The sequence below is a fragment of the Gorilla gorilla genome, chromosome 20, assembly GCF_029281585.2.
Source record: "Gorilla gorilla gorilla isolate KB3781 chromosome 20, NHGRI_mGorGor1-v2.1_pri, whole genome shotgun sequence".
NCBI classification, from domain to species: Eukaryota; Metazoa; Chordata; class Mammalia; order Primates; family Hominidae; genus Gorilla; species Gorilla gorilla.
Genome location: NC_073244.2, coordinates 50,811,751 through 50,872,698, shown reverse-complemented (window position 1 = coordinate 50,872,698; position 60,948 = coordinate 50,811,751). Strand labels below are relative to the sequence as shown.

Sequence of the window (60,948 nt, the reverse complement as noted above, 5' to 3'; positions counted from 1 at the left end):
AGGGGCCTGGGAGGATTTGGCAGAGGCGTTGAACTCATGGTCACAACCCTCACAGACTTAGCTTTGCGAGTGTAAACAGCCAATGAACAAGTTAACCAATCAAGGAGAGAATTGCAGATCGAAGTAAAACGGGGGTGGGGCAGGCAGCAACACAGGCTGCTTTAGCTGGGGTCAGCAGGGAAGGCCTCTGAGGAGGGGACACCGAGGCTGAGACCTGAGGTTGAGAAGGTGCCAGCCTGGGATGAGCTGGGGAGAGGGCACACAGGGGGCAGACAGCCAGCGCCCAGGCCCCGCAGTGAGAAAGAGCTGGCTGTGTTCCAGGAACGGCAAGGAGTCCTGCGTGCCTTGGGCCAAGTGAGGGGTGGGTGGGAGGGAATAAAATCTGTGGAGGCAGAAACCGCGCCCCATGATGGGGGAATAGATAGATCTCAGGTCATCCGGCAGGGCTGGGAGCCCGCAGGCCCTGGGGCAGCTGTCTGCCCTGGGGCCTTTGCCTGTGACTCGTGGAGTCCGATCACTTCCTTCACCTGCTCAGAGCCTCCCCTGGCTCCACCCAAAGTCCTCACTGTGGCCTGTAAAGCTCCATACAAGCCATCCCCACCACTGCCCTGTCCTCAAGCTTGGTCTCCCTCTCACTCTCCCTGCTCCAGCCACAGTGGCCTCCTCGTGGACACTCCAACAGGGCAGGCACGTTTCTTTGTTTTATTTTTCTCTTTTTAAAACTTTTTTATTTATATATACTTTTTGAGACAGGGTCCTGCTCTGTTGCCCAGGCTGGGGTGCAGTGGCGTGATCATGGCTCACTGCAGCCTCAACCTCCTGGGCTCAAGCCATCCTCCCGCCTCAGCCTCCTGAGCAGCTGGGACTACAGGCACACACCACCATGCCCAGCTAAATTTCATATTTTTGGTAGAGACAGGGTTTCGCTGTGTTGCCCAGGCTGGTCTCAAACTCCTGGGCTCAAGTGATCCGCCCGCCTCGGCCTCCCAAAGTGCTGGGACTACAGATGTGAGTTACTGTACCCAGCTGGCCAGGCACATTTCTGTCTCAGGGCCTTTGCAATGGCTGTTCCTCTGCCTGGAATGCTCGTTCCCCAGATGTCTGCCCACTTGGCTCCTTCCCCACCTCCTTCAGATCAAATGTTGCCCTCTCAGTGAGATCCCCCTGAAAATTGAAACTGCTCTCTCACCGTCCCTGCGTTTTCTACTCACAAATCGCTATTTAACCAACTCATTTATCGTGATTTTTGTCCAACTCTCTGGTTAGGATGTCAGCTCTGTGAGGGCCGAGATCTCTGTCTCATTCACAGCTGTCTCTCCAGCACTGAGAACAGAGCCTGGCACATGGTAGATGCTCAATAAATTATGATTCAATAAATAAAAGAAAGGAAAGAAAGGAAGGAAAGAGGGAAGGAACTGGCAAGTCTGTGGCTCTTGCGGTTTGTCATCTGTCCTAGCTAGGAGGCAAGAGTGTTAACACGTCTCGTCTTCCCGGATAAGATGGTGCCAGGCTGGGAAACTGAGGCATGAAGGGACTCTTCGTAGCAGTCCTGGAGCAGTGAAGCAGGAGCCAGGCTTCAGACCAACTCTCAGTGCTGGGCTCAGAAGAAAAAGCCCCTGACGCCACCTGCTGGTGAGTAGTGTCATGACGGTTGTGCCCACCTGGCGATGCCCTTGCCGGGTGGGCAGGAGAGGAGGAAGCCCAGGGGCATCCCCCGCAGATGTGCAGAATCCATGGAGCCACAGCTTAAGCCTCTTGATTCCTGAAGCCCCGTAGGCACCTCGCCCGATCAGAGCTATGCAGGAGGGTGGGGCCCTGCCAGCAGAGACCTGCCCTGTGTCACTCTGTGCCCGCACACCTGCCCTCCCTCCACAGCCAGCCAGGACTCCCACCTCTCCAGGAGGGAACAGCTGCCCCAGCTCCATAGGGCTGCATGTACCCTACATGGGGCCTCTGGAGGGCAGGGGAGTCAGGGCCCACCCAACTCCCCACCCAGGCCTGGGCAGTTTCTGGTCACAGCAGCCAAGGCGGCAAAACCTAGGCTTCTGGAGGAGAGCTGCCACCATCCCTAGAGGTACATCCTCCGGCCAAACAGGGGTCTCACCACCCAGACATCATCTACGATCTTCCCATCCTGTGAGGGACAAAAACAGGGACAGTAGTTAGAGCTGAAAGCCTGAACTCTGGGGCCACATGGCCTGGGTTCCAATCCCCTCGCTGCCCTCTGATGGGCTGTACAACCCTGAGCAAGTGGCTAGGCCTCTCTGGGCCTCAGTTTTCCTCATCTGAAAAGTGATAGGAAGAGTAACAGTACCCACATCATAGATGTTGTGGGAGTTAAATGAGATAGTATTTGTAAACAGAGCCCAGCATATGGAAAGGGCTATGTAAGTGTAGGCTGTTATTAGAGCACAAACTCTGGAGTCAGACAGACCTTGCTTTATATTCCAGCACATCCACTCTTTCTCTCTCTCTCCTCTTTTTTTTTTTTTTTTTTTTTTTAGACAGAGTCTTGCTCTGTCACCCAGGCTGGAGTGCAGTGGCAACCTCCACTTCCCAGGTTCAAGCCATTCTCCTGCCCCAGCCTTCCGAGTAGCTGTGATTACAGGCGCCTGCCACCATGCCTGGCTAATTTTTGTATTTTTACTAGAGACAAGGTTTCACCATGTTGGCCAGGCCGGTCTCGAACTCCTGACCTCAAGTGATCCGCCTGCCTCAGCTTCCCAAAGGCATGAGCTACTGCACCTGGCCAGCGCATCCACCCTCTAGGTGGCCTTAAGCATGTTGCTGGACTCTCTGAGCAAAACTTCCATGTTCTATGCAATGCACAAAGTAATAGATGCCCAGAGTCATCACGAGAACAGAGTGAGATCATGCACACAAAAGTCTGCGCCCTGTGCATGTGCCACTCGATAAATGGTAGCTATCAGATCCCAGCTTGGCCGTCCTCCCGCTGTGTGACCCTGGGAAAATTACTTCCCCTCTCTGAGCCTCAGTTCCCTCACCTATAAAATGGAGAGGAAATCCACTCCTGTGGGATTGTTTTGGTGTATAAAGTGCTACTGGGGCCGCACGCGGTGGCTCATGCCTGTAATCCCAGCACTTTGGGAGGCCCAGGTGGGTGGATCACCTGAGGTCAGGAGTTCAAGACCAGCCTAGCTAACATGGCGAAACCCCATCTCTACTAAAAATACAAAAAATTAGCCGGGTGTGGTGGCATGTGCCTGTAATCCCAGCTACTCGGGAGGCTGAGGCAGGAGAACTGCTTGAACCCGGGAGGTGGAGGTTGCAGTGAGCTTAGATTGCACCACTGCACTCTAGCCTGGGCGACAGAGTGAAACTCTGTCTCAAAAATAAATAAATAAATAAAGTGCTACTAAATGCAGAGCATCTAGGCAGTGCCTGGTATGCAGTAGGTGCTCAATAAATCATAAATATTGTCATTATTTTAAAACTACAATGGCAAAAATAAAGAAAGGTGAGCCATTATTATTTGGATCCACCTAACCTTAAGCCACCTCTACCACATACTCATCTTATTGTTTTCCCCTACCTGTGTCCCACCCCCCATCTTTATCTTCCCCTGCCTCACAATGGTAAATACCTACAGAATTTACCAAGTTCCGCACTGTTCTAAGCATTTTATATATAATAAGTCCTTCAACCCCCATGTAGTCCTGTGAGGTGGAAACTATGATTATCCCCTCTCACAGATGGGAAAACTGAGGCAAAGAAGTTAGATAAGTGGGCCCAGCGCAGTGGCTCACACCTGTAATCCCAGCACTTTGGGAGGTTGAGGCGGGCAGATCACCTGATGTCAGGAGTTCGAGACCATTCTGGCCAACATAGTGAAACCCTGTCTCTACTAAAAATACAAAAAATTAGCCGGGTGTGGTGGTGGGTGCCTGTGATCCCAGTTACTTGGGAGGCTGAGGTAGGAGAATTGCCTGAATCTGGGAGGTGGAGGTTGCAGTGAACCAAGACTGCACCACTGCATTCCAGCCTGGGTGACAGAGCGAGACTCCATTTCAAAAAAAAAAAAAAAAAATTAGATGAGTGACTCAAGGTCACTCAGCTGGTAAGTAGCAGGAGCAGGTTTCTAGTTCTACAGTCCACATTTGTTCGTTTTTTTGTTTTGAGTTAGGGTCTCACTCTGTTGCCCAGGCTGGAGTACAGAGGCGAGATCATAGCTCACTGCAAACTCTAACTCCTGGGCTCAAGTGATCCTCCTGCCTCAGCCTCCCAAGTAGCTGGGACTACAGACATCTGCCACCACACTTGACTAATTTTCCTTTTTTTTCCAAGACAGAGTCTCACTCTGTCTCCCAGGCTGGAGGGCAGTGGCGCCATCTCGGCTCACTGCAAACTTCACCTCCCAGATTTAAGTGATTCTCCTGCCTCAACCTCCCTTGTAGCTGGGATTACAGGCACCCGCCACCATGGCCAGCTCATTTTTGTATTTTTAGTAGAGACGGGGTTTCACCATGTTGGCCAGGCTGGTCTCTAACTCCTGACTTCAAGTGATCCGCCCACCTCAGCCTCCCAAAGTGCTGGGATTTCAGGTATGAACCACCGCACCTGGCCTAATTTTTTTTTTTTTTTTTTTTTTTTTTTTGAGACGGAGTCTTGCTCAGTCGCCCAGGCTGCAGTGGTGCAATCTCGGCTCACTGCAAGCTCTGCCTCCCGGGTTCACGCCATTCTCCTGCCTCAGCCTCCCGAGTAGCTGGGACTATAGGCGCCTGCCACCACGCCTGGCTAATTTTTTTGTATTTTTAGTAGAGAAGGGGTTTCACCATGTTAGCCAGGATGGTCTCGATCTCCTGATCTTGTGATCTGCCTGCCTCGGCTTCCCAAAGTGCTGGGATTACAGGCATGAGCCACCGTGCCTGGCCAATTTTTGTATTTTTTGTAGAGACTAGGTCTCACCATGATACCCAGGCTGGTCTTGAACTCCTGGACTCAAGCGATCCTCATACCTTAGCCCCACCAAATTGCAGGTGTTGCAGGCATGAGCCACTGCGCCCGGCCGAGTCCATGTTTTTAACAGCTCATTTGCCTGGCGGGGCCTGGCTGTACAGTCAGGTGACTTCGGCCTGCCCCTCACTGACCTGGTCGTCCGACACCTGCTGGATGTGGATGTGGGTCCCGTTGAGCATGTGCAGCCGCGTGTACCCGTACTCCTTCACACGCACGGCACTCCAGGGCCTCGGGAAGACAGCAAAGGGCGTCAGCCGCTCCTCACAGCCCTGGGGCGGGGAGAACTGATCAGACCCAGAGCAGGTGGAGGACCCGCAGGGAAGCAGAAATGACCTGCTAGCCCAGGACCCTGCTGCCCTCAAGGAAGACAGTGAAGACTTTACCACCATAGAGGCCGGGCGCAGTGGCTCATGCCTGTAATTCCAGCACTTTGGGAGGCCAAGAAGGGCAGATCACTTGAGGTCAGGAGTCAGAGACCAGCCTGGCCAACATGGTGAAACCCTGTCTCTACTAAAAATACAAAAATTAGCCTGGTGTGGTGGTGGGCACCTGTACTCCCACCTACTTGGGAAGCTGAGGCAGGATAATTGCTTGAACCCAGGAGGTGGAGGTTGCAGTGAGCCGAGACTGTGCCACTGCGTTCCAGCCTGGGAGACAGAGTGACACTGTCTCAAACAAAAAACAAAAACAAAAAGACTTGGCCACAATAATACTCACAATTGAACAATTTGTCCCAGGCAGGCTTCCCTTGCTCCGGGTCTCTGACTTCTAGAAAAGTACACGGCTGTGTAAGGCTGCCCACTACAGCATTACAGTGAAAGCCCTGAACGTGGAAGCCATCCCAACACCCATCAGGGAGTCAGTTAAATACATTATAGCACAGCCATCGCAAAGCAGGGAAGCGGGGTGATACAGAAAGATGGCCAAGATGTGTGTGAAGGAGAAAAAGCAATTTGAAGAACAGAGAAATCACTGGATCTGAAGCCTGGCTGCACAGTAGACCTTCCAAGAAAGCTTTTTAAAACAACAGCGCCTGGGGAAACAGAATGCTCGTGCTTGCAGCAGAAAAGCCAGGCATGAGGAGCAGAGAGGATGCCGGGGTGAGGAAAATCACCATTTTGCACCCAGCATTGTAGTACTGGATTGAAGCAAGGATCATGAATGGATGATAAAACTAGCAGGGAAAGTTTGAGGCATAACAGGATGTTTGCATAGTCTCAAAGTATCTCTCCAGGAGATGCTTGTTAATTACAAAGGAAAAAAGAGAGTCACTTTATGGTGGAGAGGGCTGGCAGATACCTCCCTAACCAAGTGATCAAAGTGATCGTCATCAGTAATGAGACCCATCCATACCACACTTTCAGCTGAGAAATCAGAGGCTCAAAGAGGTTAAAAAGACATCGTGCAGCCGAGCACAGTGGCTCACGCCTGTAATTCCAGCACTCTGGGAGGCCGAGGCGGGCAGATTGCTTGAGCCCAGGAGTTCAAGACCAGCCTGGGCAACATGGCAAAACCCTGTCAATACAAAAATTAGCTGGGCGTGGTGGTGCATGCCTGTAATCCCAGCTGCTCAGGAGGCTGAGGTGGGAGAATTGCTTAAGCCTGGGAGGTCCAGGCTGTAGTGAGACGAGACTGTAACACTGTACTCCAGCCTTGGGGACAGAGTGAGATCCTAACTCAAAAAAGACACCATGCGCCTCCTTGCAGGATGTATTGGGAAGAACACAGTATCTGTTCTGTGTATTCTTAGCAAAGATGCACAACTTCTATCTAATCATGAGCAGACATCAAACAAACCCAAAGGAAATTCCACAAAACAACTCGCTGTGCTTTTCAAAATTGTCAAGGTCATGAAAAATGAAGAAAGAGTACAGAATGTTTCTGATGAAAGGAATGAAAGAGACGTCGGGCGCAGTGGCTCATGGCTGTAATCCTAGCACTTTGGGAGGCCGAGGCGGGCAGATCACGAGGTCAGGAGTTCGAGACCAGCCTGGCCAACGTGGTGAAACACCCGTCTCTACTAAAAATACAATAATTAGCCGGGTGTGGTGACATAGGCCTGTAATCCCAGCTACTCAGGAGGCTGAGGTGGGAGAATCGCTTGAGCCTGGGAGGCAGAGGTTGCGGTGAGCCGAGATCATGCCAATTGCACTCCAGCCTGGGCAACAATAGTGAAACTCTGTCTCAAAATAAATAAATAAATAAATAAATAAATAAAAGTGGTTAGATGTTCATATTTGGGAAATATTGGTGAAGTGGATATGGAAAGTCCTTGTGTTGTTAGCGCAACTTTTCTGTTGGTCTGAAATAATTTCAATTTATTTTTTCTTTTTTATTTTTGAGACAGAGTTTTGCTCTTGTTGCCCAGGCTGGAGTGCAATGGCACGATCTCGGCTCACTGCAACCTCCGCCTCCTGGGTTCAAGCGATTCTCCTGCCTCACCCTCCTGAGTAGCTGGGATTACAGGTGCCCACCACCATGCCCGGCTAAGTTTTTGTGTTTTAAGTAGAGATGGGGTTTTGCCATGTTGGGCAGGCTGGTCTCAAACTCCTAACCTTGGGTTATCTGCCCGCCTCAGCTTCCCAAAGTGTTGGGATTACAGGCGTAAGCCACCGCGCCCAGCCTCAAATTTCTTAATTAAAGAAAAAAACCAATTTGTGCTGATAAAATCAGAATAGCAATCACCCATGGGCAGAGCCTGGCTGCCAAGGGCCGTGAGAAGCCATCTGGTGCTGACAGCATTCTATTTCATGCTCCGCGTGGCAGCTACTCTGGGAGATCAATGCCAGGGATTCTGGTATTTTGTCCGGGGTCAGGCCCAAGCACTGGACTTTTGAAAGCTCCATAGGTAATTCTGATGTGCACCAAGTTTGAGAACCACTAGGGCATGACCCACGATCTAAGTGCTTTTTTTTTAAGTAAGCAATACAGTAACATGTCTCTATCTAAACAATTACTCCTTTGTATATGCAGAGAACATTGTAAAATGCCTAAAAAGAGTCAACAACCGAGAGTGGGGCAATGTGTGGTGTGAGTGGCTTCTGTTCACCTCCTGCCCTCTGTAACTGTTTGAATTTTTATTACAAGTGATTCTTACTTTTATATATATGTATACATATATAATTATAACAATAATTATTATTTTACCAGAAACAGGGTTTTGTCATGTTGCCCAGGCTGGTCTCGAACTCCTAGACTCAAGTGATCCACCCACCTCAGCCTCCCAAAGTGCTGGCATTACAGGCATGAGCCACCACACCCAGCCTCTCTTTGCTCTTAATCATTTGTAAGAAGCAGCTTTGGAAGGCCGAGCTGGGGGATCACTTAAGCCCAGGAATTCGAGACCAGCCTGGGCAACGTAGTGAGACTGTCTCTATTAAAAACATTTTTCTTTTTGAGATGGGGTCTCGCTCTGTCCCCAGGTTAGAGTGCAGTAGCACAATCTCAGCTCATTGCAGCTTTGACTTCTTGGGCTCAAATGATCCTCCCACTTTGGCCTCCCAAGTAGCTGGGACTACAGGTGTGCACCACCATGCATGGCTAAATTTTGTATTTTTTGATAGAGATGGGGTTTCACCATGTTGCCCAGACTGGTCTGAAACTCCTGACCTCAAGTGACCTGCCCGCCTCAGCCTCCCAAAGTGTTGGGATTATAGGCGTGAGCCACTGCATGTGGCCAAAATTTTTAAAATTAAATTAAAAAATTAAAAAACTAAGCCTCACTCCATGGAGAAGGGGTAGATTCTAAGGCTGAGCAAAAAAAAAAAAAAAAAATAAAACACATGATGATCCTGGAATGTTTTGAAGTGCCAGAGAATAAGGAGGGGATGAGTGGAAAGGAGACAGGAGCCCACTGATTGCCAAAGCTGGCACAACTTAAACATCCAGATAAATAACAGTCATGTTGGATAATAACCCGCAGAGTAAAATAAATTACCCATGAGTTCACATGGACATAAATAAACAATTAACCAACTGAACAAATGTGGCAGAAGACACAAGTCAGCCTTGCAGGAGGATCTCAATTCATAAATCTTGGAAGAGTGAGGGCGACAGAAAATCCCCATTAGAACGGCACTATAAGGCCGGGCGCGGTGGCTCTTGTCTGTAATCCCAGCACTTTGGGAGGCTGAGGTGGGCCGATCACCCAAGGTCAGGAGTTCGAGACCAGCCTCGCCAGCGTGGTGAAACCTCATCTCTACTAAAAATATAAAACTTAACCAGGCATGGGGGTGGGCACCTGTAATCCCAGCTACTTGAGAGGCTGAGGCAAGACAATTGCTTGATCCCGGGATGTGGAGGTTGCAGTGAGCTGAGATCGTGCCACTGCACTCCAGCCTGGGCAACAAGAGTGAAACTCCGTCTCAAAAAAACAGAAAGAAAGAAGGAAGGAAGGAAGGGAGGGAGGGAGGGAGGAAGAAAAGAGAGAGAGAAAGAAAGAAAGAGAAAGAAAGAAAAAAGAAAGAAAGAAAGAAAAGAGAAAGAAGGAAAGAAAGAAAGAAGGAAGGAAAGAAAGAAAGAAAGAAAGAAAGAAAGAAAGAAAGAAAGAAAGAAAGAAAGAAAGAAAGAAAGTCCTCATTGGAAGAGCTTAGTAATAACTGTTAAGAGGCAGCATCCACTAATGGGTTCTAAAATAAGAGGGTGAAAGTTTGAGGAGAAACAGCACATTTGGGCCAGGCACACCTGTAATCCCAGCACTTTGGGAGGCCTAGGCAGGCAGATCACTTGAGGTCAGGAGTTTGAGACCAGCCTGGCCAACGTGGTGAAATCCCATCTCTACCAAAAGTACAAAAATTAGCCGGAAATCTCTTGAACCAGGAGGCGGAGGTTGCAGTGAGCTGAGATCATGCCACTGAACTCCAGCCTGGGCAACAGAGCAAGACTCCGTCTCAAAAAGAAAAAAAAAAGAAACAGGGCATTTGCATGGTCTAACAGGATCTCCCCCAAGATAGTTTTGTTGTTGTTGTTTAGAGATGGGATCTTGCTTTGTCACCCAGGCTAGAGTGCATTGGTGCGATCATAACTCATTGTAGCCTCAAACTCCTAGGATCAAGCAATCCTCCTGCCTCAACCTCCCAAAGTACTGGGATTACAGGAATGAGCCACTGCACCTAGCCACCCAGTATCTTTTGTGTGTGTGTGTGTGTGTGTGTGTGTGTGTGTGTGTGTGTGTGTGTGTGTGAAAGGGCTCATTTTGTTGCCCAGGCTGGAGTGCAATGGCGAGATCTCAGCTCACTACAGCCTTGACCTCCTGCACTCAAGCAATCCTCCTGACTCATCCTTTTGAATAGCTAAAATTACAAGCAAGCACCACCTTGCCCAGCTAATTTCTTTTTTAATTTTTTTTTTTTTTGTATAGACAAGGTTTTGCTGTATTTGCCAGGCTGGTCTCCAACTCCTGGCCTCAAGTGATCCCCCAGCCTCGGCCTCCCAAAGTGCTAGGATGACAGGCATGAGTCATTGTGCCTGGACCTCCATGGTAGTTATTAATTAAAAAGGGAACTAGAGTAACTTTATGGTGGGAGAGCTCCCAACCTCTGCCACTTATTTGACCTGTGACTTTGAGCAAGTATTTTCCTGTCTGTGCCTCTGTTCCTACATCCGTCCAATGGACATACTGCTAGGAGTTCCCGACCTTAGGGCTGAGGGTTAAGTGATATCCACTATATAAAGCACCCAGCACTCAGTCTGGAACAAAGTTAGCCCTCCATAGATAGGAATAGAGAGAGAAGGCAAAGCCACCCTTCCCCCTACTCACAGCAGATCCTGTGATGATGTGGACAGGCCCTCGCGGGTTGGTGTAGGGCATCTCTCGGCTGCCGTTAAATACCTGGGGAAGGGAACAACGTTGGGTGGCAGGCAGTCACACGAGGCCGTGCCTGGGCCTTCTGACCACCCTGACCCCAGCTGTGTGGGCGCTCAGCCCTTCACGTGCCTCACCTGGTAGTTGTAAATTGGCCACAGTCGTTCATACGAGTGCTCGTGAGCCCACAGCTGCAGATCCACTCCTGAGACAGAGCAAGCGGGGATCAGGCCTCTGAATTGGGGAGAGGTGGGGTGTGGGGCATGGGTCCTGAGGGTCGCTCACCATATTTGTAGAAGAGATCCTCCAACCCGTACAGCTTGCCTTGGAGGCCTTTGCGGACCTGGGCAGGGTGAATGAGCGGGTGAGGGTGACGCAGACTGACACCCACCTGGCTTTCAGCATGTCCCCACTGTCTCCCAGGGAGGGACCTCACCTTGCTTTCATGTCGTGTGCAGTCGTCCAGATCTGCGTTGGAGCAGTACATGGGCCGGTGCCCCATAGTGATGATCCACGGCCGGGCTGCCCGGTTCTTATTGGCTTTCTAGAGAGAAGGGCCCAGGGTGAGGGGCTAGGAGTCGGGGGTGGAGGGGGAGGTGGGGCTGGCCGGGGGACTACAGGGGACCTCCACCCAGGTTACCTGGAGGTCGCTCTCCAGCCAGCGAAACTGCCTCTGTACCAAGTGGCGGCCATAATGGAGAAAGAAATAGACCTCGGTGGAGAAGGAGATGATGTGGGCGGGACCCAGATCCCAGCTGGAGGAGTCAAAGGGCAGGGGTCAGGGACCAGGGCTCCCCTGCATCTCCCATCCTTCAGGGGAGAGGGCCAGTCCCCCAGCACCCCCACATTACCTGTACCACAGGCCCTCATTATCCCCCGGCATGCTGAAGCGAGCCTTGTAGTTAGAGAAGTTGCTGGAATAAAGGAAGTACAAGGGATGGAGGTGAAGGACTGAATTTCATAGCCCTACTCCTATGCCCCGCCACTGTCAGGCCCTGAGTCCAGCTTCCAGCCCACCCCCATTTCCTCTTGCTACCACAATTGAAATGTTGCAGCATGAGAGACTCAAGGGAGACACTAAGAAGAACGAGACCATTTCCATTGATCCAGCCCTCGCCCACCGCCACCACCCTCGGTCCTCACTAGCGTTCTTCATGATTCCCAGGGCATGTCATGTACGGCAGGCTGGCAGCCACGGGTTCAATGAGCCGCATGAACCTATCCCCAACACGGGCGTTGTCCTGATCCAGGTTGTAGGCAAAGTCTCCTGGGGGAGGGGGCGGAAGGAGGGTGAGGACCCAGGCCCAGCTCTGCTTTCATTGGAATTGAGAGAGCCAGGTATGGTGACTCACACCTGTTAATCCCAGCACTTTGGGAGGCCAAGGCAAGAGTATCACTTGAGCCCAGGAATTCAAAACCAGCTTCCCAAAGTGCTGGAATTACAGGTGTGAGCCACTGTGCCAGGCCAAGATGGGCACTTTTTTTTTTTGAGACAGAGTCTCCCTCTGCTGCCCAGGCTGGAGTGCAGTGGTGCCATCTTGGCTCACTGCAACCTCTGCCTCCTGGGTTCAAGCGATTCTCCTGCCTCAGCCTCCCAAGTAGCTGGGATTACAGACACTTGCCACCACACCTGGCTAATTTTTGTAGTTTTAGTAGAGATGGAGTTTCACCATGTTGGCCAGGCTGGTCTCGAACTCCTGACCTCAAGTGATCCACCCACCTTGGCCTCACAAAGTGCTGGAATTACAGGCATGAGCCACTGCGCCTGGCCCAAGATGAGTATTATTATTATTATTCCCATTTCAGATGGGGAAACTGAGGCCCCAGGTCACACAGCTGGCTAGTGAAGATGTAGAAATAAAACCTAGGGAGCCTGATTCCAGAGTCTGCACTTTGAAGCACACAATCCCCAATCCCCATTACCCATCTAATTCCCTTCCCCCTCTTAAATAACAGCAGCAGCAACAATAATAATAACCAGCACAAGGACACGGAAGTGCACCTGCACCCTGTGAGGCAAAGCGAACTCACGTAGTCATCACAACAGTCCTGCGAACTCGGAACCAGCTTTCTCTCTGATCAAAATATACGGGGGAAAACCCCTGCTCCTGGCAAGAGCGCCAGAGTTGGGATTTTAACCTAGGCAGGCTGGTTGGCCACAGACAGCGTCTCCGTAGCCAGTCTCATCCCCTGTCCCTTCAGAGACACACTGGCCCCAGCCCTGTCCCCTCCACGGTCCTAGCACCTCCCCCGACCCGCGCGCCCCCCACCGTCCCTGCGCGCGCCCCCCACCGTCCCTGCGCGCGCCCCTGAGGATGCCTCACCCACATGGAGAACGGCGTCATACATGCCCTGCTGGGTGTCCCTGCGCAGCCGCGGGAGGGCCTTCGGGTTGTCAGCCCCCAGGTCCCCAAACACAGCCAGACGGGGACTCCAGTGGGCCCCATTCTTGAGGGCCCTGAAGCGGAACCGACGGCTCCAGCCCTGCGCACTGCCACAGCGATAAACTGAATGGGAGAGGAAAAGGTCGCAGTCAGCTGGGGCGCCCCGGGACCCTCCCTCCAACCCCATCCTTCCCCGACTGGTGGAGGGGAGGAGATGGGGTGACTGGTGGGGGTTGGCCCATGCCCCTTCGGTCTGCCTTCCCCGGCACCTTCCGTTTTCATCCTGGGGTCTCATACAACAGGCTTGCAGATAGGCAGAGGAGTTACCAGCCCAGCCTGAGCCACCGGCCAGTGGTAGCTTCTAGTCTGCATCCCACTCCTCTTCCCATTCCTCCTCAACAGCTCAGCCTGGGGCCCCTCTCACCATACTGAACCCCCGGCAGCAGCTTGCGAAGCGTGACTCGGTGTATGTAGAGCTTCCGCCGGAGAATGCCCCCGTCCACAAAGGGGACGAAGGTGCCCTGGGCGCGGAGGGGCAGGGGCCCCGACGGCTGCAACCCGAATTGCACTTCAGAGCGGGTTGGGACCCATGTGGTCCAAGTTACAGTCATGGAGCCTGGCTCACCTGGGGAGAAAGAGACAGAGGGTAGACCGGGAGTGAAGCCTGGGCAGGGTGGGAGGGATGTGCAGAAAAAGTGAGGGGCGTTGACCACTGTTGAACAGTTAGTGGTTAAGGACACAGGTTCTGGAACTGCCCAAGTTCAATCTCAGCCCTGCCATTTCTTTTCTTTTCTTTTTTTTTTTTTTTGAGTCAGGGTCTTACTCTGCCGCCCAGGCTGGAGTACAGTGGTGCAATCTCAGCTTACTGCAATCTCTGCCGCCTCCCAGGTTCAAGCGATTCTCCTGCCTCAGCCTCCCGAGTAGCTGGGATTACAAGCATGTGCCACCATGCCTGGCTAATTTTTGCATTTTTAGTAGAGATGTAGTTTTGCCATGTTGGCCAGGCTGGTCTTGAACTCCTGACCTCAGGTGATCCACCCACCTTGGCCTCCCAAAGTGCTGGGATTACAGGCATGAGCCAGCTCTGCCATTTCTAAGCTGAGCTTTCCTGGGGCACATCACTTCACCTCTCTGAGCCTCAGTTTTCCTGTCTGTAAAATGGAAAAATAATAGTCTCTGCCATATATGGTTGTTATGAGGCTTAGATGAATAAATATAAATAAAGCACGTGAAACAGTACCTAGTACACTTCGGGTTATATGGGGGAATGAGTATTATTATTAATATCATTATTTACTGTGTGCAGGTCTTGTGCCAACTATTTTACACACATGATATCATTTAAGGGTTGCCAGCTTGGGTGTCTGGAGGCCAAGACTGTAGACCCTGCCCTATCTCAAAGGTGCAGCCATCACTCAGATCTGGCAATAGCCACAAAGCAAGCAGGAAATGGGCCCAGTACCAGCAAAGCTATTGACTTTTTTTTTTTTTTTCTTAGAGATAGGGTCTCACTCTATTGCCCAGGCTGGAGGTGCAGTAGTGCCATCTTAGCTCACTGCAGCCTTGGCCTCCTGGGCTCAAGCAATCCTCCTGCCTCAGCCTCCCAAGTAGCTGGGACCACAGGCACATGTCACCATGCCCAGCTAATTTTTTTTTTTTTTTTTTTTTGAGGAGTCTTGCCCTGTTGCCTAGGCTGGAGTGCAATGGCGCATTCTCGGCTCACTGCAACCTCGGTGGGATGGTTTGGCTCTGTGTCCCCGCCCAAATCTCATCTTGAATTGTACTCCCATAATCCCCACGTGTTGTGGGAGGGACCAGTGGGAGACTGAATCAAGGTGGTGGTTTCCCCCATACTGTTCTCATGGTAGTGAATAAGTCTCACGAGATCTGATGAGTTTATCAGGGGTTTCCACTTTTGCTTCTTTCTCATTTTCTCTTGCCACCGCCATGTCAGAAATGCTTTTCACTAGCCAGGTGTATTGGCTCACACCTGTAAACCCAGCACTTTGGGAGGCCAAGGTGGGCAGATCACGAGGTCAGGAGATCGAGACCATCCTGGCCAACATGGTGAAACCCCATCTCTACTAAAAATACAAAAATTAGCTGGGCGTGGTGGCATGTGCCTGTAGTCCCAGCTACTTGGAAGGCTGAGGCAGGAGAATCGCTTGAACCTGGGAGATGGAGGTTGCCGTGAGCCAAGAGCACGCCACTGCATTCCAGCCTGGCAACAGAGCAAGACTCTGTCTGTCTCAAAAAAAGAAAGAAAGAAAGAAAAAAGAAATGGCTTTCACCTTCTGCCATGATTCTGAAGCCTCCCCAGCCATATGGAACTGTAAGTCCAATTAAACCTCTTTTTCTTCCCAGTCTTGGGTATGTCTTTATCAGCAGCATGAAAATGGACTAATATAGTAAGCTGGTACCAGTAGAGTGGGGTGTTGCTGAAAAGATACCTGAAAATGTGGAAGCAGCTTTGGAACTGGGTAACAGGCAGAGGTCGGAACAGTTTAGAGGGCTCAGAAGAAGACAGGAAAATGTGGGAAAATTTGGAACTTCCTAGAGACTTGTTGAATGGCTTTGACAAAAATACTGATAATGATATGGACAATGAAATCCAGGCAGAGGTGCTCTCAGGTGGAGATGAGGAACTTGTTGGGAACTGGAGCAAAGGTGACTCTTGTTATCTTTTAGCAAAGAGACTGGTGGATTTTGCCCCGCCCTGGAGATTATTGGAACTTTGAACTTGAGAGAGATGATTTAGGGTATCTGGTGGAAGAAATTCCTAAGCAGCAAAGCATTCAAGATGTCCTGTTAAAGGCATTCAGTTTTAAAAGGGAAGCAGAGCATAAAAGTTCAGAAAATTTGCAGCCTGATGATGGGATAGAAAATAAAATCCCATTTTCTGAGGAGAAATTCAGACTGGCTGCAGATATTTGCATAAGTAACGAGGAGATGAACGTTCATCCCCAAGACAATGGGGAAAATATCTCCAGGGCATTCCAGAGACCTTTGCGGCAGCCCCTCCCATCACAGACCCGGAGGTCTAGGAGGAAAAAATGGTTTCGTGGGCAGGGCCCAGGGTCCCTGTGCTGTGTGCCGTCTAGGGACTTGGTGTCCTGCATTCTAGCTGCTCCAGCTGTGGCTGTAAGGGGACAACATAGAGCTCAGGCCGTGGCTTCAGAGGGTGCAATCCCCAAGCCTTGGCAGCTTCCACATGGTTTTGTTCCTGCAGGTGCGCAGAAGTCAAGAATTGGGGTTTGGGAACCTCTGCCTAGATTTCAGAAGATGTATGGAAACGCCTGAATGCCCAGGCAGAAGTAGGGGTGGGGCTCTCATGGAGAACCTCTGCTAGGGCAGTGCAGAAGGGAAATGTGGGGCTGGAGGCCCCACACAGAGTCCCTACTGGGGTACCACCTAGTGGAGCTGTGAAAAGAGGGCCACTGTCCTCCAGACTCCAGAATTGTAGATCCACCAACAGCTTGCACTGTGTTCCTGGAAAAGCTGCAGACACTCAATGCCAGCCTGTGAAAGCAGCCAGGAGGGAGGCTATACCCTTCAAAGTCACAGGGGCAGAGCTGCCCAAGACCATGGGAACCCACCTCTTGCATCAGTGAGACCTGCATGTGAGGCCTGAAGTCAAAGGAAATCATTTTGGAGCTTTAAAATTTGACTGCCCTGCTGGATTTTGGACTTGCATGGGCCCTGTAACACCTTTGTTTTAGCCAATTTCTCCCATTTGGAAGGGCCGTATTTACCCAATACCTGTACCCCCATTGTATCTAGGAAGTAACTAGCTTGCTTTTGATTTTACAGGCTCATAGGTGGAAGGGTCTTGACTTGCCTCAGATGAGACTTTGGACTGTGGACTTTTGGGTTAATGCTGAAATGAGTTAAGACCTTGGGAGACTGTTGGGAAGGCATGATTGGTTTTGAAATGTGAGGACATGAGATTTGGAGGGGCCAGAGGCAAAATGATATGGTTAGGCTCTGTGTCCCCACCCAAATCTCATCTTGAATTGTACACCCATAATTCCCACATGTTGTGAGAGGTACGTGGAGGGAGATCATTTGAATCATGGGGGCAGTTCTTGTGGTAGTGAATAAGTCTCATGAGATCTGAGGGTTTTATCAAGGATTTCTGCTTCTGCTTCTTCATCATTTTCTCTTGCCGCCACCATGTAAGAAGTGCCTTTCGCCTCCTGTCATGATTCTCAGGCCTCCCCAGCCATGTGGAACTGTAAGTCCAATTATACCTGTTTTTCTTCTCAGTCTCAGGTATGTCTTTATCAACAGCATCAAAACTAATATACCCTGCCTCCTGGGTTCAAGTGATCCTCCTGCCTCAGCCTCCTGAGTAGCTCGGACCACAGGTATGAACCAGCATGCCCAGCTGATTTTTAATTTTTTTTTCATAGAGATGGGATCTTGCCATGTTGCCCAGGCTGGTCTTGAACTCCTGGACTTGAGCAACCCTCCCTCCTCGGTCTCCCAAAGTGCTGGGATTACAGGCATGAACATGTGCCCAGCTTTTCTATTGACTTCTAGAACACATCTTTTTTTTTTTTTTTTCAGACTAAGTCTCACTCTGTCGCCCAAGCTGGAGTGTAGTGATGCAATCTTGGCTCACTGCGACCTCCACCTCCTGGGTTGAAGTGATTCTCCTGCCTCAGCCTCCTGAGTAGCTGGGATTACAGGTGCGTGCCACCATGCCTGGCTAATTTTTGTATTTTTAGTAGAGACAGGGTTTCACCGTGTTGGCCAGGCTAGCCTTGAACTCCTGACCTCGTGATCTGCCCACCTCGGCCTCCCAAAGTGCTGGGATCAGCACTTTGGGTGAGCCACCACGCCCAGCCTACAACATATCTTTACACAGTGGTTTTTATATCCCAGGAGCGTATATAGATAGATATGAAAATCCAGATTTTGAAGTGATAGCTTCAAATTCTTAAATGTTAGCACCCAAGTCAAGGTTTTAAAAATACCGTGTGTGTGATGTAGTGTAATGTTAAGAGTTCTTCCTCCAGCCATACAAAAATGCATGTGCTCAGGGTTATTTATGGCAGTACTCTTTGTAATTGCAAAATACGGGAAACAACCTAAATGCCCATATTTAGGAGAGTGACTCAATAACATCCACACAATGGTGTAAAAAAGAATGAGGACAAGTTCCAAGAACTGCTATGAAATGTTTCCAGGACATATTGTTAAACCAAAAAAAGCAAAGTGCATAAGAGTATAGTTAGCTGCCCTTAATGTAAGGAGGTATAGAAAATATGCAGGTGTCTCTGTTCATTTGTACAAAAGAAATAAAGAAAGGGTACACCAGGTACTAAAGAGATGAATTACTTACAGGGGATGAGTGGAAAATGAGGTAGAAGAGGAGGCCAGACATGGTGGCTCACGCCTGTAATCCCAGCACTTTGGGAGGCCGAGGTGGGTAGATCACTTTGAGGCCAGGAGTTTGAGACCAGCCTGGCCAACATGGTGAAACCCCATCTCTACTAAAAATGCAAAAATTAGCTGGGCGCGATGGCTCATGCCTGCAATCCCAGCACTTTGGGAGGCTCAGGCAGGTGGATCACTTGAGGTCAGGAGTTCGAGACAAGCCTGGCCCATATGGCAAAACCCGGTCTCTACTAAAACTATAAAAATTAGCTGGGCAGGGTGGCGCGTGCCTGTAATCCAGCTACTCAGGAGGCTGAGGCAGGAGAATCACTTGAACCCAGGAGGCGGAGGTTGCAGTGAGCTGAGATTGTGCCACTCACTGCACTCCAGCCTGGGTGACAGAGCAAGACCCTGTCTCAAAAAAAAGAAAGAGAAAGAAAGAAAGAAAGAGAGAGAGAAAGAGAGAGGGAGAGAAAGAAAAAGAAAGAAAGGAAGAAAGAAAGAGAGAGAGAAAGAGAGAGAGAGGGAGAGAAACAAAGAAAAAGAAAGAAAGAAGGAAGGAAAGGAAGAAAGAAAGAAAGAAAGAAAGAAAGAAAGAAAGAAAGAAAGAAAGGAAGAAAGAAAGAAAAGGAGTGAGGGAAGAAGGAAAGAAAGAAAGAAAAAGAAAAAAAGAAAGAAAAGAAGGAAAGAAAGAAAAGAAAGAAACGGGGGCCAGGTGTGGTGGCTCACGCCTGTAATCCCAGCACTTTGGGAGGCCAAGGCAGGTGGATCACCTGAGGTCAGAAGTTCAAGACCAACCTGGCCAACATAGTGAAACCCCATCTCTACCAAAACTACAAAAATTAGCTGGGTGTAGTGGCACAGACCTGTAGTCCCAGCTACTCAGGAGGCTGAGACAGGAGAATCGCTTGAATCTGGGAGGCGAAGGTTGCAGTGAGCCGAGATCACACCACAGCACTCCAGCCTGGGTGACAGAGCAAGACTCCATCTCAAAAAAAAAAAAGAAAAAAGAAAAAAGAGGAATGGGAAAGAGTAGTAGGGATGAAGAAACAGAGACACTTGTCTGAGTCAGGCTTTTCGTATAATTTTGACTCCTGGAACTATAGTCATGTTTCACATTTCCCTCACACACCCACAAAATAAATAATTAAAACTATCAGGATGTGGGGGGAACCCAATATGGAATAGAAACACTAATAAGTAGACCTAACCAGATAAAAAAAAAGCATAACATAACCACATGGAAGGGGGTAAGGAAGAATAATAACTGCAAGAAACAGTGTCCTAACTGGGTATTATTATAAGGCAAAAGACAAAAAGGACTGTGCATAAAGGCTGTCACCTTGGCATCGTGTGCTTCTCACAGGCACACCTGTAAATGATTCTGCAACTGCTATATATATATATATACAGAGTTTCGCACTTGTTGCCAAGTCTGGAGTGCAATAGCAGGATTTCGGCTCACTGCAACCTCTGCCTCCCGGGTTGAAGCGATTCTTCTGCCTCAGCCTCCAAACTAGCTGGGATTACAGGCATCTGCCAACACATGTGGCTAATTTTTTGTATTTTTAGTAGAGACCGGGTTTTACCATGTTGGCCAAGCTGGTCTTGAACTCCTGACCTCAGGTGATCCACCTGCCTCTGCCTCCCAAAGTGCTGAGATTACAGGTGTGAGCCACCACATGCTTTATGTATACACTAGGATTGAACAAATAAATATATTGTAGACAGTAAGAGTGAAGTTTCTGAGTGTTAGAGAAAGAAGTTACAAATAAGGAAAGATAAGGCTAAAATAAACCCACGGTGCTGGGCTGAAATCAGAGATATCAGTATGATCTCATGGTAATTCAATTTTTTTATTTTTTTATTTTTTTAGTTGTTGTCTTGCTCTGTTACCCAGGCTGGAGGGACAGTGGTGTGATCTTGGTTCACTGCAACCTCCGCCTCCCAGGTTCAAGTGATTCTCCTGCCCCAGCCTCCTGAGTAGCTGGGATTACAGGCACACACCACCATGCCTGGCTAATTTTTTGTATTTTTGGTAGAGATGGGGTTTCACTATGTTGGCCAGGCTGGTCTCGAACTCCTGACCTCAAGTGATCCACCCACTTCGGCCTCCCAAAGTGCTGAGCCACCGTGGCCAACCAGGTAATTAATTTTTATACAGATTCAAACATAGATGTGTGAATATGCAGCTTCGTGTACATGCATGTGTTGCCTCGCTGTGTTTGTTGAGAGGAACTAGAAGCAATGACATCCCAGTGGCAATGAGCACACCTAGTGCCCAGATCTTAGTTTCTAAATATTCCAATAAAAAGGAACTGGCGGGCTGGGCGCAGTGGCTCACGCCTGTAATCCCAGCACTTTGGGAGGCTGAGGCAGGCAGATCATGAGGTCAGGAGTTCGAGACCAGCCTGACCGACATGGTGAAACCCCATCTCTACTAAAAATACAAAAATCAGCTGGGCTAGGTGGTGCACGCCTGTAGTCCCAGCTACTTGGGAGGCTGAGGCAGGAGAATCGCTTGAACCCAGGAGGCGGAGGTTGCTGTGAGCCGAGATCACGCCACTGTACTCCAGCCTGGGTGACAAGAGCGAAATTCCATCTCAAAAAAAAAAAAAAAGAAAAAAGAAAAGAAACTGGAACTTATTGTGGGAAATAGGTGCTTCCCAGGATGGAACAGGAAATACACAAGAGGAGCCTGGAATCATTTGTGATGTCATCAAGTGAGGAAGTGCTCACAAATGATGGAGGCTTGTTGTAAGAACACAGAACGCAATCTGAAGGAATTCTGAGAGACCAAATCTGGGACAATCATAACATCAGATTTTTCACCCATGGAATAAAATGGATATCCATGAGTCCGTGATGTAAATAAACCATTGAATAAAGTAATAAAGGGAGCAGGGAGGGACAGCTCTTTCTTATAATAAAATTTCAATTAGATGGGAGGAGCTACTATATTGAATAGGAACAATAGACCAAAAAAAAAAAAAAATAGAAGTGGTGAGGCTGGGCGCAGTAGTTCACATCTATAATCCCAACACTTTGGGAGGCTGAGGCAGGTGGATTGCTTGAGCCCAGGAGTTCCAGACCAGCCTGGGCAACATGGTGAAACTCTGTCTCTACAAAAATACAAAAATTGCCAGGCATAGTTGTGCATCCCTGTAGTCCCAGCTACTCAAGAGGCAGAAGTGATGAGGGTCACTTGAGCCTGGGAGGTAGGGGTTGCAATGAGCTGAGATTGTGCCACTGCACTCCAGCCTGGGTGACAGAGCAAGACTCTGTCTCAAAATTAATTAATTAATTAATTAATTAAAAGTTATTGGCCGGGCACAGTGGCTCACGCCTGTAATCCTAGCACTTTGGGAGGATGAGGCAGGCAGATTGCCTGAGCTCAGGAGTTCAAGACCAGCCTGGGCAACACAGTGAAACCCCATCTCTACTAAATTACAAAAACTTGGCCAGGCATGGCAGCGTGCGCCTGTAATCCCCGCTACTCAGGAGGCTGAGGCAGGAGAATTGCTTGAACCTGGGAGGTGGAGGTTCCAGTGAGCCGAGATTGTGCCACTGCACTCCAGCTTGGGCAACAGAGCAAGACTCCATCTTAAAAACAAAACAAAACAAAGGTTATAAAATTTAAAAAGAAAAAAAAGAAGGAGGGAATTAGAAAATTAGAAAATCACCATTAGGCAAACACCACACTAATTCTTGCCGATAAGATCCACTTATCAGCAGGATCTTTTAACAAGATGCTAAAATTAGTGAGCAAACATTGAGGAGAAATGGGATTTGCATTGTCTTGAGCCATCTCCCTCAAGATATTTATTAACTACAAAGGGAAGAATAATTAATTTATAGTGGAGAAACCCAGCAGGCACCTCCTTAATGAAACAATCAGGGTCAACATCAATAAGTCACAGCAATAAGTCACAGCCACATCTTGATCCTTCGTATCATGCACCAAGAAGGGCACAACATCATATCTGTGATAGTCTTGCCAAAAATACATAACTTAATTCCAGTGGTGAGAAAGTATCAGACAAATCCCAAACGAGAGATACTGTACAAAATAGCTGATCGGTACTCAGCAATACCAAGAGCATGAAAGACAAGGGAAGACTGAGAAACTAATAGATGGGAGGAGACTAGGGAGGCACAACAGCTAAATGCAATGTGAGATCCTGGATCGGATTCTGGAAGGGGAAATGGACATTAGTAGAAAAACGGGTGAAATTCAAATGAGATCTGTAGTTTAGTTAACAGGATTGTACCAATCTTTATTTCTCAGTTTTAATCATTGTACATGGTTACATAAAATGTTAACATCAGGGGAAACTGAGTGAGGGGAGACAGGAACTCTGTAATATTTTTGGAATGTTTCTGCTAAATCCAAAAGTAGTACAAAATTTAAAAGTTTCAAAATAGGCCGGGCACGGTGGCTCACACCTGTAATCCCAGCAGTTTGGGAGGCCGAGGCAGGTGGATCACTTGAGGCCAGGAGTTCAAGATCAGCCTGCCCAACATGGTGAAACCCCATCTCTACTGAAAAATACAAAAATTAGGGGCCGGGTGCAGTGGCTCATGCCTGTAATCCCAGCACTTTGGGAGGCCGAGGTGGGTGGATTACTTGAGGTCAGGAGTTCGAGACCAGCCTGGGCAACACGGTGAAACCCCGTCCCTACTAAAATACAAAAATTAGCTGGGTGTGGTGGCATGCACCTGTAGTCCCAGCTACTTGAGAGACTGAGGCAGGAGAATCGCTTGAACCTGGGAGGCAGAGGTTGCAGTGAGCCAAGATCTCACCACTGCACTCTAGCCTGGGCAACAGAGTGAGACTACAACTCAAAAAAAAAAAAAATGCAAAAATACAAATACAAAAATCAGCCAGGCATGGTGATGCGCGCTGGTAGTCCCAGCTACTCGGGAGGCTGAGGCAGGAGAATCCCTTGAACCTGAGAGGCAGAGGTTGCAGAGAACCAAGACCACACCACTGCACTCCAGTCTGGGCGATGGAGTGAGACTCTGTCTCAAAACAAACAAACAAACAAACAAACAAACCCACAAAGATCGTGGGCTTCTGAGCTAGCCTGCCGGCATTCAGATTCCCAGGCTGTGTGAACTGGGGTCAGACTCTTCCCCTGCTGTGAGTCTCTCTTGTCAAATGGGAGTAGCAATGGTACCTACAGCTCAAGGTTGATACCAGGTTAAATGAGTTATCCGTCTAAAGCACTTATAAGAGTGTATTTGCCATTGTTACTGTGTAGGCTGAAAAAGGACAGCCATGATCTCACTGGATTGTCACAGCAGCACTACGAGATGGGTTTTTACTGCCTTTCCCATTTTTACAGAGGCCTCCAGGCAAAGCGCTTTGTCCAAGGTCACTAGGCTGGCAAATGCCAAGCCAGTTCATTCATGTGGTTTCTGATTCCACATTGCAACTAACCTTTAAGAAACCCTCTCTCTGCTGGGCATGGTGGCTCACCCCTATCATCCCAGCACTTTGGGATGCTGAGGTGGGAGGATCACTTGAGCCCAGGAGTTTGAGACCAGCCTGGACAACATAGTGAGACCTTGTCTCTACAAAAAATAAAAAGAATTAGCCAGGCATGGTAGTGCATGTCTGTAGTCCCAGTTACTCTGGAGGCTGAGTCAGGAGGATCACTTGTGCCCAGAAGTTAGAGGCTGCAGTAAGCTACGATTGCGCCATTGCATTCCAGCGTGGGTGACAGAGTGAGACCCTATCTAAAAAAAAAGAAGAAACTATCTTCTTTGAAGAAGTAAAAGACATGAAAAACAAGGAAAGATAAGGAATGACTGAGGAACTGTCACAGATAGAAAAGAGTAGGACTAGAGCGAGGCATGGTGGCTCACGCCTGTAATCCCAGCATTTTGGGAGGCAGAGGTGGGTGGATCACTTGAGGTCAGAAGTTCGAGGCCAGCCTGGCCAACATGGTGAAACCCCGTCTCTACTAAAAATACAAAAATTAGCCAGGTGTGGTGGTGCATGCCTGTAATCCCAGATACTTGGGAGGCTGAAGCAGGAGAATCGCTTGAACCCAGGAGGTGGAGCTTGCAGTGAGCCAAGATCATGCCATTGCACTCCAGCCTGGCCAATAGAGTGAGGCTCCATCTCAAAAAAAAAAAAAAAAAAAAATTAGCTGGGCATGGTGTCATGCCCCTGTGGTCCCAGCTATTCGAGAGACTGAGGTGGGAGGATCGCTTGAGTCTTGGAGTTGAGGCTGCAGTGAGCCATGTTTGTGCTACTGCACTCCAGTGCCAAACCCTGACAGAGCCAAACCCTGTGTCAAAAAACAAGCAACTTTTCTCCCTGTTTCAACCACATGTCTGTGCAAGAACAGATTTTCTTCACAGGCAAAATCCAAAACAACAAATCACAACAGACTCAAATGAAAACAGATCTGAGGAGAATCCAGGTGTCAGTTACCAAACCAGATACTAAAGAGATTTTAGGCGGGGCGCAGTGGCTCATGTCTGTAATCCCAGCACTTTGGGAGGCCGAGACTGGAGGATCGCTTGAGCTTAGGAATTCAAGACCAGCCTGGGCAACGTGGTGAAATTCCATCTGTATAAAAAATACAAAAATTAGCCAAGTATGGGGTGGTGGGTGCCTGTAATCCCAGCTACTCGGGAAGCTGAGGTGGGAGAATCACTTGAACCCTGCGGGGCGGAGGCTGCAGTGAGCCAAGATTGTGCCACTGCACTCCAGCGTGGTTGACAGAGCGAGACCCTGTCTCAAAAATAAATAAATAAATAAAAGATTTTTAAAAGATGCAAGTCAATGCCACTCTCCTCACTCAATTTCTTCTTTTGCAAAATACAGTTTGTTCCTTAAAAATATCATATACATTAATACAGAAGGTGTTTGTTATTGTTAATTTTAAATGACAATAAAAAATTTTAAATGCCTCAGTTTTAATACCTTATTTAGTAAATATTGCTAGCTGTAATGCACATAAACTAAAGCTCTTTGAAGTTCTCCATAAATTTTAGTGGTGTAAAATGGTCCTGAGATTAACAGTGTAAAACAAACAGTCCTGAGATTTAAAGTGTATGGAAATTGCTGCTACATGCCAAGCTCCATTCTGTCCCCCTCCCCCCCCTTTTTTTTTTGAGACAGGGCCTCATTCGGTCAGCCAGGTTGGAGTGTAATGGCATGATCTTGGCTCATTGCAACCTTTGCCTCCTGGGCTCAAGCGATCCTCTTGCCTCAGCTCCCCAAGCAGCTGAAACCAGGCGTGAGCCACCATGCCCAGCTAATTTTTTAATTTTTTTGTAGAGACAGGGTTTCACCCATGTTACCCAGGCTGGTCTTGAACCCCTGAGGTCAAGTGATCCACCCACCTCAGTGTCCCAAAGTGCTGAGATTACAGGCATGCACCACTGTGCCTGGCCTCCACCACATTTTTTTTTTAAAGACAGGGTCTCTCTCTGTTGCCCAGGCTGGAGTGTAGTGGCCAATGATGGCTCACTGCAGCCTTGAACTCCTGGGCTCAAGTGATCCTCCCACCTCAGTCTCCCAAGTAGCTGGGACTATATAGGTGCATGCCACCACACCTGTCTAAGATTTTTTCTTTTTCCCTAAGAGGCAGAGGTCTCAATATGTTTCCTAGGCTGGTCCCAAACTCATGAGCTCAAGTGATCCTTCCGCCTCAGCCTCCCAAACTGCTAAGACTACAGGTGTGAGCCCCCACACTCAGCCTCAGTTCTGCCCCTCTACAGGTAGCAACTCATTTACACCTCAGCATGAGGTTGTACTAATATTACCCCATTATCCAGATGAGGAGACTGAGGCCAGAGAGGTTAAGCCACTTGCCCAAGATCAGGCAGCAGGTACATAGCAAAGCTGGGATTCTAAGCCACGTGGTCTGGGCGCCAATGGTCCAGAGTCCAAGCTCTTACCCCCACAGTGGAAGGATCCTAATCAAAGATCGGGAGGCAGTCAGCCTCGTGGGGAAGAGGAGAAGAGGGATGGAGAAGCGGCTGGGTAACCCAGCTCTGTTATCATTCATCCACTGGTTCCTTCCACAACTGGCTCTGAGGCCTACCATGCATGAACGAACAAACGTGCCAGGTCCCGGAAACACAACAGAGATGCAATGAACAAGGACAGCAGCAGTCCCCTTTTGAGAGCAGGGGAGCACTCTCTGTGGGCTGAGCACCATGATCATTCCCCACACTTCCAGGTGTTCCACAGCCTGTACTTCCTATTCCACAGAGGTGGATGACGGAGGCTCAGGATGAATGAGCCACCCGCCTAGGGGCTCACAGTGTGGGATTCCTGAGCCCTCAAACAACGAAGCACCGCTGGGCCTCTCTGGGAGAGGCATAGAAATGAGTCAGGGACACTTACCTGGGTAAGACAGATGGACTTGCTCTGGGGCAGCGCTGGGAGCCCCCAGGGACCCCTGGACTCCCAAGGAGAATAGCAGGAGTAGACGGTAACAGGACCAGTAGCCAGGAAGGGGGTGCATGGTGGTGGGGTGGTGATGGCAGACAGGGGAAAAGCAGGGGGACTGAGGAGATCAGCTCCCCACAGGTACAGCAGGAAGGGCTGGGAGGATGGGGAACGGAGGATGATCAGGCAGTGCTCTGGGGGACAACAGAGGCAGGAGGGCAGGGAGGTCTCCTTCAAGACGGGTGGTTATCCAGGTGCTGGAGAGAGAAACCAAAAATAAGAATCGCTAAGGAACAGCAGCAGAACTCTCTGAGCCTCACTCACCGTGTGCCAACCGCTTGACATAGATTAACTCACAGAGGCCTCACGACATTGCTATGAAGTGGTGGCTGTGCGCATTATCATCCCCATATCACAGATGAGGAAACTGAGCAGCTGAGTGATTCAGCTGCACAGCTAGGATGGGATGGAGCCAGGATTTGAGCCCAGGAGGGCCTGATTCCAGAGCCTTGCTCCTAACCAGAGCTCACTCTCAGTGCTGGGGGTCTGGGAGTGGGGTGGAGGCTGTGTAGGAGGTTGCATTCCGCAGCCCCATCCCCAGCTTTCCATCCTGCTGTTAGAAACCCCAGTTCTCCTACCTACTCCCGAGATGCCAAGCATTCCCGCCTGCCCCCGGAACCTCGCCTCTCTACTCCATCCTTAGCCTTCTATTTTGCTCCTAGTGACCCCAATCCTCCCACACCACCCCCAGATCCTTTAGAGTCCATCATGGCCAGAGCGGCCGCATCCTCTCTCCCCATCCCCAGCGTCCCTGCCCTTCCCCCATCTGTACCCACCCCCCTTCTCTCCAGCGCTTTCCCGCCTGCTCCAGCTCCGTCTCCAGCTGCCAGGATGGAGCTGGGTCGGGACCATCCGGGAAAGGGGACGCCCTCCCGGACCCCGGCTCACCCTCGGGGGCGCCGGCTGCCCGCACGCGCCTCTCCCGCCACCAGCGCCGCCCCGGTATTTATGAGTTCGCGGGTGCCGAGGCCTCTTGCCGCCTACAGCCGTCCCAGCCCCGGAAGAGCCGGTCGCCTCGGGGTGACAGCCTCCCTAGACAGCCAGGGCCCCGGGTCCCACAGGTCCGGCCGGTCCTGCCTGGGCACCCCACACCCACCCGCCCACCCCCCCAGGGCGTGGCGTCGGAAGGGGGACCCAGGAAGGCTTGGTACGTCTCCGCCGCCACCTCCGAGCCGGCCACCAGGTGAGACCCCGGGCAGGTAAGCCTGCACTCGTCCCTCTGGCGCCCACTCATCAGCTGGGGAGCCCCAGGGCACGGACACCGGCCCCTATCCTGGCCCTGCCCGATCCCCAGGTACCCAGGTGTGCAGGACCGGGGGATCCCCAGCCTTTCCAGCCTCGCTGCATCTTCCTCGCAATTCCTTCCGGCTTCCTTCCTCTCCATGCTGAGCCCACTGACTCCTCCTCAGAAGCCCGGGGCAACCTGAAAACAAAACCAGAATCCCGGAATTGCAGTGGGCTTTCTGAGCTGTGCGACCTAGGTGAGTTATTCAACCTCTCTGGACCTTGGGTTTTTTCACCTGTAAAAAGGAGGTGATGCTCGTATATACCCCGTGGGCTGTTGTGAGGAGTAAACGAGTTGCTGCATGAAATTTCATGCCGATAACAGGGCCCGGCCCAGAGTAAGGGCTGGATAAGAATCAGCTGTTCTTTTTAATCGTATTAATGCATGAACTCCAGAAACTGACGTCTAGGGAACAAGTTAGGGTTCTCCCCTGTAAACCTTTGCAATCTGTTTGAATGTGAGGAGCGGCTGCCACAAAAAGAGAAACAGGGAAGAACTGGGGCGGCCCGGATTTCCAGTCGTTTCCCCTTCCTGACTGCAGATACAATGACCCGCCACCACTTGGCTTTGTAAATTCAGAGCACATAGGCTTCTACTGATTGTGGACACCAATTTCAGAAATTGGCACTAGGAGTGTGGGAAAATCAAAACGAGCCCTTTGCACTGTTTTTTTTTTCTTCCCATTTCCAGAGTCTCCATTACAGCCTAAAATATAACGAAAGTAGCTCTCATAACCAAACTTGAGTACCTGCCACTCCTGCGGCCCCCAATTATAACCTCCCCTTATTCTTAGTTAGTCCAGAATGGGAGGTTCCTAAGCTTTTTTGTGCTGAAGATGCCTATGGCAAGCTGGTCAAGCCCTTCTCAGGATCATGTTGTTACATGCATAATATAAATACACAGAAACACAAAGGAAACCAGTGCTATTGTGATACAAGGTGTTGGGTTTTTTTGTTGTTGTTGTTTTGTTTTTGTGTTTGCTTTTTGGTTTTGTGTGTGTGTGTGTTTTGTTTTTGTTTTGAGACAGAGTTTCACTCTGTTGCCCAGGCTGGAGCACAGTAACACGATCTTGGCTCATTACAACCTCTGCCTCCTGGGTTCAAGCGATTTTCGAGCCTCAGCCTCCCGAGTAGCTGGGGCTACAGGCATGAACCTGGCTGAAAACGAGAAGTTTTAAAAACACACGAATATACATGCATATATTTCTATTAGCCATCAGAGTGATGACATTATCACAGGTCAGGTAGTCTCTGGAGAATGAAAAGGACAAACGTCTTAATATCATTATGAAAATACTTTTGACCTCACTAGCCCCTGAGAAAGGTCTTGGGGACCCACAGGTGCCCCCAGACCACATTTTGAGAACTGCTAGATTAAAGCGTAGTAAAAGGAGAGGTAAAAAAAGTTTCCCCTATCCAAGTTCACGTAGCTCCTGAATTCCCAACCACCAGCCCAGGTGAAAAGAGCCCACTGGAGTTGCCTCTGGTTGGACCCTGACTGGCGGATGAGGGCTTATAGCTCAGGTATAAGCTTGCGGTGGGGAATGGAGCATCGACTCTGGGGCTAGATGGCCTGCTTATAAATCTATCTTCAGCATTGACTAACTTAGACAAGTGATTTAACCGCACAGTGCCTCAGTTTCCCCATCTGTGAAATGGGAACAATAGTAGCACCTTATAGGGTTGTTGCAAGGATTAAATAATAAACCCCTTAGAACAGTGCCTAGCACAGAGCAAGTGCCCCCGTATAATCTTCTAATTATCATTATAATAATTAGAAGATTATTGATAATAATTATTATTGATAATAATCTTCTAATTATTACCAAGACATCTAGTCTGCCCAGTTTGTAAGGCAGAGTTTTAATAAGCCTAGTTTTCTAAGTCACTTTACTCTGTCCCCCAGGCTGGAGTGCAGTGGTGTGATCTCGGCTCACCGCAAGCTCCACCTCCCGGGTTCTAGCCATTCTCCTGCCTCAGCCTCCCAAGTAGCTGGGACTACAGGCACGTGCCACCACACCCAGCTAATTTTTTGTATTTTGTTTGTTTGTTTGTTTGTTTTGTTTTTTGTTTTTTTGAGACGGAGTCTTGCTTTGTCGCCCAGGCTGGAGTGCAGTGGCGCGATCTCGGCTCACTGCAAGCTCCACCTCCCGGGTTCACGCCATTCTCCTGCCTCAGCCTCCCAAGTAGCTGGGACTACAGGCGCCCACTACCACGCCCGGCTAATTTTTTGTATTTTTAGTAGAGACAGGGTTTCACCTTGTTAGCCAGGATGGTCTTGATCTTCTGACGGCGTGATCCGCCCGCCTCGGCCTCCCAAAGTGCTGGGACTGCAGGCGTGAGCCACTGTGCCCGGCCTTGTATTTTTAGTAGAGACGGGGTTTCGCTGTGTTGGCCAGGCTGGTCTCGAACTCCTAGACTCAAGTGATCTGCCCACCTCGGCCTCCCAAAGTGCCGGGATTACAGGTGTGAGCTGCTGTGCCCAGTCGATTTAAACCTTTTAAATTATGAAATGTGATATACATGCAGAAAAGTAATGAGACATAAATGTCCCACTGAATAAATATGACAAAGTGAACACAACTGTGTAACCACCAACCCGGTGCAAGAAAAATAATCTTATCGCCTTCCCCCAAGCCCCCTCCTGCTTCCTCTCCAGCACAGCTTTCTTCCTTCCCGAGAAGAAATCCACTTAACTTTTACCTGACTTTGGTTTCCCCACCTAAGTACACCTCCCTACACACAGTGGTTTCATTTTGCCTATTTTTGCACATGGCGTAAATAGAAATATACAGGATTAACTCTTTCACTCAACTTTATGATTGGGAAATGTATCTGAGTTGGGCGCATAATTGCAACCCATTTTCTTTCTCATTGCCAAGCAGCCCTCCATTGTGTGAATACACCCCAATTTATGTATCAATGGTGGTTTTTTGTTTGTTTGTTTTTGTTTTTGTTTTGTTCTTTTGAGACGGAGTTTCGTTCTTGTTGCCCAGGCTGGAGTGCAATGGGGTGATCTCGGCTCACTGCAACCTCCGCCTCCCAGGTTCAAGCGATTCTCCTGCCTCAGCCTCCTGAGTAGCTGGGATCACAGGCATGCACCACCACACCTAGCTAATTTTGTATTTTTTAGTAGAGATAAGGTTTCACCATGTTGGCCAGGCTGATTTCGAACTCCCAACCTCAGGTGATCCGCCTGCCTCAGCCTCCCAAATTGCTGGGATTACAGGCGTGAGCCACCGTGCCCAGCCATCAGTGGTTTATTTATCAATTTATTTATCAGTTGGTTTATCTATCAAAACCAATTGTCAATGGAATTTTGAGTTACTTCCTTTTTTTTTGGCTTTTGCAAATAGTGCTGTGATCAACATTCTAGTACATATTTTGTTAAACATATATACACATTTCTCCTGGATGTAAACTAGAAGTATAAGATGGCTGGGTCATAAGGTGCATGTATCTTTATCTTTGGTAGATACAGCCAAAGAGGTTTCCAAAGTGGTATTTCTTCTCCTCCCACCAGCCACGTTAGAACACTTCCATTGTTCCACATCGCTGCCAACACTTGGAACCAATAAAGCATTGTCAGGTGCTTTATTTTTAGTCCTTCTGGTGGGTGTGTAGAGGTAGCTCATCGTAGTTTTAATTTGCATTTCCCTGCTGAGTAATGAAATTGAACATCTCTTCATTTGCATATCAGCCTTTTGGATATCCTTTTTGTGATGTGCTTGTTCAAGTGTCTTGTCCGGTTTTCTACTGGGTTGTCCATTTTTATTGGTTTATTTATTTTTATTTTATTTTATTTTTTTAGATAAAGGGTCTTGCTCTGTCACCTAGGCTGTAGTGCAGTGGCATCATCATAGCTCACTGCAGCCTCTACCTTCCTGGCTCAAGCAATCCTCCCACCTCAACCTCCCAGTAGCTGGGACCACAGGCATGCACCACCACCATGCCTGGCTAATTTTGTTTATTTCTATTTTTATTTATTTATTTATTTGAGACAGAATCTCACTCTGTTGCCCAGGCTGGAGTGCAATGGCACGATCTCGGCTCACTGCAACCTCTGCCGCCCGGGTTCAGGCTATTCTGCCTCAGCCTCCCGAGTAGCTGTGATTACAGGCGCCTGCCACCATGCCTGGCTAATTTTTGTATTTTAGGTAGAGACAGGGTTTCACCATGTTGGCCAGGCTGGTCTCGAACCCCTGACCTCAGGTGATCCACCCGCCTCGACCTCCCAAAGTGCTGGGATTACAGGTGCGTGCACCACGCCCAGCTAATTTTGTTAATTTTTTTGTAGGGACAAGGTCTTGCCATATTCCCCAGGCTGGTCTTGAACTCCTGGACTCAAGCGATCCTCCTGCTTTGACCTCCCAAACTGTTGGCATTACAGGAGTGAGCCACCGCACCTGGCCTCTTCTGTTATTTTCCAATAGCTTTCTCATGTGAGTTACCCCTAGGTTGGCAATCTATCTGGAACTGATTTTTGTGTACGGTGTAAGTTAGGGTTTTAAATTTTATCAAAGTAATGCACATAGCTAATAAAATAAAAATAAATGAGTCTACTTTCTTAAGGAGACTTCTTCTTTAAAAACTATTTCTCCATTATGAAAATAGTAGCATCATTGGCCAGCCTGTAATCCCAAGCACTTTGGGAGGCCAAGGTGGGCAGATCACGGGGGCAGGAGTTCGAGACCAGCCTGGCCAACGTGGTGAAACCCCATCTCTACTAAAAATACAAAAATTTGCCAGGCATGGTAGTGAGCGCCTGTAATCCTAGCTACTCAGGAGGCTGAGGCAGGAGAATCGCTTGAACCCGGGAGGCGGAGATTGCAGTGAGCTGAGATCACACTATTGCACTCCAGCCTGGGCGACAGAGTCAGACTCCGTCTCAAAAAATAAAAAGAAAAAAGAAAATATTCACATCTCATTACTGAAAACTTAGAAAGAGCCAGGGAGGTTTCATGGCTCAAGGAACTAACAAACCTGGGTTTTGTTTTTGTTTTTGGAGACATGGTCTCACTCTGTCACCCAGGCTGGAGTGCATTGATGTAATCATGCAATCATAGCTCACTGTGACCTCAAACTCCTGTCCTCAAGCAATCCTCCCACCTCAGCCTCCCAAAATGCTGGGATTATAGGCGTGAGTCACTGTGCATAGCCACAAACCTGGGTTTGAATTCTGGTTCTGCCACTTTGTGACTGGGTAACCCTGGGTGAGTGTCTGCTCTTGTGTTAGCCTCAGTGACCTAATATCTAAAACTGATACACAGTGCCTACTTTGCAAATGCTTGGAAAGATACAGCAAGTAAAACGTGTAACACGGGGTGGGGCTGATCAAGAAAGAGCTCCATAGATAATAGCCACAATTATTTACAAAAGATTTCATTCAATCACTCAGTGGCCATTGAGAATGCTTGGAGCATTTTTTCTTGTACACAGGAATTGGGCTGAATCACGGTCATACCACAGTCTGATGTTATTTTTATTGGACTCTTCTAAGCATTCTTTGATACTGGCTCATAATATTCCACTGTGTGGTTTACTTTACCCAATCTGAGAGATGACATCCGTGGAAAAAAGCCAGGGCTTTGGAGACAGACAGCTTGCGTTTAAACCCAGCTCCAGCATTGAGGAGCTGTGAGCCACTTGCCTCTCTGTGCCTCAATTTCCACATCTGCAAAATGGGGATAATAAACCATGCTGTATATTTGACGTATTTTAGAGAGTTGTGAGAATTAGATGAGTGAATGAATGGATGTAATGAACTAAGACCTGTGGTAAAAACAGCACTTGGTATAAACCGAGTCCTTAAAAATCTTGATAGAAATATTTCAAGGTTTTAGCTGGGTGCGGTGGTACATACCCGCAGTCTTAGCTACTTGGGAGGCTGAGGCAGGAGGGTTATGTGAGCCTAGGAGTTCAAGACCAGCCTGGGCAACACAGTGAGACCCCCATCTGTAATTGATATATGTATGGTTATATATGTACATATATAAAGAATAGTAAGATGTGGGCTTTTTGGGTTTGGTTTTTTCTTTTTCTTTTTTTTTTTTTAAAGTCAGGATCTTGCTCTGTTCCCCAGGCTGGAGTACAGTGGTGCGATCTCAGCTCACTACATCCTCAACTTCTCAGTCCCAAGCAATCCTCCCACCTCAGCCTCCTGAGTAGCTGGGACTACAGGCTCACACCACTACACCCAGCTAATTTTTCTATTTTTTGTAGAGACGAAGACTTGCGATGTTGCCCAGGCTGGTCTCAAACTCCTAGGCTCAAGGGATCCTCCCACCTTGGCCTCCCAGAGTGCTGAAATTACAGGCGTGACCCACTGTGCCCGGCCAAGAATAGTAAGATGTTAATGATAGAATCCAGTTGGATATATGGTGGATATATGTGTGTTCCTTGTAAAGGTCTTTCAATTTTCCTGTGCATTTGAAAATGTTCATAATAAGATGTTGGGGAAAATGCTTGCGGACATCCACGTAGTTGCTGTTGTCGACCTTTATGGTGAAGCCACAGCAGCAACTGATTCCTGAGTGATTGACACGCTGTATGTTCATTTAATGACCCTGACAATCTTTAATGCAGACTTTAGAAATTTTACAGATGGACCCATTTTACAGATGAGGAAACTGAGGCTCAGCAAGGCTAAGCACCTTGTCGTGTGACCTTCAGGTCACCGACTGGGTGGGGGGCACACAAGGTGAATGGTAGAGGGACAGCTCCCTTCCAGAAAGAAGGGTAGCATGCACCTGGAGACAGGGACTGGGGCTAACAGGTCTTGGGGTCCCCCTGGGAATGATCCCCGTTATCGCAGCTTCCCTGTATGGAGTGCTTGGCTGTGTGCCGAATGCTCTGCGTGAATAATCCCGTTGATACTGCATGCTGCTTATTAAGCCCATTTTATAGATGGAGAAACTGAGTATAGAGACATTGAGCAGTTTACCTAAAATCACACAACTGGTGTGTGGCAGAGAAGCCAGGACTAGAACCCTGGTGTGTCTGATTTCAAAGCCTGGTGTGTGAAAACTTTTTTTTTTTTTTTTTTTGAGACACAGTTTCGCTCTTGTTGCCCAGGCTGGAGTGCAATAGCATGATCTCGGCTCAATGCAACCTCCGCCTCCTGGGTTCAAGCGATTCTCCTGCCTCAGCCTATGGAGTAGCTGGGATTACAGGTGCGCACCACCATGGCTGGTCAATTTTTTGTGTTTTTAGTACAGATGGGGTTTCGGCATGTTGGCCAGGCTGGTCTCGAACTCCTGATCTCAGGTGATCCACCCGCCTCGGCCTCCCAAACTGCTGGGATTACAGGTGTGTGAATACGTTTAGGAGTGACTCTTCCCTGCTTAGAATATTATCCAATGTGAAATGCTGTCAGCTCCACCTTCCAATCTATCCAGAACCTGCCCAGTTCTGCAGCCCCTACCCATGCTCTCCTTCCTGGGCTGTCTCAGCAGGTCCCTCCCTGGTCTTCCCACTCCCATCCTGTCCCCCTCCTCACCCCCTGCAGTCTGTCCCTCACATGTAACCAGAGGGGTCCTGTGAACACCTGAGTCAGATCATGTCTCTCACCTGCTCAAAGCCCTCCTGATCCTCTCACTCAGGGGAAAGCCAGAGACCTCCCTATGGCCCACGAGACCCCACGTGACCTCCCCGTCACTTCTCTTTCCTTATCTCTTACTACTTTCCCCTCACCCACACTGGTTCAGGCACCAGGCTTCTACGCTGTTTTTTGTTTTGTTTTGTTTTTTTGAGATGGAGTCTTGCTCTGTTGTCCAGGCTGGAGTGCAGTGGTGCGATCTCAGCTCACCGCAACCTCTGCTTCCTGGGTTCAAGCGATTCTCTTGCCTCAGCCTCCCAAGTAACTGGGACTGCAGGTGCATGCCACCATGCCTGGCTAATTTTTGTATTTTTAGTAGAGGCGGGGTTTCACCATGTTGCCAAGGCTGGTCTTGAACTGCTGACCTCAAGTGATCCGCCCACGCCGGCCTCCCAAAGTGCTGGGATTACAGGTGTGAGCCACTGCACCTGGCCTCTACACTGTTCTTTGAACATATTAGTCATGTCCCCACTTCTCAGGGCCTTCTTATTGCCTGTTCCCTCGACCTAGAACATTCTTCCCCAGGTGCCCATGTAGCCCCTTCTCTCCTTCCTTCAGGCCTTACCCAGATGACACTTTCTCAGGGAGCCCTCCCCTTGACTAATTTAAAATTACAATCCACCTCCACACACTACTCCCCACCCCACAAGCCAGGGGTCTGCAAAAGTTTTTTGGTAAAGGGCAAGATATTAAATATTTTAAGATTTGCAGGCCACGTAGCCTCCGTCACAGCTACTGGACTCTGTCATCAAACAAAAGCACCTACAGACATTACAGGACCCAATGAGTGTGGGTGTATTCCAGTAAAACATTATGGAGGCCAGGCGCAGTGGCTCATGCCTGTAATCCTAGCACTTTGGTAGGTCGAGGCAGGAGGATTGCTTGAGGCCAAGAGTTCAAGACCAACATGGCCAACATAGTGAGACCTCATCTCCAAAAAACAAACAAACTTACAGACACTGAAATTGGAAATTCATATAATTTTCTTTTCTTTTCTTTTCTTTTCTTTCTTTTTTTTTTTTTTTTGAGATGGAGTTTCTTTCTTGTTGCCCAGGCTGGAGTGCAATGGCGCGATCTCGGCTCACTGCAACCTCTGCCTCCCGGGTTCAAGCGATTCTCCTGCCTCAGCCTCCCAAGTAGCTGGGATTACAGGTGCCCACCATCACATCAGGCTAATTTTTGCATTTTTAGTAGAGATGGGGTTTCACTATGTTGGCCAAGCTGGTTTCAAACTCCTGACCTCAGGTGATCCACCCACCTCAGCCTCCCAAAGTGCTGGGATTACAGGCATGAGCCACCGCGCCCAGCCAAAATTCATATAATTTTCATATACCAGAAAATATTATTTTTCTTTTGTTTTTGTTTTCCAACCATTAAAAAATGTAAAAATCAACCGGGCATGGTTGCTTATGCCTGTGATCCCAGTGCTCTGGGAAGCTGAGGCAGAAGGATCACTTAAGTCCAGAAGTTTGAGACCAGCTGGGGCAATACAGCAAGACCCCATCTCTTAAAAAAATACTAAAATTAGCAGGGCGTGGTGGCACACGCATGTAGTCCCAGCTACTTGGGAGGCTGAGGTGGGAGGATTATCTGAGCCCGGGATGTTGAAGCTGTGGTGAGCCATGATCGCACCACTGTACTCCAGCCTGAGTGACAGAGGTGAGAACCTGTCTCAAAAAAAAGTTTTTTTAAGTTAAAACTAGGCCAAGCATGGTGGCTCATGCCTATAATCCCAGCACTTTGGGAGGCCAAGACAGGCAGATCACTTGAGTTCAGGAGTTTGAGACCAGCCTGGCCAACATGGTGAAACCCCGTCTCTACTCAAAATCCAAAAATTAGCTGGGCATGGAGGTGTTTGCCTGTAATCCCAGCTACTCGGGAGGCTGAGGCAGGAGAATCGCTTGAAATCGGGAGGCAGAGGTCGCAGTGAGCCGTGATCACACCACTGCACTCCAGCCTGGGTGACAGGGAGAGACTTCATCTTTAAAAAAAAAAAAAGTAAAAACCATTCTTAGGTTGTAGGCTGTATAAAAACAAATGACAGGCTGGATTTGGCCGCCCAACTGTAGTTTGCTGACCCCTGCCCTAAGCTTACCCTGGCTAATATTTGTTTCATAGCATTCATCACCTTCTAACAGACTGTAATATTTACTTGTTTATTATGTTTATTTTCTAGCATCTCCCCTGGAGCTATCAGCCCCAGCTTCCTAACAGCTCCAGGAAGGCAGGGATGTTGGCTGTCTGGCACATAGCAGGTGTGCAGTAAGGATTTATTAAATGATCGAATACATGGATGAATCCTAATGACTGTTGGGATCATGAACCCATTCTTGCTGCCCGGCTAAGTGCTGAACCCTAGAATTTGAGATTGGGAGGAGGAGGAGAGCACAGAATCATTTTCTTTCTCTCTCTCTCTTTCTTTCTCTCTCTCTGTTTTCTTTCTTTCTTTCTTTCTTTCTTTCTTTCTTTCTCCTTCCTTCCTTCCTCTCTCTCCTTCCTTCCTTCCTTCATTTCTCTCTCTCTCTCCTTCCTTCCTTCCCTCCTTCTTTCCTTCTTTTTTCCTTTTTTTCTTTTTTCTTTTCTATTTTTCCGAGTCTTACTCTGTCGCCCAGGCTGGAGTGCAATGGTGCAATCTTGGCTCACTGCAATCTCCGCCTCCCAGCAGAACCATTTCCTTTCATCCCAAACTTTGAGCTCCATGATTTCATCCTGACTGCATATGATGTCACATGTCAGGGGACCTGTGAGCCACCGGAGGTGAGCAGCATGCCCAGGGCACAGCTCACCTCCCGAGAGATGCCACCCTGCTTCAAATTACAGCAGGAAGGAAGAGTGACTCACCCTCTCAGATGTGGAGGCTTCCTGTGACGGACCCAGGACAGCCCACCCCACGCTTCACCTCATAATCACAGCCACAGCCAGTTCACTGGAGGCTCCCTGTGAACCGTGTATGATTGCATGGATTCCTCACCATTTCACATGGTCCCATTTTGTATTACAGAAGAGGAAACTGAGGTTCAGAGGAGTGAGCTCACTTACCTGACATCACACTGTCAGTAAGAAGAGCTAAGCCAGGTGCAGTGGCTCATGCCTGTAATCCCAGCACTTTGGGAGGCCGAGGCGGGTGGATCGCCTGAGGTCAGGAGTTCGAGACCAGCCTGGCCAACATGGTGAAACTCTGTCTCTACTAAAAATACAAAAATTAGCCAGGCATAGTGATGGACGCCTGTGTTCCCAGCTACTCAGGAAGCTGAGACAAGAGAATCTCTTGAACCTGGGACGTGGAAGTTGCAGTGAGCTGAGATTGCACCATTGCACTCCAGCCTGGGCAACAGAGCAAGACTCTGTGTCAAAAAAAAAAAAAAAACTGAGATTCATTCCCTTCTGCCCACTTGGCCTTAACCACCAGGCCCCACTGTCTCCGATTCATCCCTCTGCCATCTCGTCCTGGATTTCAGGCCTCAGGTCCTGTGTCATCTCCCAGCATGGTTTTGTTTTTGTCTTTTTTTCTTTTCTTTTCTTTTTTTTTTTTTTTGAGATGGAGTTTTGCTCTTGTTGCCCAGGCTGGAGTGCAATGGCGCAATGTTGGCTCACTGCAATCTCCGCCTCCCGGGTTCAAGCAATTCTCCTGCCTCAGCCTCCTGAGTAGCTGGGATTACAGGCATGCACCACCACGCCCAGCTAATTTTGCATTTTTAGTCAAGACGGAGTTTCTCCATGTTGGTCAGGCTGGTCTCGAAGTCCCGACCTCAGGTGATCCACCTGTCTTGGCCTCTCAAAGTGCTAGGATTACAGGCGTGAGCCACCCTTCCTGGCCATGTATTTTGTTTTTTAAGACAAGGTCTCATTCTGTTGCCTAGGCTGTAGTGCAGTGTCATGATCATAGCTCACTGCAGCCTCGAACCCCTGGACTCAAGTGATCTTCCCACTTCAACCTCCCTAGTAGCTGAGACTACAGTTTCATGCCACCTCACCCACCTGATTTTTAAAAAATTTTGTAGACACAGAGTCTCGCCTTGCTGACCAGGCTGGTCTCAAACTCCTGGGCTGAAGCGATCCCCCTGCCTTGGCCTCCCAGCGTGCTGGGATTATAGGCGTGAGCCACTGCACACGGCCTCCAAGCACCACTGTATCATCAGGTGGACATAACAGTTCCATAAAGTCCGGAATTGAGGCCAGGGACAGACTAAACCCTCAAACAAACATGAGCTCTTATAAATATTGGCCCAACTATTTATTTATTTTTATTTTATTATTCTTTTCTTTTTTTTTTTTTTTTTGACGGAGTCTTGCTCTGTTGCCCAGGCTGGAGCACAGTGGTGTGATCTTGGCTCACTGCAACCTCTGCTACTTGGGTTCAAGTGATTCTCCTGCCTCAGCCTTCCAAGTAGCTGGGAATACAGGCACATGACACCACACCTGGATAATTTTTTTTTTTTTTTTTGAGACGGAGTCTCACTCTGTTGCCCAGGCTGGAGTGCAGTGGCACGATCACGGCTCACTGCAAGCTCCACCTCCCGGGTTCATGCCATTCTGCTGCCTCAGCCTCCCAAGTAGCTGGGCCTACAGGTGCCCGCCACCACACCCGGCTAATTTTTTTTTGTATTTTTTAGTAGCGACGGGGTTTCACCTTGTTAGCCAGGATGGTCTCGATCTCCTGACCTCGTGAACCGCCCACCTCGGCCTCCCAAAGTGCTGGGATTACAGGCGTGAGCCACTGCGCCTGGACTTTTTTTTTTTTTTTTTTTTTTTTTTTTTTTTTAGTAGAGACAGGGTTTTACCATGTTGGCCAGGCTGCTCTTGAACTCCTGACCTCAAATGATCTGCCCACCTCGGCCTCCCAAAGTGCTGGGATTACAGGTGTGAGCCACCATGCCTGGCCCCGACTATTTATTGTACCATTGTTGGGTACACCATTTTCCACTGCAGTCACATTGAGGAGTGTTGGAAGATTTTAAAGTCCTACAGGGGTGTGCTCGGGAGGCTGAGGTGAGAGGATCACTTGATCCCAGGAGATTGCAGTGAGCTGTGATCATGCCACTGCACTCCAGCCTGGGCAACAGAGCAAGACCCTGTCCCCCCCAAAAAATTGCCTTAAAAATATGTTATTAGGCTGGACGTAGTGGCTCACGCCTGTAATCCCAGCACTTTGGGAGGCCGAGGCGGGCCAATCGCTTGAGCCCAGGAGTTTGAGACCAGCCTGGCCAACATGGCTAAACCTCATCTCTACAAAAAATACAAAAATTAGCCAGGTGTGGTGGTGTGTGCCCGTGGTCCCAGCTATTCGGGAAGCTGAGATGGGAGGATCACTTGAGCCTGGGAGGGAGGCAGAGGTTGCAGTGAGCCAAGATCTCACCACTGCACTCCAGCCTTGGAAGAGCCTGTCTGCAAATAAATAAATAAAAACCCACTGGAGAGCAAGGCTCATCCTTCTGTGTGAGGAAAGGGCAGCCTGGCTCCTGCTGTGTGAAAGATGAGCTGGATCATATCAAGATCAAATCTGGTGTGACCTTCCCTGAGGGTCTACACTAACCCTTCCTCGTGAGTTCAGTGGGTGAGAACAGGAGTTGAGTCCTAGAGGGCACATGACTCACCACCAACCAGGGGATCTGTCAGGGCTGAAGCGTGGGTCACGCTGTGCACAGTCAGCAGGAGTGCGGTCAGCTCTGTGTATCCTACCTCCAGGAACACCCCAGCCCTCCACAGGCTCTCAGGTGTGGGCCCAGCAGCACAGTTACTAGAGGGAAACGAGTATACCCCTGGGTCCATGGCAGGTCACTCAGGGAGAACAGGCTCTCTGCCACGGTCAAGGCAAGTCAAGTATAGACAGGAATGTGAGCCGGGTGTGGTGGCTCCCAGCACTTTGGGAGGCTGAGGTGGGAGGATCTCTTGAGCCCAGGAGTTCAAGAGCAGCTTGGGTGATGTAGTGAGACCCTGTCTCTAGTTAAAAACAAAGGAAGAATGTGGTTCATGTTCACCCAGCCATACTCTCCTCAACTTAAAAAACAAAACAAAGGCCGGGTGCAGTGGCTCAAGCTGCAATCTCAGCACTTTGGGAGGCCACAGTGCAAGGTGGGCGGATTGCTTGAGCTCAGGAGTTCGAGATCAGCCTGGGTGATACGGTGAAACCCCGTCTCTACAAAAAAATACAAAAACTAGCCAGGTGTGGTGGTGTGCACCTGTCATCCCAGCTACTTGGGAGGCTGAGGTGGGACGGTCATTTGAGCCCAGGAGGTCAAGGCTGCAGTGAGCTGAGATCATTATACCACTGCACTCCAGCCTGGGCAACAGAGTGAGACAATGCCTCAAAAAAAAACAAAAAACAAAAAAAACAGTATAATGGCAGTTGGCATGCTGGCGATGATTGCCCCCACATCGGCCTCATGAGTCACACGGTCCTATCTGGACTGGTTGCCCTCTAACCTTTTCTATTTTATTTTTATATAATATAAATAAATAAATAATTTGTATATTATATAATTATAGAAATATGTAGAAATAATTTTTATATAATAGAAATATTATATATTTATTTTTATATAATATTTTTATGTCTATATTAGAGAAAGGGTCTCTGTCTGTCACCCAGGCTAGAGTGCAGTGGCATGATCATGGCTCACTGCAGCCTCGAGCTCCTGGGTTGAAGTGATCCTCTTGCCACGGCCTCCCCAGTAGCTGGGATCACAGGCACACAACACCATACCTGGCCTGCCCTCAGACTTTGGTGCCCTGCTGCCATGCTGGGACCTCCTTTACTGCCATCCCGAGGTGCCTCTTCACTTCTCTCCTATGTCAGGTCCCCTGTGTCCTGGATCTCAGTGCTCCCCTTTTTCTTGGTGGTGCTCTCATTTCAGTGGAGTGCATCCTGAAGCTTTTTTTTTTTTTTGTGAGACGGAGTCTTGCTCTGTCGCCCAGGCTGGAGTGCAGTGGCGCGATCTCGGCTCACTGCAACCTCCGCCTCCCAGGTTCAAGCGATTCTCCTGCCTCAGCCTCCTGAGTAGCTGGTATCACAGGCACACACCACCATGCCCAACTAATTTTTGTATTTTTAGGAGAGATGGGGTTTCACCATGTCGGTCAGGCTGGTCTCGAACTTCTGACCTCGTGATCCACCCGCCTCGGCCTCCCAAAGTGCTGGGATTACAGGCGTGAGCCACCGTGCCTGGCCATCCTGGAGCTTCTTGAGCAAGGTCATGGGAGGTAAACGTTTCAGACTTTACATGTCTGAAAATGTCTTCAACCTCTCCTCTGACTTGATTGATAGTTGACCGGCCACAGAATTCAGGGACCAAACTCCATTTGTTTCAGAATTTTAAAGGCATTTTTCTCTCATCTTGTTTGCAGTATTGTTCTTGAGAAGTCTGAGGTTTTTGTTGTTGTTGTTTGTTTGTTTGTTGATGATAGTGGCAAAGGAGAGAGTTGTGAGGCCAGGGGTGGTGACAGAGAAGGTGGTACACGGAGGGGGAGGCACAAAAGAGGTTGATGGGAGGGGAGGAAAGGTGCAGCAGGGTCCACTGGCTGTTCACAGTGGCCATTTGCACATTTGCACCTTCTATAACAGCACCCTCAGGTTTTTTTCTCTTTTTTTTTTTTTTCTTTGAGACAGAGTCTCGCTCTGTTGCCCAGGCTGGAGTGCGTGGTGCCATCTTGGCTCACTGTAACCTCTGCCTCGTGGGTTCAAGTGATTCTCCTGCCTCAGCCTCCCAAGTAGCTGGGATTACTGGTGCCCAGAAAAAAGAAACAGAGGCTGGGGGTGGTGGCTCACGTCTGTAATCCCAGTACTTTGGGAGGCTGAGGTGGGTGGATCACCTGAGGTCGGGAGTTTGAGACCAGCCTGACCAACATGGAGAAACCCCATCTCTACTAAAAATACAAAATTAGTTGGGTGTGGTGGCACATGCCTGTAATCCCAGTGAGAGGTGAAGCCAGCTGGACTTCCTGGGTCGAGTGGGGACTTGGAGAACTTTTCTGTCTAGCTAAATGGTTGTAAACGCACCAATCAGCGCTCTGTGTCTAGTTAAAGGATTGTAAATGCACAAATCAGCACTCTGTAAAAACACACCAATCAGCACTCTGTGTCTAGCTAAAGGATTGTAAACGCACCAATCAGCACTCTATAAAATGGACCAATCAGCACTCTGCAAAATGGACCAATCGGCACTCTGTAAAATGGACAAATCAGCAGGATGTGGGCGGGGCCAAATAAGGGAATAAAAGCTGGCCACTGGCGCCAGCAGTGGCAACCCACTCCAGTCCTCTTCCACCTAGTGGAGGCTTTGTTCTCTGGCTCTTCACAATAAATCTTGCTGCTGCTCATTCTTTGGGTCCACACTACCTTTAAGAGCTGTAACACTCACTGTGAAGGCCTGCGGTTTCACTCCTGAAGTCAGTGAGACCATGAGCCCACTGGAAGGAAGAAACTCCAGACACATGTGAACATCTGAAGGAACAAACTTCAGACACACCGTCTTAAAGAGCTGTAACACTCACCCCAAAGGAAGGTCCATGGCTTCATTCTTGAAGTCAGCAAGACCAAGAACCGATCAGAAGGAATAAATTGCAGACATGCCAGCTACTCAGGAGGCTGAGGCAGGAGAATCACTTGAACCCGGGAGGCAGAGGTTGCAGTGAGCTGAGATCGTGTCATTGCACTCTAACCTGGGCGACAAGAGCGAAACTCCATCTCAAAAAAGAAAAGAATATTAAAATGGGAAGGTGATCCTGGGTAATCCATGTAGGCTCCAAATGCAATCACAAATATTCTTATAATACGAGGCCCTCAACCGGGAGTGGTGGCGGGTGCCTGTAATCCCAGCTACTTGGGAGGCTGAGGCAGGAGAATCTTTTTAACCCAGGAGGTGGAAGTTGCAGTGAGCCGAGATTGTGCCACTGCACTCCAGCCTGGGTGACAAGAGTAAGACTGTCTCAAAAAAAAAAGAAAAGAAAAGAAAATAAGAATTGAGGCTGGGCGCAGTGGCTCATGCCTATAATCCCAGCACTTTGAGAGGCTGAGGTGGGCGGATCACTTGAGGTCAGGAGTTGGAGACCAGCCTGGCCAACATGGTGAAACCCCATCTCTACTAAAAATACAAAAATTAGCCAGGTGTGGTGGCACATGCCTGTAGTCCCAGCTACAGAGGAGGCTGAGGCAGCAAAATCGCTTGAATCCGGGAGGCCAAGGTTGCAGTGAGCTGAGATTGTACCACTGCACTCCAGCCTGGACAGAGAGGGTGACAGAGAGGGACTTCATCTCAAAAAAAAAAAAAAGAATTGAACTTTGGGTTTGGCACCATGGAAGTCACTGATGACCTTGACAAGCTGTTGGATTTGTTTTTCATCATTGCACGTTATGCTCTAGGTACCATGGCCGATATAGTCTAGGTGCTATCGCCACCAATCTCATGTTGAATTGCAATTTCCAACATTGGAGGTGGAGCCTGGTGGGAGGTGATTGGATCATGGGGTGGATCCTTCATGAATGGCTGAGCACCATCCCCTTGGTAGTGAGTGAGTTCTGAAGAGATCTGGTCATTTAAAAGTGTGTGGCAGCCGGGCGTGGTGGCTCACACCTGTAATCCCAGCACTTTGGGAGGCCGAGGCGGGCGAATCACGAGGTCAGGAGATCGAGACCATCCTGGCTAACACAGTGAAACCCCATCTCTACTAAAAATACAAAAAATTAGCCAGGCGCGGTGGCAGGCGCCTGTAGTCCCAGCTACTCGGGAGGCTGAGGCAGGAGAATGGCGTGAACCCGGGAGGTGGAGCTTGCAGTGAGCTGAGATCGCGCCACTGCACTCCAGCTTGGGTGACAGAGCGAGACTCCATCTCAGAAAAAAAAAAAAAAAAAGACGGTCTCACTCTGTTGCCCAGGCTGGAATGCAGTGGTGCGATCTCGGCTCACTGCAACCTCTGCCTCCTGAGTTCAAGCGATTCTCCTGTCTCAGCCTCCCAAGTAGCTGGGATTACAGACCCCCACCACCACGCCCGACTAATTTTTGTATTTTTAGTGGAGACAGGGTTTCATTATGTTGGCCAGGCTGGTCTCGAACTCCTGACCTCAAGTGATCCACTCACCTCAGCCTCCCAAAGTGCTGGGGTTACAGGCGTGAGCCACGGCGCCCGGACTTAAGAGCCATTCTTATTTCCTTTTCCATGAACTATTTGTTCACATTCTCTGTGTATTTTTTCCCCTGATGAGATTGTTCCTTTTCTTATTCATTTGTGGGAAATCTATTAAAATTAGCCCTTTGCATGTGATGCAATTTGGAAGTATTTTTCCAGGTTTGTCATGTTAATTCTGGATTGATCAAATATAGACATCATTATGAACGATGAGCATTCAGCTCTCACCCCAACATTCTTTTTATTCCCCATCCCTGTGATTTCTGTTATTAGAACTCACTCTACCACGTTTAATCCTCTTTCAAACACAAGCTTCTGACTGTCAATCTTCTCGGATAAAATCATGATGATCTAATCATATCTCAGACATTGCTGCAAAAGAGGTAAGAGATCTATGTTTGAAAGTCTGGCAAGTACCATTTTAGTTTTTTCAATGTTTTTGAGTACAGTTCAAAATAAGACATGTACTTACATCACAACCTAGCACACATGCATATATGTATATCTATTACATAATTAAAGTTTACAAAACTTGGCCAGTTGCGGTGGCTCACGCCTGTAATCCCAGGACTTTGGGAGGCCAAGGCAGGTGGATCACTTGAGGTCAGGGGTTCAAGACCTGCCTGGCCAACATGGTGAAACCCCGTCTCTACTAAAAGTACAAAAAAATTTAGCCGGGCGTGGTGGCGCGCATCTGTAATCCCAGCTACTCGGGAGGGTGAGGTGGGAGAATCGCTTGAACCCAGGAGGCGGAGGTTGCAGTGAGCTGAGATCATGCCACTGCACTCCAGCCTGGGTGACAGAGTGAGACTCTGTCTCAAAAAAAAAAGTTTTATATAACTTGTGCAAGACTCACAATGTGGGCAGTGCCAGCCTCTAATCTCTTCTGTTTTTGCTTTTGTTTTTAAATGCTGGTCTAAATCCACTTAATTGATTTCAAGGCCTTAGCAGATCTCTATCTGCTTTCTAGAACAAGTCTATGCTTTTTGTTTTTTGAGACAGGGTCTTGCTCTGTTGCCCAGGCTGGAGTGCAGTGGCAAGATCTTGGCTCACTGCAACCTCTGCTTCCCGAGTTCAAGCGCTTCTTGTGTCTTAGCTTCCCAGACGGCTGGGATTACAGGCACCCGCCACCACGCCTGGCTAATTTTGTATTTTTAGTACAGGTGGGGTTTCTTCATGTTGGCCAGGCTGGTCTGGTCTTGAACTCCTGACCTCAGGTGATCCACCCACCTCGCCCTCCCAAAGTGCTGGGATTACAGGCCTGAGCCACCATGCTTGGCCAAATCTATATTTTTAAAGTTTCTATGCAGATATTTTAAAATTTGTTTTATTCCACTCGAGTGAGGTATAATTTACATTATAATTACGGTGAAACGCGCCCACTTTAAGTGTGCAGTTGGATGAGTTTTGACAATTGCACACCACCTCAATCAAGGCAGAGAACATTTCTATCCAGAACATTCCTTTGTGCCCTTTTGCAGTCAATCTTCCTACCGCCCACCCCCCACCCCCAGGGGTAACGGCTGTTTTGATTTTTAGCATAGATTAGTGTTATAATAAATATTTTATATGCTCCCTTTACCACCCTGAAATAAAGTTTATGGATAATATAACCCACCCACATACAAACTAAAATTTTTAATCAAGATAATGTCCTTATTATAATGAAGAAAGAATAAGCGGAAAGTAATTTATAGTAAAATGTTCAAAAAGCTCAGACTTAACTAAGCTATAAAACATAATAAAGGGTTAGGGGTGTACCAGGGGCAGAAGCTTTGTGAATGCCAGCTGGAGAGCCACAAATGAAGACAGACACAGCTTTGTGACTCAGGCACCAAATGGTGAACAATGAACACACATCCCTGGTTCTACCCAGTAGTTGCATTCCTGAAAAATTTAAAACTGTTTACGGGCCCGGTGCGGTGCCTCATGCCTGTAATCACAACAGTTTGGGAGGCTGAGTTGGGAGGATCGCTTGAGCCCAGGAGTTTGAGATTACAGTGAGCCATGATCACACCACTGCACTCCAGCCTGGGTGATAGAGCGAGACCCTGTCTCTAACAACAACGACAACAAACCTGGTTATGAGTATAATGGAGTTCCATGTTGGGCTCAGGTAATTTTGTTTTTTTGTTTTGAGACAGGGTCTCGCCCTGTCACCCAGGCTGGAGTGCAGTGGCGTGATCATGGCTCACTGTAATCTCAAACTCCTGGGCTCAAGCGATCCTCCCACCGTGGCCTCCCAAAGTGCTGGGATTACAGTCATGAGTCACTGCATCCGCCCCAGGGCATATTTATTTATTTATTTATTCTTTCTTTCTTTTCTTTTCTTTTTTTTTGACAGAGTCTCGCTCTGTTGCCCAGGCTGGAGTACAGCGGCTCGATCTCAGCTCACTGCAACCTCAATCTCCCCAGATCAAGAGATTCTCCTGCCTCAGCCTCCCAAAATGCTGGGATTACACATGTGAGCCACCACGCCTGGCCTGGGCACATTTCTTTCTCTTTTTTTTTTTTGAGACAGAGTTACTCTGCCACCCAGGTTGGAGTGCAGTGGTGCGATCTCAGCTCACTGCAACCTCCACCTCCTGGGTTCAAGTGATTCTCCTGCCTCAGCCTTCCAAGTAGCTGGGAGTGCAGGTGCCCACTACCATGCCTGGCTAATTTTTTTTTTTTTTTTTTGTATTTTTAGTAAAGACAGGGTTTCACTATGTTGGTCAGGCTGGTCTCAAACTCATGACCTCAAATGATCTGCCCGCCTCGGCCTCAAAAGTGCTGGGATTACAAGCGTGAGCCACCACGCTGGGCCTCTGAGGTATTTCTTTATAGCAATACGAGAACAGACAAATACAGGTAGCTTGTCTGATATTACACAGCTTATAATTGGTCCAGGTCTCTCCCAGTCCGCAGCTTCACCCAAGGCTCCGTACTCTGCCCAAGGCTCCGTACTCCGCCCATCCTCAGCATTAAAACACACAGGTGTTTCTGCTGAAGCAGGAGCTGCTTCAGCAGAGATTTCCTAAAAGCCTCAGTTTATTTTAAATCACTGCAAGTGTAGCCTTTTAAAAATTTTTTTAGACAGAGTTTTGCTCTTCCCAGGCTAGAGTGCAATGGTGCGATGTGGGCTCACTGCAACCTCCGTCTCCCAGGTTCAAGTGATTCTCCTGCCTCAGCCTCCCAAGTAGCTGGGATTACAGGCATGCGCCTCCATGCCCAGCTAATTTTGTATTTTTAGTGGCGGGGTTTCTCCATGTTGGTCAGGCTGGTCTCGAACTCCTGACCTCAGGTGATCTGCCCCCTTCAGCCTCCCAAAGTGCTGGGATTACAGGCGTGAGCCACCACGCCCGGCCAAGTGTAGCCTTTTTAAAGGTTCCCAGTGGAGAGACATCACTGCTTGGTGACAACCGTCAGCCCTCATGTTGTCTGCTGAGTGCCCTGCTCTGTGCATTTGAAAAGAAAACCCAAGAAAGAAGAGTGAGTCTCACCCCCAGGCCAGACAAACTGGGGACCGTCGCCAGGGGGAAAAAATAGTGCAGGGTTTCTCTAAAACCAAGCTACCCAAACTTCAGTGGCTCACATACCACTTGAGATTTTTTTGTCCTATTCAAGGACTACTTAAACTCTCATTTACTTAATTTCTTTAAATAATGTTTAGGCTTAATTCATTTTGAAGGCAACATTGTATCACTACTATAAAGAGAAAACCAAAATCATTTAATACTTTTTCAAAGAAAATACAGGGCTGGGCGTGGTGGCTCACAACTGTAATCCCAGCACTTTGGGAGGTTGAGGCGAGTGGATCACCTGAGGTCTGGAGTTCGAGACCAGCCTGGCCAACATGGTGAAAGCCCGTCTCTACTAAAAATACAAAAAATTAACTGGCATGGTGGCAGGCGCCTGTAATCCCAGCTATTCAGGAGGCTGAGGCAGGAGAATCTCTTGAACCCAGAGGCAGAGGTTGCAGTGTGCCAAGATCGAGCTATTGCTTTCCAGCCTGGGCAACAAGAGTGAAACTCTGTCTCAAAAAAAAAAAAAAAAAGAAAAAACAAACAAACAAAAAAAACACCCAGGCGCCTATACACCCAGAGCTGGGCTGGGTGTAGTGGCTCATGCTTGTAATTCCAGCATGTTGGAAGGCCAAGGCAGGAGGATTGCTGGAAGCCAGGAGTTCAAGATCAGCCTGGGTAACATAGCAAGACCCCATCACTACAAAAAAAAAAAGTTTTTTAATTAGCTGGGCACTGTGGCATGTGCCTGTAGTCCAAGCTACTTGGGAGGCTGAGGTGGGAGGATCACTTGAGCCCAGGAGGCCGAGGCTGCAGTGAGCCAAGATTGCACCACTGCACTCAAGCTTGGGTGACAGTGTGAGACCCTATCTCTAAAAAAGAAAAAAAGAAAGAAAACACAGAGCTATTCACATAACAAATGTTTTGTGTACCACCTAAATGTGTCAAATCTCACTAGCATATTCCACTCTTTGGGAAATGCTGTTCTAAGTGGAAACTAGTGACAATTTCCAGAGAGATCTCAGCATCTTTGAACAAGCAACATCTTGGAGTCACCTGTCAATCAGACCACTGGGCTCAGCTTCCCAGAGATCTGTAGCATGGGGTAGGGAAAGAGGCCTTGTTGGAGAGAATACTGGCTTAGGGGGCTCAGGAGTGGGAGACAGGCCTGAAAAAACACTAGTAAAAATAGCCCATGTTCAGAAGTCTCAGAAACCCCCCAGTGCTTTCGGGAGAACATTTCACACACACACGCGCGCGCGCACGCACGCATGCACACACACACACTCCATATATGAATGCTTTGGGCTGCAAGTAACAGGAAACCCACAGAGATGTGTAGTCTGTCCAGATGCTCACTGATGTCATTGGCATCCTGGGTTCCCGTTTCTCTGCTCTGCGATCTCTGTCTAGTTTTATCTTCATCCCGAAGATAAGGTTGTAAGTGAAAGGCTGCCAGCACCACTGCAACATGCTTTCTTGTTTGAGTTCAGCAGAGGCAAGGGAGAGAGAAAGACAGAATGAGAGAGAGAGAAGCTGTCTTCCTGGGGGACTCCCTCAAGAGCGCGGAGGGAGCCGTGGGGTGTTTGAGGGGAACTAACAGTAATGATACTGATCAACAGTCACATGCTACTTTCTGTGCTACAAGCACTGCTCTTAGCCTTCCCATGTGCCCTGTTCCACCAATTCTAAGGTGCTCTGTGCATAAGAGCCATCTTAGAAAGAAAAAAAAAAAAGCAGCCAGGTGCAGTGGCTCACACCTGCAATCCCAACACTTTGGGAGGCCAAGGCAGGTGGATCACCTGAGGCCAGGAGTTTGAGACCACGCTGACCAACATGGTGAAACCTTGTCTCTACTAAAAAGACAAAAATTAGCTGGGCATGGTGACAGACACCTGTAATCTCAGCTACTCAGGAGACTGAGGCGGGAGGATTACTTGAACCTGGAAGGCGGAGGTTGCAGTGAGCCGAGATCGTGCCACTGCACTCTAGTTTGGGCAACAGAGGAAGACTCTATCTAAAAAAATAATAAAAATAAAAATAAAAAAGGCCAGGCGCAGTGGCTCACGCCTGTAATCCCAACACTTTGAGAGGCGGAGGCAGGTGGATCACCTGAGGTCAGGAGTTCGAGACCAGCCTGACCAACATGGAGAAACCCCATCTTTACTAAAAATACAAAATTAGCCGGGCATGGTGGCACATGCCTGTAATCCCAGCTACTCAGGAGGCTGAGGCAGGAAAATTGCTTGAACCCAGGAGGCAGAGGCTGCAGTGAGCCAAGATCGCGCCACTGCACTGCAGCCTGGGCAACAAGAGTGAGACTCCATCTCCAAAAAAATAAAAAAGCAAGCAAAAAAGACCACTGTTGATTAAACCACAACAGATCATCTATTTTAACACCCATCCCAATTCCGTGGATCCATGACATACCCCATACTAGCTCATTTGGTCCTCTCCACAACCCTATGAGATAGGTAGCATTATCATCCCCATTTTATACAGGGGGAAACTGAGGTCAGAAAGACTGAGTGGCATGCTCAAATTCCCCCCAGTGAGCCAGAGGTGGAGCCTGGATTTGAACTCGGGCAGTCTGGCAGCAGAGCCCTGGCTCTTATCTGCTCTCCACACTGCCTCTCTGCTTCCAGTCTGATTTTGGAGAAGTAGACCCAGGAATCACACAGACAGCTCGAAATATCCACCTATTGGCATATGAAAAGGGGCTCAACATCACTGATCATCAGAGAGATGCAAATCAAAACTACAGTGAGATATATCATCTCACCCCAATTAAAGTGCCTTATATCCAAAAGACAGGCAATAACAAATGCTGGCAATGATGCGAAGAAAAGGGAACCCTCGTACACTGTTGGTGGGAATGTAAATTAGTACAACCACTATGGAGAACAGTTTGGAGGTTCCTCAAAAAACTAAAAATTGAGGCTGGGCGCAGTGGCGCACACCTGTAATCCCAACACTTTCGGAGGCCAAAGCAGGTGGATCCCTTGAAGTCAGGAGTTCAAGACCAGCCTGGCCAATGTGGTGAAACCCTGTCTCTACTAAAAATACAAAATTTAGCCAGGCGTCATGGTGCATGCCTATCATCCCAGCTACTCGGGAGGCTGAGGCAGAAGAATCAGTTGAACCTAGGAGGCAGAGGTTGCAGTGAGCAAGATCACACCACTGCACTTGAGCCTGAGGGACAGAGCTAGACTCTGTCTCAAAAAAAAAAAAAAACACACACAAAAAAAAAAAAAAACACCTAAAAATTGAGCTACCATATGACCCAGCAATCCCACTGCTGGGTATATACCCCATAGAATGGAAATCAGTGTATCTGTTAAGGAAATATCTACACTGACATGTGTATTGTAGCACTGCTCACAATAGCCAAGATTTAGAAGCAACCTAAGTGTCCATCAGCAGATGAATGCATAAGGAAAATGTACATATGCACAGTGGAGTACTATTTAGCCATAAAAAAGAATGAGATCTAGTCGTTTGTAACAACATGAATGGAACTGGAGACCATTATGTTAAGTGAAATAAACCAGGTTCAGAAAGACAAACATCACATGTTCTCACTTATTTGTGGGAGCTAAAAATCAAAACAATTGAACTCATGGACATAGAGAGGCTGGGAAGGATAGTGGAGGTTGGGGGGAGGTGAGGATGGTTAATGGGTATAAAAAAATAGAAATAATGAATAAGACCTACTATTTGATCACACAACAGAGCGCCTATAGTCAATAATAACTCGTCTATTTAAAGATAACTGAAAGAATACAATTGGATTGTTTGTAACACAAAGGATAAATGCTTGAGGGGATGGATGCCCCATTCTCCAGGATGTGATTATTATACATTCCGTGCTTGTATCAAAACATTTCATGTACCCCATAAATAAGTACACCTACAAAAATTAAAAATTAAAAAAATATATATCAGCCTGTTGGTAAAGGCTTAGCTGGGTGGCTGCAGCAGGCTTCCCAACACCCCCAAATTGAACTTACCATCTAAAATGGAGGCTCCTTGGCCAGGTGCAGTGGCTCATGCCTGTAATCCCAACACTTTGGGAGGCCACGATGGGCGGATCACCTGAGGCCAGGAGTTCAAGACCAGCCTAGCCAACATGGTGAAACCACGTCTCTACTAAAAATACAAAAAAAAAAAAAAAAAAATTAGCAAGGCATGTTGGCGCACGCCTGTAATCCCAGCTACTTGGGAGGGAGGCTGAAGAAGGAGAATCGCTTAAGCCCGGAAGGCAGAGGTTGCAGTGAGCCGAGATCACGCCACTGCACTCCAGCCTGGGTGACAGAGCAAGACTCCATCTCTAAATAAATAAATAAATAATGGCGGCTCCTCTCTAGCTCGTTTATAGGCACAAGAATAAGTTCCACTAAACCATGGGTCCTCCCCCACCGTCACCCCCAGGGAAGGCATGAGGGACAGAGACAAACTGCAGCTGTTCTTCCTCCACTTGTCCTTCCTGGAGAGTGCAATAAAAACACCTCCTTTATTTGGTAACATAAGGAATGAGAAAACCCCTTTCAAAGACACGCCAAAGAAGAGATCAACTGCCTTAGTAAACAGATCTACACGTAATGTAGACCGCCAGTTAGGGATGAAGTTAGAACCTCACCACATGATGGATTCCTGTGTCTTCACCTTCGACCAGTACTGGGATCCTTTCAAGAGTGTCATCAGCACCTTCACAGATAGCTCTGCAAAATGGCAGCTAACCTATGGCTCCATTGTCAAGTCAACAGCCCACACTATTTCCCAATGTAAGATTTCACCGTGGTCAGCTGGCCTCATGACTTACGTTCCTAAAGGAAATGCATTATCTGACCATTTACTTCCTTCTTTTGTGGCTTTCAGTCCACACCTCTCAAGTCTTGGGGTGTAGCCATCATCTAACTTGTAGGTGTCCTCCCTCATTCCTTCTTCCATGTCATTCTGGGAAACCACAGACTCTTACTACAAACCTTAGATCTGTGATCCTCTTTTTTCTACACTTTTTCAGAACATCCTCCCCCCCTTGCACCCCATTGGCCAGAACTGGGTTGGATGCCCATTCCTGAACAAATCACACCACAGAAGATTAGACTCATTGGATGAATCAGGATGAACGCCAGGGGCTGGGTTAGGCCTCTGCCCTCTTGTGTCCTTACCGGAGAAAGGGTTGAGTGGGAGTAGAGGGTCTTCCCCAGTGTCCACTGCTCTTGGATCTGGGGGTCATGTCTGTGGTTTTCCCACATACTGGTCTGCTTCAGTGAGTCCCCACTGGGGTGGACTCCCCAGTACCAGTCCACCATCTGGCTGGTGAGCTACCAGGAGACTTTGCTCTGTACTAAGGCTCCCCTTGTTGGCTGGGTGTGGTGGCTTATGCCTGTAATCCCAGCACTCTGGGAGGCTGAGGTGGGAGGATGGCTTGAGGCCAGGAGTTCAAGACCAGCCTGGGCAAAATAGAAAGACCCCATCTCTACAAAATAATAATAATAATTTTGTAAAAGTTGGCCGGGTGTGGTGGCTCATGTCTGTAATCTCAGCACTTTGGGAAGCCGAGGCAGGAAGATCACCTGAGGTCAGGAGTTCAAGACCAACCTGGCCAACGTGGTGAAACCTTGTCTCTACTAAAAATACAAAAAATTAGCTGGACATGGTGGCATGTGCATGTAATCCCAGCTACTCGGGAGGCTGAGGCAGGAGAATCACTTGAACCTGGGGGGGGCAGAGGTTGCAGTGAGCCAAGATTGTGCCACTGCACTCCAGCCTGGGCAACAGAGTTAGACTCCATCTTAAAAAAAAAAAAATTGGAAAAACCTACCGGGGGTGGTGGCGTGCACTTGTGGTCCCAGCTACTCAGGAGGCTGAGGGAGAAGGATTGCTTGGGCCCAGGCGGTTGAAGCTGCAGTGAGCCATGATCGCGCCACTGTACTCCACTCTGAGTGACAGAGCGAGACCTTGTCTCAAAAAAAAAAAAAAAAAGGGATAAGAACAAGCAGCCAGGCACAGTGGCTCACGCCTATAATCCCAGCACTTTGGGAGGCCGAGGTGGGCGGATCACCTGAGGTCAGGAGTTCAAGACCAGCCTGGAAAGCATGGTGAAACCCCATCTCTACTAAAAATACAAAAATTAGCTGGGCGTGGTGGCGGGCGCCTGTAATCCCAGCTACTCAGGAGGCTGAGGCAGGAGAATCACTTGAACCCAGGAGGTGGAGGTTACAGTGAGCAGAGATCGTGCCACTGCACTCCAGCCTGGGTGACAGAGAGAGACTCTTATCAAAAAAAAGAAAAGAACAAGGAAGTGGGCAGCCTGGACTGACAATGGCCACCGTCCTTGCTCAACAGGGAGACCAGTGCAGAATGGACCTGACCCTGTAAATGACAGGTGACGACAGGTGACAGTATAAGTCACCATTTTGTCTCTGCATGTTGTGAACTACCAGTGCCCCCTTAACCATGGCAACAGGGTTGATGATGCTCTTAAGCCCTGTAGATTAGAGAACCGGCTGCAGATGAGCTTCCCTGAGGCTCTGTTCTCCTAGAACCACCATCAGTCAGGACCTGATTATCAGTAGGCTGAATAACGACCCCCAAATATATTCAGGTCTGCGACGGTCTCAATGTTTGTATCCCCTCTGAAATTCACATACTGAGGCCAAGAGCAGTGGCTCACGCCTGTAATCCCAGCACCTTGGGAGGGCAAGGCAGGAGGATCGCCTGAGCCCAGGAATTCAAGGTCAGCCTGGCTAACATAGTAAGATCCCTATCTCTACAAAAAAATTAGCCAGGCATGGTGGGATGCACCTGAAGTCCCAGACACTTGGGAGGCTGTGGTGGGAAGATCACTTGAGCCTGGGAGGTTGAGGTTGCAGTGATCTGTGACTCCAGCCTGGGCAACAGAGAGAGACACTGTCTCTAGAAAAAAACCCCAAAATTCATATATGGAAACCCCAACCCCCAAGGTGATGGTATTAGGAGGTGGGACCTGTGGGAGGTGATTGGGTCAAGAGGGCAAAGTCCACATGAATAGGATTAGTGCCCTTATAAAACAGGCCATAGAGAGAGCCCTTGCCTCTTCCACTCTGTAAGAACACAGGGAGAAGACCTCCTCTATGAGGAAGCGGGGCCCTTATCAGACAGCGAATCTGCCCGCACCTGGATCTTGAATGTCCCAGGCTTTACTACTGTGAGAAATAAATTTTTTAAACCTCCCAGTTTATGGTATTTTGTTCTAGCAGCCTGAACAGACTAAGACAGCAACCCAGTCCCTGGAACCTATAAATGTTATGTTATACAAAAGAAGCGTCTTTGCAGATGTAAATTAATTTTTTTTTTTTTTGGAGATGGAGTCTTGCTCTGTCGCCCAGGATGGAGTGCAATGGCACAATCTCAGCTCACAGCAACCTCCGCCTCCCAGGTTCCAGCAATTCTTCTGCCTCAGCCTCCCAAGTAGCTGGGATTACAGGCACGCACCACCATGCCTGGCTAATTTTGGTATTTTTAGTAGAAACAGGGATTCGTCATGTTGGCCAGGCTGGTCTCGAACTCCTGACCTCAGGTGATCCATCTGCCTCAGCCTACCAAAGTGCTGGGATTACAGGCATGAGCCACCGCGCCCGGCCAAGTTAATGGTTTTGAGATGAGATTATCCTGGACTACCTGGTAAGCCATATATGTTGTCACAAGTGTCCTTATAAATTAGAGGCAGAGGGAGGTTGCACACAGAAGAGGAGAAGGCAAAATCACTCCAGAGGCAGAGATTGGAGTGATGCAGCCACAAGCCAAGGAATGCTGACAGCCTCCAGAAGCCAGGAGAGGCAATGAATGGCTCCCCCGAGCCTCCAGAAGGCAGGCAGTCCTTCCGCTCCTTTGACTCCAGCCCAGTGAAACTGATTTTAGACTCTGGCCTCCAGAGCAGCAAGAGAATAAATGTGTTTGAAGGCACCAAGTTTGTGGTAATTCATTACAGCAGCAATGGGAAACTAATAAAGGACTCCAGCAGAGAGGCTGAGCTGACCAGCCCTCCTGGAGCCTGCGTACAGTAACAGGGAAGGTGGCCATGGCCAGTGGCTGGATGAGTGGGATGGTGAGAGGAAGCTGTGAAGTCTATGGAAGGTTTCCGAGAAAATCAGAGTAGGCAAAGGGGGTAAAAAGGGCAGTGTGGTGGCCAGGTGTGGTGGCTCACACCTGCAATCCTAGCACTTTGGGAGACTGCGGTGGGAGGATCACTTGAGGCCAGGAGTTTGAGACCAGACTGGGCAACATAGTGAAACCCCATCTCTATTAAAAATTACAATTATAAGTGCTGGGTGTGCACCTATAGTCCCAGCTACTTGGGAGGTTGAATCAGGAGGAATCGCTTGAGCCTAGCAGTTCAAGGTTGCAGTGAGCTATGATCACGCCACTGCACTCCAGCCTGGGCAACAGAGCTAGATCCTATCTCAAAAAGTAAAAATAAAAATAAAAAATTAGGAGTTCAAAAAAAGGCAGGGTGGTTAAAGTATTAAAGGCAGTGGTCAGGGGAAGCCTGGCCAGGAAGGCAAGATTTGAGCAAACATTGGAAGGAGGGTAGGGAGTGACCTACGGGGAGGGGCAGCCAAGCAAAGTCCCCATGGTGGGAACAGAATAATAAGCAGTGGCCAGGCTGGGTGAGCAAGGAGGCTGTGGGAGGCCACAGAGTCAGAGTGGGGCGGGGCAGATCATGTGAGGCCTGGTGGGCCATGGGGGAGGACTTTGCCCTTTACTCGGGGCAGGATGGCACCCTGGGAGGGTTCTGGGCGGAGGAGTGACACAGGTGTTCACAGTCTCCCTGTGGCTGTGGAACAGATTGCGAGGGTGGGGTGGGAAGGAGCAGGGAGTCTGTGGATGGGAGTGATGGTCCAGATGGAGACAGGGGTGGATGGGGCCAGGGTGGTGGCCATGGTCGGGCGAGAAAGGGCAGGTGCTGTGCAGATTTTGTGCAGCTGGAGCTGCCTGGGTTTGCTGAGAGGTTGGGCGTGGGCGTAAGAGATGGACTCAGCCTGGGCACCACAGGATGGAGCTGCCTGGTACTGCCCAGGACACAGGCCACAATGAGGCTGCCCGTGCCAGCCCTGTGGGGGCCGTGCTGCCTTCTGGTTCCTGATTGTGAGCCAGGATGCAGCACGGTGTCCTGGGTGTGGACAGGCTGACGATGACTGTTTCCCACTGTCCCCAGGTGGATGGCAATTTCCCAGCCTCTCCCACAGGCCTTTGTATGGGGACCAAGCAGGGCCGGCGGCACCTGGGCCAGGTGGGGCTGTGGCCAGCTGGGTTAGAGCAAGGCACAGAGGCAGGAATGGATGGGAATGAGGCCCTATGGCCCCTTGGGCGCAGGCAGGAAGCCCCCCAGTACCCTGACTCCTGGAAGGAGGGGGCAAGTGGGCAGAGGGAGGCTCGGAAAAGCCCGGCCTAGGGCAGAAAGGGGTTGAGGTGGTTCTGTGAGCCTAAAGTGGGCCTGGACTCAGAGCACACTAAAATCTGCCACCTCCTCCATCTAAGGCCTCGGCAAGGTCTTTCTGAGCCTCCCTTTGTTCCCCCTAAATGGGATCAAAATGCTCATTGTTGATGAGACTAAATGAAGTCATTTATGAAAATGTTCAGCATCATCAATGCTTTACAACCTCATGTGGAACTGTGGCAGGCGGTGTCGCCCGGGGGTTACGAGGGAAATGGTTTCACATCCTTGCTCGGTGCCTGTGGGCTTTTCTGAGCCTCAGTTTCCCCAAAATGAAGCCCTGATTTTCCTATTCCTTCCCCCAGTCCTGCCCCATTCCCCTTCCCAGTAAATGGCAACATGACTGGAAACCTTGGAGAAATCCAAGTCTGGAAATGCTGGAATTTGCTGTTTCTCTCACACCCACCAGGAGCATCCTTGGACCAGGCAAGTGGGCATCCTACACTGTGTGGCACTTTCCTCTAAGTCCCTCTCCAGTAGCTGGGGCCAGCCAAGCCACAGTGCTCTCAGGGCAGGGTACTCCCAGTTGAGACCAAGACCTGTGTGGGCCTGTCCCGTTTCTCCCCTTTAGGGTGCTCTGCAGAGATCTAGTTCCACCTCCACCACCGATCCCGTGTGCATAGGTTCAGCTGGAAACTACCAGGAACTCTAGGACTCTTGCCCTGTGGCGTGGTCCTGGGGCCCTGTGGCTGGACCCCAGTTCCAGGACTGCTGCCTGGCAAGCGCATTGCGCCCCCTGGTGGCCACCAGAATGGTGCTGCCACGAAGCTTCTGGACGTACCTGGGCACAGGACACATTCAGGACACTGGGTCATCGATGGTCCATGACCATCTCTTAGCGTGGAGCCAGGTAGATGGGTCCATGTATCAACTTTCTTTTTTCTTTTTTTGAGACAGAGTCTCGCTCTGTCACCCAGGCTGGAGTGCAGTGGCGCGATCTCGGCTCACTGCAACCTCTTCCTCCGGGGTTTAAGCGATTCTCCTGCCTCGGCCTCCCAAGTAGTTGGGATTACAGGTGCTTGCCACCATGCCCAGCTAATTTTTGTGTTTTCAGTAGAGACGGGTTTTTGCCGTATTGGCCAGGCTGAACTCAAACTCCTGGCTTCCAGCTATCCACCTGCCTCGACCTCCCAAAGTGCTGGGATTACAGGCATGAGCCAGCATGCCCAGCCAAAATACAGATTATATACACGTAGGATGTCATCTGGTACTTCATATCTAAACGGCCTATCATCTCAGAATTGTACTTTCCCCAGTGTTTACACTGAGGCTAGTTACTTAGTAAACTTGGATTTATAATAAGGCAATTCCCCTTTATTTTATTTTATTTTATTTTATTTTATTTTATTTTATTTTATTTATTATTGTTATTTCTTTTGAGACAGAGTCTCACTTTGTTGCCCAGGCTGGAGTGCAGCAGCCTGATCTCCACCCACTGCAACCTCTGCCTCCCGGGCTCAAGCAGTCCTCCTGCCTCAGCCTCCCCAGTAGCTGGGATCACAGATGTGTGCCACCATGCCCAGCTAATTTTTGTATTTTTCTGTAAAAATAGGATTTTACCATGTTGCCCAGGCTGGTCTTGAACTCCTGAGCTCAAGCGATCTGCTTGCCTTGGCCTCCCAAAGTACTGGGATTACAGGCGTGAACCACCGTCCCTGGCAGGCAATGTCCTTTTAGAAAGGAGCTGTTTTTTTCCCTTGCTATCTGCAAAGATTCCTTTATTTCTCCCACAGAAACTAGTATTCATGGCCTGTAACTCCTGCTGCCGGGAAAAGAGACATCAAGCTCTTGAAGAACTGGCCAGTTTCTTCTCCATAATGGGCAAATTGTGCCTCTCCCCTCCCAGGGTTTTTGAGACCATGACTCCACAACATGATGGGCTCCCGATGCTCTCCGGTCAGCTACAGCTGGGCTCCAGGAGGGACAGACACGTGGTCGC

At 48.9% G+C, this 60,948-nt stretch overlaps 1 protein-coding gene across 5 annotated transcripts; it reads right to left on the bottom strand.

Annotated features, from left to right (window-relative positions):
- Positions 1–688: 688 nt before the first annotated feature.
- On the bottom strand, positions 689–28,409 carry ACP7 (acid phosphatase 7, tartrate resistant (putative)). 5 transcript variants are annotated; one of them, XM_055369330.2, is made up of 14 exons: positions 28,321–28,409; positions 26,918–27,219; positions 13,589–13,789; positions 13,105–13,287; positions 11,924–12,047; positions 11,632–11,694; positions 11,421–11,535; positions 11,217–11,324; positions 11,066–11,123; positions 10,918–10,985; positions 10,736–10,807; positions 5,109–5,246; positions 2,105–2,134; positions 689–1,815 (listed from the first exon to the last, which is right to left on the bottom strand). In XM_055369330.2, exons 2-14 carry the CDS (start codon positions 27,036–27,038, stop codon positions 1,747–1,749), a joined length of 1,350 nt encoding a protein of 449 aa, XP_055225305.1. In that variant the 5' UTR covers positions 27,039–27,219; positions 28,321–28,409; the 3' UTR covers positions 689–1,746. The 5 variants fall into 5 exon arrangements, with proteins under 5 accessions (XP_055225305.1, XP_055225307.1, XP_063557380.1 ...); XM_055369332.2 differs by lacking the exon at positions 28,321–28,409 and adding an exon at positions 27,911–28,001; XM_063701310.1 differs by having other exon boundaries at positions 689–2,134.
- Positions 28,410–60,948: the final 32,539 nt, after the last annotated feature.

What these genes read in the sequence shown, in the direction of transcription:
- ACP7 (XM_055369330.2), bottom strand. Translation starts at nt 27,038, where the DNA reads ATGCACCCCCTTCCTGGCTACTGGTCCTGTTACCGTCTACTCCTGCTA. An exon ending in GGGAATCATGAAGAACGCTA is followed by an intron (nt 11,695 to 11,923) that starts GTGAGGACCGAG and finishes CCTTTATTCCAG; the next exon opens with CAACTTCTCTAACTACAAGG. An exon ending in AGCAGGTGTCGGACGACCAG is followed by an intron (nt 2,135 to 5,108) that starts GTCAGTGAGGGG and finishes TGTCCCTCACAG; the next exon opens with GATGGGAAGATCGTAGATGA.